This window comes from Neolamprologus multifasciatus, chromosome 17, assembly GCF_963576455.1.
Source record: "Neolamprologus multifasciatus chromosome 17, fNeoMul1.2, whole genome shotgun sequence".
NCBI lineage: Eukaryota > Metazoa > Chordata > Actinopteri > Cichliformes > Cichlidae > Neolamprologus > Neolamprologus multifasciatus.
The window spans coordinates 10,033,848-10,105,936 of NC_140455.1; the positions used below are offsets into that span (position 1 = coordinate 10,033,848).

Below are 72,089 nucleotides of genomic sequence, written 5' to 3' on the forward strand. Positions count from 1 at the left end.
AATCAGGGAGGGGCGGAGTCTCTCCAGGACAAGTCAACAATAAATACAATAAAAGCATGAAAAGCCTAGTTAACTTGTTCATTTCCACCCCGTGACACTAACACAATTGACAGCATGCTAATGCTAAGCTAGCCAAGAACCCAGAGTGAAAGCTGATTGAATGTCTCCCTGACCCAGCAGCCAGACCCTGAACGTCAACCATGATCGTGCCTCCTGTGTACAAGAAGCTTTTCTTCTCTGGAAAGGTCCTACTGCTATCATGTTTCAAAAGCTGCCACAAACAAATGAGCAGAACGGCTGCAGCCTCCATTTCTACCTGTTCACGTTTCTGCAGTAGAATCGCTGTGAGAATCACTTTGAAGTGTGCTGCTGGCTTTGTGTTTATACCTAAATACTAAGAGAAAGATCACATGTGTGCCCTCATTAGGATAGGGACTTGTTCTGGTATGTGGGGATGTAGCCTCAGGTTTATATTATTTTTGAATAACAACCCCAACACTGATCACAAATAAGAGGGGAAATATCTCCAACATGCACAAATATTTGACCGACAGCATGAACTTAATTTGCACAAATATAATTGTAATGTCTGCTTGGCATTAAAGCCATGCAGTTAGTAGGGTTAGGTTAATTGGAAACTCCAAATTGCCCATAGGTGTGAATGCGTGAGTGAATGTGAGTGCGAATGGTTCAGTGTCAGTAAAAGCATGAGACAATTAACACTAAACAATAAGAAAACAGGGCAGGAAACAATAGGTGACAACACAACAAGCCATATAACAGCTAACTAGCTAGAATCAAAAGCCAAAGTAAAAAGACAGGTTTTAAGATGTGACTTAAAAGACTGGATAGACTCAAGTCAAGTCTAGTAAAGCTAAAACCACAGAATCACCAGAGTCAGCGGTTAAAAGATGATCATTAAAAAGTCTAAGTAAGGCTGTCTCTGTGCTGTGGCGAGTTTTAAAACCAGACTGAAATTTGTCATTAATACCATTTGCATCTAAAAAGGTCTGAAGTTGTTTTAGAACTACCTTTTCCAATATTTTGGATATAAAAGCGAGTTTGGAGATCGGCCTGTAGTTAAACTAACACTTTTTAAATGTCTATTATTTTTTTGATGTTGTGCATGGTCTTCATTCTCTTGCGCTTGGACACACACTGACATCTGAACAAGCAGTGAGGGGCCTGCGGGCAGAATGGTCTTAGGGTTGTTGCTCATCACTGAATGTGCAAAGTGACACACAGGAACAGGAACATGAGAGACCCACTTCTGCGACTCAATTATATAATGGATGCATTAAGGTTGACTTCATTTTAAAGCTTCCATTATTCCTTGCATTTTGAGCGAGTAGTTCCATGTAGCGTCAACAGAGAATACAGCATGTCAGCTATGGTGTGCTATACCCTGTAGAATCCTAGCTGCATTGATCTGCTGCTGTAACAAACAGTGAAAACCTCCATAAACCCACAGGGAGTCCGACTTCACCAACTACACGTACCCCGCCCGATAGCATGTGTTGTCATTGTGTCAAAATGAATCCAGGCTTTCCTGAAGATGGGTGAGTCATAGAAGCGTAGGAAAGCACTGACAAGCTTTGATGGCCCCCTGAATCTTTAGATCAGAGTTCATTGCTATTTATATGCCGAGAACGAGCTCAGCTCTCCATCCTCAAAGGTCAGTTTCATTATTCTAATAATTCTGTCGTGAGAGCAGAGTGGGCCAAGTTTTTCAGACACGCAGATTTCTGCTTTTATTGCTGGGTATAAGTAAGCAGTGAGAGTGGTTTTACATGTAAACAGTTTAATTAAACCACATTCATCAGCAGTCTAATAATTTGCTGTGCAACTGGTGTTGAGAAAACCATCCAGGTTAAAGCTAACCTGGTAAGTTACTGTGCAACAATCTTATTTGCTGTTTTGAGTGAAAAATCCACATTTGGAGGTTGGAGGTGTCAGTGGTGGAATGAGTCATTTCTCTGCTCACTCTAGAGACCTGAATTCAAGTCATACATATTCACTGATTTTTATGCTTGGTTTGCATTACATTGAACATGTTACTATAATGATCATAAGGGATGTATGCATATATAGGTTGAAATAAACTAATATTTACTAATATTTACTATCCAACAATTCATCTACCTAATTAACATCATTAACATTATAACCGGTATAAAAAAAATGGTTATTTCTATTAAATCTGTTGTTTTTTTCCCCACATTCATATCTTTCCTGACCGACTGCAGGACACTAACAGGAAGCATCTGTCATGGTTTGTGTTTCAGATTCTAATTTAGTATTCTTTGACTATTGTTATTGCTGGTTTTGGTTCTCTTCATTTCTTAAGTTCTTAGTGATCCATGTGATCAAAGTGCTTCACAGAAGCTAAAACATAAAAATCAACCAAAAGCAATTTTTAAAAGATGATTTTTTAGCTGCTTTTAAAAGTGACCACTGAGTCCACAGATCTCAGGCTCAAAGGGAGAGAGTTCCACAGTCTGGGGCCCACAGTTACAGCTGAATCAGCAGGGGTGTGACATGGGAGTACTTGGAGGACTTGGTCAGAAGCTTTGCAGCAGTGTTCTGAACAACTTGCAGATGCTCCAAAGAGGCTTTACATAAACAAGTAAACAAAGAATTACAATAATCCAGATGAGATGAAACAAATGCATGAATGACAATTTCTAATTCGGAGCGCGATACAATGGGACTCAGCTTACCAATGTCTCTCAAGTGATAAAAACAGGAGCGGACCAGAGATTTTACATGAGCATCCAAATTTAGAGCTGAGTCAATAGTAACACCAAAGTTTCTGATAGAAGGTTTCAGCAAATGTAGCAAGTGGACCCACATTTTCCATAACACTAGGTACAATTTTTTTAGGAGCACATACAAGGACTTCAGTCTTCTCCTCGTTTAGTTGAAGAAAGTTTCCAGACATCCAACCTCTAATGGAGTTTATGTACCTATGCAAAATATGTAGCTTGGAAACATCTTGGGGCTTAAAGGAGATATATAACTGACTATCATCTGTATAGCAGTGATACAAAATGACCTTAAAAGTGCTCAATAAGTGTTAAAGAGGAAGTAAATACAAAAAACAAACAAACAATAAAGGCCCCAAAACAGAACCTTGTGGCACACCATAGGCAACAAAAGTAGAAGATGAACTGTACTTAGAGGTAGTCACAGAAAAGGATCGTTCATGCAAATAAGATTCAAACCAGTCCAAAGCAGCCCCTGATATACCCACCCAGTGTCTCAGCTTATCTAGCAGAATATGATGGTCCACGGTATTAAAGGCGGAGGTCAGGTCCAACATCAACAGAACGGAGCATTCTCCTGCATCACATCTTATCAAAATGTCATTGGAGACTCTAAGAAGTGCAGTTTCAGTAGAGTGAGCTCTCCAAAATGCTGTATTCATCTAAAACAGCTATAAGCTGCTTAGCCACAACCCTTTCTGAAATCTTAGCAATGAACGGTAATTTTGAAATTGGTAGTACTGAGAAGAGAAGTGTCAAGCTTAGGTTTTTTTTTTTAACAGTGGGTGAATAACAGCATTCTTAAAATAAACAGGGACCTGACCAGAAATCAGTGAGGTTTTGATAATTGTGAGCACACAATGACTGATAGACTGAAAGACATTTTTAAACAAAGATCCAGGTAAAATATCAAGAGAGCAGGAGGACGCTTTCATTGAATTAACTAACTTGATCAGCTCTGGCAAGGACACAGGTAAAAATCTTTCTAAAATTACAGGCCTAGCTTGAGTTGGAGCTGACAACAGACACACAGAAAGAGAGATATTGTTCCTCTCATTACTGACTTTTTCAACGAAGAAAGAAATTTTTCACAATCTTCATTTGATGAAATTGGGACAGCATGTGGAGCAGGAGCAACAATATCACTAATAGTGTCGAAAAGTTCCTTAGGTTACCTGTGCTCTTAGATAGTAAGTCTGAGAAATAGGCAGCCCCCTCGCATCTCAAACTGAAGTGTTAAAAGAGACTAAAAGGTCCTTTAAATGAAGGAGATGGACATGCAAATGAATTTTCCTCCATAAATGCTCAACCTTGCGTCAGCAACGCTTTAAGAAGCGAATGCTGTGATTTATCCAGGGGGACAACTTTGAAACCGGAGCTAGTCTAGTTTTGACAGGACAAACATTGTCTAAAATAGAAAGACAATGATTATTAAAAAGATTTGTTAAAAGATGAACACCGTTATAAGGAGATAAAACTAAATTAAAGGCATCGGAAAATTTAACAGCAGTAGAGGAATTTAAGATGCGAGAGCTAACCACATGTCGAATAGGAGAGAGGGACAGATGAAAAGACAAGTTAAAAATAATACAACAATGGTCCGAGATAAAAAAGGTCCTCAGTACAAATAAACTCAATGTTTAAACCTAAAGTAAAAACAAGGTCCAATGTGTGTCCTTTGGTGTGTGTGGGACCAGACACATGCTGTGTAAAATGAAAAGAATCCATGACGCTAAGAAAACCTCTGGCAAAGAGGTCAGAGTCATCATCAATGTGTATATTAAAATCCCCGACTATAACCAGTCTAGACAGCTTCAAAGTCAAGGATAGAAATTCACTGAACTCCTTTAAAAACATGGTGTTCATGCCAGGTAGACGATACACTACAACACACTAAAACAGATCTTTATTTCCAATTCTAACCAGCTGTAGTTCAACCGTTGAAAAATGCAACAGTGAAACCGGCTTCCAAACACCGCAGCGACACCTCCTCCTCGACCCGACGTCCGAGGCTGGCTGATGAAGGAGTACTGGGGCAAAGTTCGATGAGGGGTGAATAGTCACCATCACGCTGCCAGGTTTCAGTTAGAAATAAGAAGTCCAGTTTTGGGGAATTTATGTCTCCCCAGTCACTGTGTTGAGCTTGCGTGTCTTGAGTCTGTGTTTTGGTCTGTGTGTTTCCTGTTTTATTTTGATAGTTTTTTGTCCTGTGTTTAGTGTTTTCAGTTTTGCTTCCCCCCCAATCTCGTTATGTCAGATTAGTCCTAGCTGTGTTTCCCTCCTGTGTTTCATTCCCACTTTACTTCCTTGTGTATTTAAGCCCTGTGTTTTCCTCTGTCCGTTGTTGCATCATACTACCCCTGTAGCTGTGTGTTCCTCTGTGAGCATGGCAATGCCTAATCCTAGTTTCTCAGTTTCCTAGTTTTAGTTCTGTGTCTGTAGTGTTAAGTCAGATTTTATTTTCTTGTATTCAGGATTCGACTTTTGAACAGCCAAAATAAAGCTGCCTCCTCTAGTTAACTCTTTTGTTTCGTGAGTCCTGCATTTGGGTCCTTCCTGCCTGCCACGCAGCCAGACCTTGACATTATCTTTTGGTTTGTATGTGCTTTATGTTGTTGAATTTTTATATACAGTATTATGCTTCAATGAGCAAGCAGCATGAACATAAGCTTCACGTCTAATGGACACTTATTTTAATCTGAAGAGATGTTCAATCAACTCCATATTCACAAAATGCAATGATGTCTTATCACTAATTATTTTCACCTTGCATTTACTGTAAGTCTAATAGCAATAATTATAGCTGGACACCTTTTGTTATGAGGTTTTGGAGAAAATCTGCTTGTGTTTATTACTTATGGAGAATAAATGTCCAGATGTTGATTCCCCTTGAGTAGCTGATATTCTTCAGCATGGGAGAAATTATCATAGAGCTGTACGTATGAATTGGAATGAATGAGTGTGATTAAAATTAGATTGGTTAAGTCATTTACTATGATAATGTTTGTCAGGGACTCAAGTCACAAACTGCAGGTTACTAGTTGGCTGCTTTAAGCACACACAGATCTGGCCCTGTTGTTTAATGTTGTAAATCACTGATGTTTGTAGGTGTCCACAGGGCTGTAAATCCAGGTTTCAAGATAATTTCAATTAATGAGTATTATCTCCTTTTTGCAACACATAGAAAAGAAAAAAAATTTAATGTCCTGACTTGATTTCCTCGACATCTTCAGCAGTGCACATCTGAAAACAGCTCAAGCCAGAACCCACCTTCACACGCCAGGTGTGGATCCATGAAAAAGAGAAAGGCATATAGAAATAGTGCTGTTCAAAAATTGCAGTATAATACTGCAATTACAGCATCAAAGAACAGTGCTAAAAAAAAATTATAAATAACATTTTAAACACACATCTCTGGATCATGTAGATGCTGTTAATTTGCTGTAGATTAAAAAAAAGGAGAATGTGTAACTTTTAGTAGGGAACGTTTCAGGATTTGAAAAATTGAATGAGTTTATATTTGACTTCTGGATTCTCAAAGTCTTGGGTTCTACAAAGTTGAGCTTGATTCTAAACATAGTTTTTATTTTACAGTATTGTTTATAACCCCAGGAAATAGTTGGGCAATTGGATGTCCCTTACTACTAAACATCTGACATTACATAAGATTAATACAATTTAGTCACTTCTTTACATTGTTTTTTATATATTGTCTATGTATCATTTTGAATCATGTACACTGCTTTAACATGCATAGAAGTATATAAGTAGAAAAGACCTGCTGTGTCTAATTATAGTTGCTAAACTACTGAAATCACTGCTTGGGGAGAGATTTCATAAAAAGTCAATTTGAAAAAGGAAAATGCTTTGGCAAATTATACCACTCCAATATGCTGTAATAGCTTTTAAAGGCATTCAATCAATTTAAAATTACCACTCTTCCACCTCTAGTCTCATTTTCCAATACTGTTGACTGGTAAATGATCCGATTATCAGATCAGAGGCACAAAGACTGTGAAGAGATCAGTGGATCAGTTATCATTACCTTTCACAGCATGGGCAATAGTTTTTTTAATCAGCAATGTGCTGGGTATAGACAATCAGCCACTCTAAGTGCTTCATATGAAAGAAGTGTTTCATATTGTTTTATTGTATTATTAAGTCACACACATCAATTTATTCATACTTTTACAGTCACAACATGTTTATTTGATGAAAATCACATATTCATGACATTTTAATATTATACCAGTGTGGTGGTGTTTTTTCCGGGGAACACTGTTGCCAGATGGTCTGTCAAATTTTTCATCTCATTATCAGAAACTCCACTTTTCCCAGATGGAATGTGATAATTCAAACATCTCGCAGTGCTTCGTGTACAATAACAGGAGTGCACTGCATTATATAAATCGCATTTTCAGCATCATGTGTATTCAGCTTATGATCACATTCATCATCTTGCAACAGGGCAAGTCTGTCTCTCAGGGAGCCTCTTGAAGTTCAGGTAGCCAGTTGTGCTTGATTGTTACAATCAGACTGAGGATCAGTGTTGACTTGAGGACCACTTCACCATTATGTGACACTTCTTTAGAGTGATTCCTGAATATGAGGCATTAAACTGGAGACATTTTTTCCTTCTAATTCTAGAGGATAATCATACTTTGAAGTCAGGGTAGAGGGGAACACAATGCGGTCATGCAGAAATGATAGCCAAATCACAGATGTGATCAATTCTCATATAAACCTAGCTTGGAAGGATTTAATAACATCATGTAATATCGTACACCATTTTTCCAACCCTGACCATGTACTAGAACAATTGTAAGTAATAAAAAAATAACATTTAACACGCTTAATGAATTGGCCGTCAATCAGATGTTACCTGCACCTGACCATTATGCACATAAGATAAGATGCACTAAGCAGGGAAATCAGCATAGGGCCACCACTACAAAAATGTGCCCAAAAATGTGGCGAGTACTATTAGCACTGGGTAAAATAAATAAATGTGCTTCATGAGAAATTGGTACAATAAATTAGAAAAAAAAAATGTAGCAGTTAACCAATTTCAGTGACAGCCAGCATTTCACAATGAAGAGTCAAAAATGTGAGGTTGTAAGGGAGTAATGTTCAAACAAAAATGTTGGTGTAAGTGTGTTTTGGTATGTGTCAACTCTTCTGTTAGAAATTGGTACGAGCTTTGTGGTCTTGAGGACTGAGGCTCAGGTGGAGTGAAGGATTTAATCAGATTATCACAAACCAGAATATGATTCTGAATATGCAAGAACCAGCTGGCCTGAACACAAAAAAATTGCTTACCATCAGATCATGAACTATGTGTTAATGAAAATAGTGTTACTGTGTTATGTGCTTGCTCTTGTTTTTTTGTTTTTTTTTAGCAGACAATTCATTGCTGCAGACACTTAATAATGTCAACTGCATGTTGTAGGATTCAGATGTTCTAACACAGTCACATCTAAACCATTAAGAAAGACGGAGACATTTTCATTGTCTACCAATCTCTGTGCACAAAAGTGACTACTTTTTAATTTTTTAATGTAATGTAATTTTTGTCAAGGAGCCACATCTACATGGACACCAGCTTTATAAGCTATTAAATCATAAGTTTCTTTACCGTTACATTAGACAGGCTGAAGCTCCAGCAAGACATATTATAAAGGATGAAATGCTTGACCCACACCCTTCACCAGATGAAGACTGCAGACTACTCTGGTCATGAAATAAAGCTGTTCTCCAAGCTTCATCCTCTTTAGCTGTTCACTCTTCTACTTTGCACCTTGGAAGTTAGATGTTGTGTCAGAAACCTCTAATCTATTTAGAGTCAGATCAGCAAAAATGAAATAGAGAGGATTTCAACCAAGAATTAGTGTGTCATCATAAGGAAAAAATATACTGATTTAAATAATTCAACAGCATCAGATGCAAGGTTACATCATACATAATGCCCATATCGCACTTTGTCACTAATGTGTGATGTTGCATACCCTGTTAATTGGTTCCATCTGTGGTGTGATCCAACCTCATAGATAAAGCAATGTAGTTCCTCAACAATAAAACAAACAAACAAACAATACAACATTTTAATTGCAAAAAAATAACTGTAATACTTACATTTAAGGATTTTTTCCCCCATGTTTATATCATCACAGTTACCTCCTTGTCATAGTTTCCCTTCCTTTTTAAATTTCTTTTATCTACAGCAGACTATCATTTCCAGTCTTCACTGTCCTTAGAGTATCAGCAGAGAGCATAAGGTGCTGAGTAGTTTTTGTCAAATGCTGACTGCTTGTGGATATAAGATGCTTAACAGATGTTCTGAGAGTTCCCGCTGTGATATTCATTATGGTTCTTCTTGAGTGCGGGCGAGGCAATCATCAAGACCCATTCCTTTTTTCCCTTTTGAAAAAGAGGCATGACCCTCTCTCTTCTGTACTATAATTGTGCTTTAATAAATATTACATTTGAGATATTACATTTTACTTAACGTTGATTAATAACTTAATTACATAATTATAGTTGAAAAAACATTAATTTTGTTGTATCTTGTTCTCTGTTCAAATGTCAAAACACCCATTCAAAATGTTGGCTTTCATAAAGAAGTCTTTTCAGCTTTCCCGTGAAGGTTTTGCTCATTCTAGTCATTAAGATGCTATAGGTGTTTTTGTGTGTGTGAGTGGCCTCAGGCAGTTTTTGCTCTAAAAGGAATGGGGGGAAAGGCAGGCATGTAAAAGTGATGAATGCAGGCCAGGAACCTCAGTACCAAATGATCTTATTCACTGTGATCAGGCAGTAGAATGACAAGGTTTACACGAGGAAAACAAAAATCTGTCATATTTTATTATTAGAAACTCTGCAATTTCTCATGAAATTTTAATAGGCCGTACACAAAAAGCACCAACGAAAACATTTCACCGGAGCACAGTATGATTCCATGTAAATAAAGGAAAATGTTCCTGCAGCTAAACTACTTGAGCTGTGGTGCTGTGAAACATCAAAGTGTTTAATATATAAGACGCGTATTCTTTTTCATAATGAAGCCACTATCAGGATAGAACAGACTGCCTCCTCATACAAAAGGCTGAGGCAGCAACATGGAGAAAATATCTTAATGACTAATTACATTTTAAGATGTGCAAATGGTTTATATTCAAAGCCGTGACTGCGCTTTAATCCTGTGAGCAAAGAACAGTATTATTTGAAAATCCCACATCTCCCATATGGGCTACTCTACATGACACAAATTAGTGGGCTTTCTAGTTTTTCAATTGCGCTATACAGTGCATAGCAAACAAACTTTGACAAGAAGAAAAAATAAAAGAAATTATGGTCATTATGGCAAGAATAACATTGGGATTTCTTTTGTATGGTGTGTTTGGGGACAATGGTGGAATTATATGCAGATGTCCTAATTTGTGATTGAATTAAACTTACAGCTTGCTTGACTTCAGAGTCTGTTTTTACAGACATCAGATTGCAACAGGGTGTCATGACATATGAAATGAAATTCCCTGCTGTAGAATATATTAAACTGCTTGCCAGAGCAGAAATAATAACGTAGTCATGGCTTATCAGTGCATTCAAAGGCTTGTCATAAGTGATGAAATATGGTAATTGTATTTTTAATATCAGAATCAAAGCTGTGTTGGTGAATGATGGAGCATTCTTGGTAGATCTGTGGCTTTAATGCTAATTTTTTTAAAGTTCATGTGAAATACTGGCTCCTAGCTGCTGATAACTAGGGGTGGGTTTTTATAATCGATTTATCGATTAAAATCGATTCTGGCTTGGATAACGTAAAATCGATTCATTAAAATCCTGAATCGATTTTTTAATATAAATTTATTTTGCCCGAAATGCCAGAATCTCTGGTGAAATCTCACAAAATTTCAACAACCACCAAACAGCTAAGACAGTAAATGAGAGCAGGAACACAGATTCTGCACAAAGATGTAAACACACAGTGCGGACCTGCCGACGGATCAGAATCAGTGAGATGTCGCCTTTCTCAGCTGACGGTCGGGGCTGAAAGCCGACAGCTCGCTGATTCTGATCCGCGGGTCGGCGCTGTGTGTTTACACCCTTTTTGCGCTGATCATAAAGCTGTTAGTTTTATCTCTCTCAATACTGACCGAACCAGCAGCAAAAGAAGATCCAAACTACGCTTCACATAAACATCGTCATGAATTCCCTCTTACTTTTGCTGTTTTGCTTCCACCACGTTAAAATCACACTTCTTGCACAGCTCTCTCTCTCTGTCTCTCCCTGTCTGTCTGTTTTCTGCATTATTCGCTTGCTTGTTACGCACAAGTCTACCGTTGTTTACAGCGCTGTCAGCCGATGTTTTTTTTTCGTTTTACATACTTCCGAAAAGAAAACCTAATTTCTGCCGTTCAATATTGAACAAATTTCAACTTTTTAAAATTATGCAAAATGCAAAACACTGTGTCTCTAATAAAACCGCTGTAACTTCAGAGGTGATGTTCATGTGTTGATTAATGGTTTTCTTTCGTTTTTGATGTACTGCAGAATATTTTTATTAAATCCCAGGCCAGGAAAATCACCTTCATGTTTTTCTGTGTTTTATCTTCAGCTACTTTGACACAAAGGCATCTGCTTGATGCTCACACCTTTGATAAAGTCTGGAAAGTGTCAGTTTCCTTTTTATTGATACAAAAATATGTAAATGTACTGATCTGAATTATAATATTTCTGGCTGTCAAAATTTCCCAGATTCAAATCGAATTGAATCGAATCGAATCGAATCGAATTAAATCGAATCGTGGATCGAATCGATTCGGGACCTTGTGAATCGGAATTGAATCGATTCTAGAAATCAGTGACGATACCCAGCCCTACTGATAACTGTCTGCACTGCTTAGGTGGGAGCTGTGTACATGTGCTTCAACTTCCTTCAAGACTGTTCAGTGAATGTGTGCTTGCATTCGCTTTGTAAAGAACATTTTCAGAGTAAGACATATTTGGACATATTTTGGTTAAAGGAGCAATACTCCAAACTAGTTAGGTTTTATCATTACCTTTTAAATGTATATGTTTGTCTGTTCATTTTAGCTTTACTTTATACTGCACAAGCCCTGCCAATTCAAGACCCTTTATAATATTACACTCAAAAAAATCTGTTTTTGGATGAGCACAATTTAATCATGGCACCTTTTTCCACGTGATTTAACCAAGTACAATAACCAATTTTTGACCATGTCAAACCAACACATTTGGCATTTGGTGGTTTAATGTAATCAGATTACGTTGGATCAACGTAGTATTCTTACATTGACTTGAAGTGATTTATTGAAGTATGTAAAGTGAAATTTGTTTTAATTCATTCTACACAAGTTAAAAACTTTAGGAAAAAACAATGAAATCGTGTTGTTTGAACAACTACTTTGTTAATCAGGGCAATTACTTTTAGTCTGGGTTGATGATTTCATAGAGACAAACTACCATTTGCACTTACATTCATGGGCAATTTAGAATCACCAATTAACCTAACTCTACCAAGCTGTCAATACAGGCTTAACAAAACTAGGAAAGCTATGATTACAAGGCTTGATGCAGAATTTTCTATACGTTTTTGTCCTTGATAGGTTAAAATGGTAAATGGCCTGTATTTATATAGCGCTTTACTAGTCCCTAAGGACCCCAAAGCGCTTTACATATCCAGTCATCCACCTGGCAACCTTCCGATTACAAGGCGAAGTCCCAACTCTTGAGCCACGATCGCCCCAAAACACAATAAATGGTGTGGGTGTAGTTCTCTGCCTCTTAAAACAGTTTGAAATCTCATGTGATCTTGTGAATTTCGTGAGTCCAGCAACTAACCACTCTTACTAGATTGTATCATGTTATCTCAACAAGAACGAATTAAGTTGCTGAATTTCATGCAGATGCTACATGATTTAATTACGTTCACCACAGAAACATGAAATTATTTAGTTCAAATTACAATTTTGAATCTTGTACATGTAACAACCACCCAATTTCATTTTTTTTTTTTGAGTGTAGAAAGAGAATCCCAGTGATCAGACTCTCTTTGAACAGAAAAAATTCTTTGACAGAACCAGGCTCAAAAATGGACAACCATCAGCTGAAACTGGCTGGGATAGAACAAATCCTACTATAAAAAAGAGAGTGGACACAAGCTAATAATATCCAATAGTGGCATATAAACACACGAGGAGTGGAGGAAGAATGATTGTGGATCATGGGTCCCTCGGCCTGACTAAAGGATCTACAAACCTTGTTTTGCGCTGATACTGCAGCATTAAATTTGTGGGTTATTCTTAGCCAGCAGGAATTTCTGATTGCTATTACTACCAATGTTACAATAAGTGCTGCCTATAACACTGATGACCTTGCATGGCCTACAGCTAACAGGAATTGATAGCTGGTGAAAGGAATGCTGGCATTTCACCATTTGGTTTACTTTACAGACATGGAAACTATCTCTATTATACACTACCAACTATGGCAAGCATAGAGCATTATTCTGGGATATACTTAAGGTCACCAGGCACTACCTTTTTATTAAAAGAAAAATCAATGGTAACAACAACAACAAAGCAAACTCAAGTGCCAGTCAGTCAACGGCTCTCTGAAGTCACTCAATTTTGTAATTTTGCATACCGCATTTAAATAATTAAAACTTTATTTCATCAGGCAGTCTCATTAAGATTAAAATCTCTTTTACAAGAGAGACCTGGGAACAAGAAACATTAACAAGAACATAATCAGCAGATGTGAACAACACAAGGAACATCTTTAAAAACAAGAACAATTTCCAAGGGGAATCAAAGACACTCACTTGACAGCTGTAAGTTTACTTAATTTGAAAAGTGCATAGTACCTGAAATCGGATCCATCAAGGTTATCAAGATTAAGTATTTAGTGGATCATGATTTATACCTACACTATTTAAATGAAGGTAATGTTAGAGGGTTTAAAAGCTTAAGCATTTTCACAAAAAGAATAACTGAAGCCCATCCAACCTTTTCAGACAGAGAGCAATGATGAAATATGAAATGTGTCATCTGTGATAAAGCATACTCCTCTATGATATATACGGATTAACTGCTGTAGGGGCTGGAAAAATACGAAATATTCCCATAGTTATATTTGAATGATGCAAAGAATGTGAAATATATGCACTGTGTTTTGCCAGAACGCCACACAATTGAACAAAAAAAGTTCTATTTAGTTCTGTTCAATGCCCAACACTTTTCTTGCAGACATTTTGACTTATAGCAGGAAAAGCACAGGTGAAACTAATTACATTAATGATGGATCAGTTTCATCAACTGTATCAGTAAGCTGTGACAGTGAGCCAGCATGCACAACTCCAGGACCCTCGCCCAGCTAAATGAAACAGAGCCGTAATTAATGTTATTAATTACACCTGTGTTTACCCTGCAATGACACGCAAGGAAGTAGCTTACCTAAATGGAAAAAGTCTTTTAATGTTATCGATTACACCTGCGCTTTTCCTATGATAACATATTTTTTCTGCCAAGAAAAGGCCTCCATTTCATTTAAAAATAAAAATTGTATAGTGTTGCAGGGCACTATATCTGTTAGTACTAGAGAAAAAAGGTCAACAAGGATGGCTAACTATGACGTTAATTAATTGATTAAGGAAATATTTTATTAGTGAACATGTGTTCAAGCTTCAGCCTTGAGAAAACAAATATTTAAAAATGAAAGAACTGGTCAACTAGTCAGAACTGGTCAAATACCCACACTTTACCATACAGTGGAATTAAGATAATGTCCATCTTATAACACATGTCAATGTACTGTTCAGCTGTTCGTGAAAACAACAAAACCGATGACGTAGCATGTGTTTGTGTTCAAAACGTTGGGACCCATCAACTCAACTTCAACGTCTGACGCAAATTTCATGTGGAGGATCATTTGTGGTGCTGGTCTCTGCATTCAAAACAACAGCTGTCAGCTGGAGAGCCCAGATTATCCAAACCTGAAGGCGGTAAATCAGGTGAGATACATTATTGCATGAGCATCCTCACCATGAGGTTGTGCATAATGAATCTGTCTCCCAGGGTGACACCATCAGTGCCACTGTGGTGGGGCGTGGTCTGCGGTGGCGTGCAGGGAGGGCGGATGCACCTGCACGGCATCCGCAATCACGCCCGCCACGTTAAAAACACGGGGACTCAGGTGTGGGTGGTGTGTGTGGTGTTTCGAATAAAAATGTATGACAACACTGATCCCTGGACCCGCCGTGCCTTATTCCTGCCACAGTGGTGCCGAAACCCAGGAGGCGGCACGGCGGGTTCTTATCGGAGCCAGGGAGTGGAGGAGCTGGCCCAGAGGGTGGCCGAAATGGCGGCCGCCCAGCGGGAGCAGGCGGCGGAGGTGCGTCGCCAGCAGCTAGAGCTACAGGACCAGTCCGAGCGCCACCTGCAACGGATCGGGGAGCTGGCAGCGCTGCTCTGGGCCTGGGCGCCACCCCCACAGGTGTGTACCAAGGACAGTGAAGCGGTGGAGGAGCCGCGTGGGGCACCTGAGCAGCCGGAGGGGGCAGACGAGGCGCGCGGGGATCTGCGCCTGCCGGAGGAGGGGGAACAGCCGGGTGAAGGGCTGCTCCTGCCAGGAGCGGTGGACGAGCCGCTCCGACCGGAGGCGGCAGACGAGGCGCGCGAGGGTCTGCACCGGCTGGAGGAAGAGGAGTCGCGGGAGGGGCTGCCGGAGCCGCTCCCGCCAGCGCCCCAGCCAGCGGCGGACGAGCCGCTCCCGCCAGCTCCCCAGCCAGCGGCGGACGAGCCGCTCCAGCCGGAAGAGGTGGAGAAACCGGGAGGGGAGATGGCGGTCCCCGTGCCAGGGGAGCCTGCTCGACCTGTGCCCGAGGTCGAGGATCGAGCTGCCCCGGAGCGTCAGATGCGCCGGGTAGTGAGCCCCTCCCGGGGCCGGCGGGGTCGTGCCGGCTTGCCGGGTAGCCGGCCTCTGGACCGGTTTCGCCGCTGCTGCTGGAGGCGTGGCCGACCCCCGGACAAGGCTCGCCGCCATTGGAGGTGTGGGCGGCCTCCGCAACGGACGTTGCTCCCCCCAACCGGTGGGGTGGGGGGGAGTAGGTTCGGCCGGATGACTCCCTGGCCTCAATCGGGCGATGGGGGTGTGTGGTGGGGCGTGGTCTGCGGTGGCGTGCAGGGAGGGCGGACGCACCTGCACGGCATCCGCAATCACGCCCGCCACGTTAAAAACACGGGGACTCAGGTGTGGGTGGTGTGTGTGGTGTGTGGTGTTTCGAATAAAAATGTATGACAACACTGATCCCTGGACCCGCCGTGCCTTATTCCTGCCACAGCCACCTACTGTAACTTTCTGAGGGGTCTGATGGAGAATGCATGACAGAGACAACCTCAACTGTGGCGTGTGGTACTGTTATCTTGTGACAGCTCACAGTGCAATGAAAATGCTGGAGTTTTTTTGCCCATACACCTTTTGCTCACCTCCTGCTGTAGTTACCAGATTTGATTTCCTGCACCACCTTAAATTGAAAAAGGAATTGGAGGATTACTTATTGGACACAAAGAGGCACCAGACTACAGGTCCTTTAGGTGGAAGTTCTGTAGACATGCTAAAAGCTGCCATGACCTTGAATGCAAGATCACCCATATTTAAATCAGGTAAGTGTAGTGGAGCAAAACTGTATGGTTCAAACAGTTAAAGGAATTTTCCTTGTAGAATTACAGGCACCTCAAAATTGCAGCAAGTACAACTTGTGAGAACAGTCACTTCCCACTGGCTTTAACTGTAATAACGGACAGTCAAGCAGCAGAATGTGCTGACTCAGAAAAAATTCAATCCAAAGCACCGAAGCTTTAGCGGCTGAAAGGTGTGAGTCTTTTCTGCTTAGAGACTATTTCTCCACTTATCTTTTATTTCCGATCTTGAGCGTGGAAGTCATTTTCTCCCCTTTCTTCGCACCCCAAGCAAACCTCAAGGCTAAAAAGATCAGAGTGATATTATTAGCCGTTAGTCTTGTCTGACTTCGGTGCGGCTCCTGGAGTCAGCTGTCAAATCTGACACAACACTTCACCCGTATATTCTTCTGCATCCTTCCTGAAGCTGATACTGTGTTTGAGGATCAGGTTTAAGAAGGTTTGCTTGCAAATATTAACCCATGGGGCTCATTTAATTAAGAGGAGAAGTGATCTCTGCCAGTACTTAAGTGAAAGAGAAAGGGCAGATGCCACATGATATTATCTAGGAAAGGAGGTGGTAATTAATCACTTTGACAGCCCTTGATATGTAAACATGGCTAATTTCAAGCAGTTCTTTTTTTCTTGTGGACTCACATAGGTACGAGGTGCGTCTCATTGGCAGCCATGACAGGTTTAAATTGCCCTTCAGCAAAAGTGGGCAAACTGCCAAACACTGTTACTATTTGATGTAGATAGAGTTTGACATCCTGATTAAATGAATATGAGCTGGAGATCAACTCAAATCAAATGAAGCGCTTTTCTAAGAGCTATTAAGTCTTTGAAAGATGACTTTAAGACCAGAATAGCAAACATCAGCATGTTTACTAGCAACATTTCCACACAAGTTGGGGAAGCATAAATTCAGCTCACTCTTTAAGGTGGATGTTTGCATTTAGGATGTAATGTGTTCGATTATTTAGCCACCCGAATGTCACTCATTGGTCTCTAGACTACAAATTTATTTAACTTAATTCAATTCAATTCTATTTTATTTATAAAGTGACAAATCACAATAGCAGTCGCCTCAGGGTGTTTATATTGGAAGGCAAAGACCCTACAATAATACAGAGAAACCCCCCTATGACAGCGGTCCACAACCCCAGGCCACAGACCAGTCATTTGGTACCGGTCCACGAGAGTTGAGGCTCGGGTTTAAAATTTATGGTTTTCAGCGATTGTATTGTTTTTATCGTTTTTTTAAATCGTTTTTATTGTTAACTCAATTTCCCTGGGTCTTTTTCCGTGTGTTATGAATAAATCTTTTTTTTTTTTTTTGGTACCAATACTAGTTTTATTTTGTTGTATTTATCTGCGACACCTTAAAGGCTGGTCCGTGACAATATTGTCGGACATAAACCGGTTCGTGGCACAAAAAAGGTTGGGGACCACGGCCCTATGAGCCCTATTTGACAACCAACAGACCTTTCTTGGAGCCTTAGAGTCCTAAGCTAACAGTTAACTAAGCTAACTGGCTAGCTTGGTTAGCTCGCAAGGTGAAACACTAACAAAGGAGTGAGGGTATACAGGTCGCTGAAAGTAGTTTCTACAAAGATCCCTTTGGAGTATTTAACTTTCTGTTTAACTTACCATAGGTAATAACCTTAAGATTCTGGAGAAGGCCAAAACTGGCTTTTTTTGTGTCAGTGTGCCAATTATTTTCTTTGCGCCATGGTTGCCAAGACTTAAAACAACACAAAAAAATACACACAAAAAACTTATTCTGATTGCACGGGTAAATGTTAGGGTTTGGTTCATCACAGATAAAAACTCTTCTGTTTCCTACCTCACATCAACAAACAGTTTAGGCCTGATCATTTTACTGTTTAATGGTGTGAACAAACCTTTTCACTTTTTCAGCTTAACCGAGTACATTACATCTGTGTGGTCACAGTGTCTGGCATTTGAAAAAAAAAAGTATGCATTGTTTGTCTGTAGCAAAAAATGCCAAAAATGATTGGTGTGACCTTTTCTAAATTCTAATAGTGGCTTTTAGTAGGAAAAAGAAATAAACCATAGACTTGCTTGGTTGCCTCTAAATGACCCTGTCCGCAGAGTCCCGCAACTTCTCCTGCAAACACACCTACTGTGTCACACATGTGAATGAACTCAGTCCCATTTGAAAAAAAAAAAGTCTTGTATAAAGTGTGTGTAGAAATTTACTTCAGCGATGGCCTTTTTGTGCTCTGAGTCACACACTGTAAGGGAGTAGATTCCCAGGACTTTTCCTCTGGGGGGACTGGAGAGGAGAATAAATGAAGACTAATGACTTCTGGCAGATATGCAGAAAACAAACATGGAACCTGCTTGAATTATGCAACCATAATGCCTGTGTGTTCTAAACACTGTTAAAATTGTACAAGTAAAATATTTAGTTGCTTAGGAAAGCATTTTTACAGACTTTGAACGTTCACCTTATCCTTTTGGTTTTTCTAGGAATATCTGTTTTTAACAAGATCAAACCTTGGAGAAAATGTGGAAACATTCACACACAAAAAAAGGAAGACATAAAGTTTAGTGTTTATCTGAAATGCAGTCCAGGGTTTTGGAAATAAAGGGTATGTTTTCCTTCCTTGTCCAAAGACCGTGACTCTGAACTTAGCTACATTAGAGCAACTGCCTGTGCTCCATAACTCGACTGAGCTGTCAAATGAACCAACGCTGCATGAAAAGCTCTCAAAATTTCTGCAAGAATCGATCTGAACTCTGCTGTCAGTCTTTCAGGCTGGAGTGTACTCTCCCCTGATTTGATGCAGAGCTGTAGCAAATAGCAGTATCAAGTATGTGAAATCAAACATAAATCATATTTATTTCATATAATCTATAATAAAAGTTGTATTTCTTGAGGAATGTAGGTATTACCCCAAACTGAAACTACTCACACACTGTAAACATTACACATATGAGGCATTATCAGAAAGTTCTGAGAATAGTGACATGAAAACCAAAAGGTTTACCTTGTTGAAAGTGGCCTGATCTCACATACAAGCTGAACCTTGTCGTGTTGTGTAGGCAGGCAAAAATCTATCAAGCAGTCCAGGTGGCAAGTAAAATCACAGTATACAGCACAATGAGTGTTGTAAAATATGACTGGCACGCTTCTAGTTTTCTCCTGGTCATAGAGTATATGGTCTGTGGGAAATCCCAGAGTGCACAGTTAAAAATCACAGCAGTCTTCCGAGTTCTATACAAATGAACGGTAAATTGGACAAAAAATTAGCCAAAGATGTCTTACAGCCATTACCTAGTTAGCTTAACTTTAACACATGAAACGTTAACGTTAACGTTAACACGTTCTACATCTCTGCCCACTAATTACAAAATGTGTTCAAGTAAACATTTATTTGAGCCCCTGTTTCCAGTCCTTCTTTTAAAAGGACAGACACTTTTGAAAGAGACAGATATTATCTTGGTATTCTTAAATATTTGGCAAGAAATGGCAAGAAAAAGTAGCTTTAAAGCAAAAAAAAAAAAAAAGAATGGTGTCTAAATTAATGACAAGGGATGGCATCACAATGTGACTCTTCTTTCTTTTTTATGAAACTCTCTTCAGATTATGGTACAAATATTGAAAATATTTGAAAGGTCCTTTACATTTCAACGCTCTCACTGATAAAGTAATAACCTGATAAATGATCTGATCTACTGAACCCAAATACTAAATGACAAAACGCTTGGGTTTGATTGTTTCCCTTCTCTATTTTTATCCCAAATATTCATAGGATTTTTTTTTTTTCAAATTGTGTCTTTTTATGTTTGGATTTATTTATTTTTTACAGTTTTACTGCCTATTATAAAATGATCAGCTTTGTTAGAAAAATCAGTGACATTACTTTACAAAAAAGTCCTTTTACTTTTCTTTGAGCTTGGTGATGCATTGGGATGAGCAGGATGGAACTCCCCAGAGAATGAGTTGTGGGGGTCAGTATAGACCTTGTCTGTTTTTGGTGTTTCTGTCAAGGAACAGTTCAAACAAGTCACACCGCTGAGAACTGCTACTTGGTGTTTTGTAACTTTTAAAACTACTACTTTCTACCTCTTTCTCTGCTTGACTTTTAAGAGGGTAAAGTCGCATGGTAAAGTCTGACATTTGCAGTGATTAGGCCTACCTGGTTAATTTAACAGTTCCCATCCAAAGAGGCCTAGGCCATTTTTGTTACAATGGGAAGTGCTTGCGGGTCTTCCTGTATGACCACAACTGCATTGCTTCAGTGAACCCTGAAGTGTTTCTCACGTCACATATTTAACTTTTTTTTCCTGCTGTGACAATGGAAGAAAGAAATCTGTCAGCAAGACTCTTTGGTCTAAAATTGTAAGAAATACATGTGTAAAAAAAAGTTCCTCATATTCCACTGTCCATTTTTTTGTTGCTGTTGGATTTTTTTTTAAAAAACTGTAGTTGTAAAAAAGAGATTTCTATAGTTTAAAGTGAAAAACGTAAACTTTTATAATAGATGGGGCTAAGCATTGAAATTTCTTCAGTATTCAATATGAAAAATTAGGCTTTCTTGTCAGATGTCTTTTTTTTTTGGGGGGGGGGGCGACAGCAGTACACAATGGTAAACTGGTGCATAATAAACAAGTGAATAAGGCAAAAAATAAACGTTTTGGATGGGAAATTGGTCTCAGACCACACTGAGATAGAGCTGTGCAGAAATTTAGATTTTATCGTGGTGGATGTAAGACAGCCAAAGTAAGTGGGAATACATTACAATGTTTTTCAAAGGTGAATTTCGGTCAGTGACAAAACCTGCAGTTTTGGTATCTGTGAGATGTTGACTTTCAGCACCCGATGGCATGTCCATGTGTGTGCCAAAAGGATCCATGTTTGGCATTCACTTGTTTGTGCAGAATCCGTTAATCTGCTCGTTAATTGTTTGCTGTTTTGTTTGGTGGTTGTTGAAATGGTTTTGTGAGCTTTTAGCTTAGATTCTGACATGTCTGTGGATACCACATGTGTCTGTATTTAAATAAGACATCTGGTGGTACATCCCTTTAAACCAGATCTTCTCCCTCTCGATACTGGGGGTATTGGGGTTCAACAGGTTAACAGTTTGCTTAATTACTTTGTGTACTATCAATGGCCATGAGGGAGGTTTTTAAAAATATGAAAGACTGTACAACTTATGAAAATACAGTTAAAAGTCAAAAATGTCTGCTTGTGCCTGTTTGTGATGAGAAGCAGATCAAACAAGTTAAGAATTATAAATGCCTTCAAGCGCACATTCAGGCCTGTCAGACTCATCTACATGCACACATTTCTGCATCTCTGGCATTCAAAGATGCTTTGTATGTGGTTTATTATATTGAAAAGATTCAATACTGAAGTGCAACTTTACTTTTTTCAAGTTGGCAATTATTATTTCATGTTTTCATAAAAGCCTTATTTTTATGCATTTGCTACTACTATGGAGAACACACATAAGGTTTAAGGCCTGGACAAGTTTGAAACCTTTTGTCCACCACTGGGGGAAAATAAAAACAATCTTTCACATAATGGTACAATCCCTGTCTGTCTTTGCATGTGATCAGTGTGCCACCCCTGTCTGCATGTCTATATATGGAATTATTTCGTGGGCCAGATAAAATTGTATAGCGTGCCGGATGTGGCCCGCAGACTTAGATATTAAAAGTTGTAACTTGTGATTGTAATATTTTATTGGGTAAGTGTGCTAGTGATGTTGCAAAATGTGAACTGTAAAGCCCAAGAATGTGGTTTGTCTTTGTCATTATCTATTTGGATTATGCATGCTGCAAGGTAATTTGCAGGTTGCACTTTGTAGTTTTTCTTGTATACGGCTCTATAGCTGTAATGGTGGTTTAGGACACGGATGGACTAATGCAGTCTCAATATTCTGGTGGTTGATTGGCTGAAACTTCATTCTTCGTGTAGTATAATCAGTTAAACATAAAAATCATTAATAAAGCGCTTCTTGCTTAGAAGGTTTAACACAATAGTTTCCTGATTCTCATATTGTAATTCATGGGGATAAGTCACTCAGAATTGGGAAGATTAAACTGAGCACCTGTACAAAACAGAAAACACACACACACACACACAGACTAGATTCTGTATCTTATCAGACGCTGCAGCAACTGAGATGATCAAGAGGTCTGTGTTTACAGGACAATGTTTCCTCATGCAGGTTAGGGCTCTGTCACAACGTGATCTTAATCACATCGTTCTGATATCTGAGTTCTGACTCGGCAACATATCACCAGTGTTTCCTGCAGATCGGTTCTGATCATGTAGAGATTTAGGTCCCAGAGAACAGAAAAACACAACACTCACAATTTGCTTCTGCAACATACTAAAAGCTGCAGCCAGTGTTTTAATGCAAATGAGCTGCAGTCATTTAAATCTATCCCAGAATGTCAACATTGTTTGATAAGCAAGCAGTTCAGGAGTGTGGTGTCGCTCCCATCAATTTATGCAAGGAATGTGAAAAAAGCTGCGACTCTGACATTTTATTTTCACCTCCCATTGGTAAAAAATAAGAGAGTCTGATATTTTGCGTGCATATATGCATGTGGTTCTTAGCTGGTCTGTCCTGGATGCAGTTTTTAACAATGTGGCAAAAAAACTAACCGCATTAATGTAATTAGGCATCGTGATAATTATGGCTAAAATGATCACAATTATTTTAGTTCCATCTTCAAATCATGATCATTTCACTGATTTTAGTGACATTTTTTTTTAAATTGCACAGAACACTTCTTTAACATCTTTACAAATCTTTGCACCTGGCAGAAACAGTGAATTATTCATTCACTGTTTCTGCGTCATGTGTATGAATAAGATTCCAAGCAACGCAGTGAGAATTGTACAATGCAGGTATTGCTATTTTGAAAAAATAATTAGGGATAACGTCTTTTGCCCGGTATATTTAAAATTTTCCTTAAGATGTTTTTCCACATCGTGATCAGTGGACAGACATTTTTGGCTAAATGGAAGGTGATGGATTAAATTTCAGCGTGTTTGTAAGCGTGATGGATACGCTGGCATCCTACACAGGCTCACTTTTACGAACGTCTGAGTTGATGTTGGATGAGTCACACTAGTAACCATTGTATTGTTTTTCCTTAGCCTTTGTGCATTAATTATACTGACGTTTGTGGTGCTTTTTCAGGTGGTTCAGTTAGTAGTGTTACCTGTCTGCATTGCAGAGGTACAACTCTACAGCACTCTTTGCATATGATTTCTTCCTGGTTAACATCACCTGTACTACATCCAAAGTTTTTCCACACAATGAAGGATGATCTGTTCCAAGGGACAAGTGCTTAACTTTCTGCTGTGCCAGACTTTTGAATTCTTGTTTTGCTGTCTTTTAACATAGTGTTACTTTTCCAGATTAGTCCAGGAAACTTCCAACTGAGCAATGCAGCTGTGATTGGCTCATGGAGGCACGTGGTCAGCTGCTGATTTAGGGAGAGCTTGACTTGCTTTTCCTTTGCTTCATAAACTGTAGAGCATGGATTGAGAGGCCAAAATTGTCGTCAAGAATAAAATTCAAATAATTCTGCAGCCCTGAGTGTAATGATAATAACCACTGGCACTATGCAGGCTGCTGCACAAAGCTTAACTCCGCTGGAAGCCTCCACGCTTGTAACAGTGCTCTCTGTGGATTCCATGCATCTAATGGTTTATGTTCTTTCCACTGTTTGCTCATGCTTCAATCCCTCCCGTGGGTCATATTGGGGTCTAATATGTGTGACAGCCGCACAATAGGATTTGAAGAAGGTCCATTTTTTTCCTAAGAATCAATATTACAAGTTATGCAGAATACCAACAAGATGTTTTGTGCCTCAAGGTAGAAGGTAGGCAGGAGTTCATTTGAATTAAAACAAGAAACTGAACATTTTTATTGGGGTTATGAAAACATACACAAAACAAGTTAAGAAGTAATGTTTGAATCTTGTGGTAAAAACTGGTAAGTTGTATCGATCCATTTTCTCTTTATTGACTGCTCACTGGGGTTAAGTGGTGTGATTAGTGGCGGATTTAGAAGTGTATATATAATTGAAGTGATTTTTTTTTCTTCATCATCTGGGAGAACAGTTCATAATTAATTCTGAATACTTCTCAATTAGCCCTGCAATTAGCTATGCAATTACCAGATACAGTACCACACAAGTGAATTATCTGGACAGTGTCAGCTGTACTGTAGTTTGACATGTCATGCCACTGCAGCTGGCAACAGTGCTGCTGACACATACAGATGGTTAATAATTCAGTAATGTGTTAACATTAACCCTTTAAGACCTACCATAGAACCAAGTCCGCCAGAGCTTATATTATATTTTTACATGCTGTAGAGCCATTTTTGGGAGCATTTCAAGTTGCTATACATCAATACAACTGTTATAGCCTAGATTTTAATAATATGTCTGCATTAAGTGCATAGTGATTACATAAATTGCAAAAAAGTGCAATAAACTACAAAAAAATTGAAAATCGTTTTTGTTTTTTTAACATATATTTCTAGTTAGAGAAATTTAAGAGGCTTATCCCTCAAAACTGTAAAAACAAAAAAGTTGCACAAAATAGTTTCCCACCACAGGAAATTTATTTTGAGTGTCTTCATAGTTTTATTTTTGAAATACACCAATTTTTATACACTGCAGGAAAAACGAAAATAAATATTATAATGCAAATTTGCAAAAAAGCAGCATATGCATCAAAATAAACTATTTCCAGCAGCGCAATATGAGTCCTAAGCATCCCAGAAACGACACAGAAAGTCATAAAGTCAAACATGACTTTTAAAAACACCAGTATAGGCTCATAAGGTCCTGATGGTAAAAAAAAAACTACATTTCCGGGGAAATGACGTCACTTCCGGTTTCGGGCAGGTAATGGCGGACATGCAATAGTTCGCGCTGACATCTATTCCGACATAGGAAGTGTTACAAACAGCTGATCGGATCGGCAAAGCGTGTTGCTGGAATATTATGTTTTTATTGCTGCAAGTGCTTTTTATGCAGTTTTTGCAAAGCTATATGTGGAAGGAAACTGTGACCGAGGACAAACTGATGGTATAAGATGTAAGTACAACTCCTCCGGTTTCATATGCAAAAAGATTATTGCGTTAGCTCACGTGGTTGCAGAGCTACCGGGATTTAAAAATAGTTATGCAAAACAGAGCGTGCCTGCTCCGACCTGTTTTAAAGGGTTAAAAAAAAGAAAACGTATGTTGTCCACCTGGGATGTCAGAAGGGAAAATGAAACCCAGTTTGTGTAAATGTCTGATTTGTGTACCAGGTGCTCTGGATGTTCTTCAGCAGTTGGCAGTAGCACTCCCAGCACAAGCATCATTCGAAAAAACAGAAAGAAAAAAAAATGGAAAAATAAAGCACAGGAACATTTCCCGTTGCTGTTCGCCTTGACTATTCCAGCCACTGTGGTGCAGGAAGCACTTTAACAGCCCACTATCATCCATCTGTGCCTGTGGTGGCAGCCACGGCTGCAGACGCCCTCTATTCATCACTGCCGACAGGTCGCAGATCCGCTGATTCGTAGAGCAGGGGAGGGGGTGGGTGGGTGTTTACGTTGTGTGAGGGAGAGTTTCTGATGGAGCTGGCCAGACGGTGGGGGCAGCCGCAGTCCATTTCCCACCACAGCAGTTGACAGTTTCACCCTGACCCTTGTGAGTTGCCTGATTTCCACCTGCCATAGTTCACATGCTTGGAAACGAGCTCAATGATAATTGAAGCTCGGGGACAAGCCCACCAACAGCTGCCAGAGTGGGATTAAAACAGGATATGTTGTTGAACATTTAATTTGATGGTTTGGACATATTTTAAATAATAATATAAAATCTCTGAATAAAAGTTATTCCCTGAAACGTTTTTAATACAGTTTTATTTAGCACATACGGGTGAAGCCAAGACGGTTCTCATGACTAGTCAAAACTAACTGTGGTCAACCTTCTGGCCAGTCCACATCTGACTGGTGATGTGGACTGGCCAGAACAAGCAAAGCTGACTCGTCTTAAGGGTGTTAGAATGGGCGTCTAACTTTTCCTTCCTTTCACAATAACAGTCCTTGACATATACTGGATGTCTGCTGTAATTATGTACATGGAATTTGCGACAGTCTCTAGGATTAAAATCACATTTAATCTGTATTATTCACTAAACTGTGAAAAACAATAATGTTTGCTTATTAACAATTTGGTGCTGGTGTAAAAGTCATGCTAAATATGGTTTTATCAGTATGAATGAAGATATGTACCACAAAATAAAGCATTATATGGCATCCATCACAAGGAAAAAATGCAAATACATCATAGACAGTATAAAGAACAAACACGCACACAGAGAAATGAGACTGTAGTGTAATAGAAGAAGTCAAGATTTGTAGAAATGAGCACAAATATCCATTTGACTATAACATATGGATATCAAGCAATAATAGTGCCATCATTTTAACCCAACATTAGCAAGAAAACAATTTGTTATAAACCATAATGGTGACAGGAAGTATGTTTTTACAAGTGTAGAACAAATCATGTTTTCTTTTGCAGATCAAGCAGTGACAAAGCTCATTAGGGGGCAACACATATATTCATAGAACAGAAGTTATGTCCAGTAACAGTTAGTTTTAGAAATATCTACATGTACAGCACATAAGCAAATAATTAGAGAGAGTGACCAAAAGAAAATCAGTTTTGAGCTACTCTTTTATCTTCAGAAAATGATTAAAGTATGTCATATTTCATTTAACTTAGCTGCACACCCTGCAATCGTTGCAACCTTTGGCTGCATCAGAAGTCTGACCCATCACCAGTAGAGTTATTTGATGCCCACAAGTTAAAGCAAGGTCTTCTTGTTACAGCTTACCTCATGCATTTATGCAGGATGAAGTCCACATATATAATCAATTCTGACAGGTCTTTGTAAGCCTGGCTTATATTTCATATGACAAGGAACTGGGACTCATAAGAGACTGACAGCTTTGCTGAAATTAAGCACTGCAGTTGGTAACAGTTGGTCAAGCTTGGTAAACCCTGGTCACCTAAAAACCTTGTGACTAGTCATCCTCTCCTTTGTCTGTTAGCACTGATTTTGATTAGTTTTTTGGTGAGAATAGAGCAGCAGTTGAAAATACACCTTTTCTTGTTGTTATTGGAAAAACAAACCCAAGGTGGTCTCACCCTGGTCAATATACAAATGTTTGAGTATGTGGCTGTTGCCATCTGATGCTGCTACAAACGCATTTCAATTTTTAATCTAGGTTCTAATCCTTGTCTTCTACATTATGATACAGATTTGCTATGTGAGCCTCCTTTGTACAGGGCGATAAACAAAATGATACAGTCCAGTACTAGACTCCATTTGTTAAAACTAGCTTCATATTTTTATACTGCAGTGGTGCTGCTTCTTAAATCTAAACACTTTGTCTATGGCACATCACCACACTAGGTTGTGTGTGTCGATGTAATACCGTTATCTAACGTTATGTTCATTGCATCATCTCCTTTTGGAGATTAGTCTCTCCTTGGCTCACAGCAATCACTAGTGTAAGCTTTGTCAGAAGCTTTTTTCATGTTGACAAAATTCACAAATTCGAGTGTACTGATGCGTTTGATTTACATCAATATTTGTAACATGAAGCTTGTGGGGAACTAAAAGGGAAGGGACATTTATTCCCTAAGGTGTGTCCCTACAGCAGTGTTAGTCCCCAGACGTGGTGCATTTTTGCGAGGGTGCTTAAGGTGTGTTGCCTGGGAGGAGGTGCTGCCTTAAAGCCAGTAAACAAAACATGGCAGAAAGCAATGTAATCTTCAGCCTTACACAGAAAGATGTGCCCGGATAGCTGTAGCTATTTTCAGGCCTATAATAATTCTCCTTACTCAGCGGTGGATGAATGGTATATAACATCCTCCTGAGTTGCCTTATTATTAGGTATGGAATAATTTATATGACAAATTAGAACAATCTGTAATCAATTTTGACCTTGAATCAATCTAGACAAGTACAGAAAATTACTCAGAGGCTCGATGAGGCGTGTGTGCCTCGTTAGAGGGTCATCACATATTGCTCCTCCTGTGTTGAATTTCCTGCCTTTCACAACTCACCAAACCATGCTGACAGCCCGCCATGTCGAGGGAGGCCCGAGACGCCAGTGCGCCTCTGAGTCTGATCAAAGGGCTTGTTACAAATGTATCCACGCCCCATGGTCACTTTGTTACCAAGCCAATTATATCACAGCTAAATGTTTAGTCAATCAGAGGGGAGGGAAATGGTGCCCTCAACTCATATGAGTGCCTGGCTTCATTTCACTTCACATCAGCCAGTACCATATCACAGTGGAGGAGCGGTGCAATTGCTAAATCATCTGGTCATAATCTCTACCCAACTTGAATTAAGTGGTGTGAGCATATGGTGCTATTTACGATGACAAATGTAATACCAGTGACAATGAAACTAATTGAAATGTGCGCTGGTGGTGCAAAGTCTCCACAGGTCATTTGCATATTTACTAAAGCAATGCTGATCAGTAGTTGGAGGTCTGATTTTATCAGATAAATCTGTGCCAGTAGGGGTGACTGAATTCCAGGTGTTCACTAAAAAAAAAACAACAACAAAAACAAAAAAGCTCATATTCATTAACTCAATTAAAGATGGTGGTCACTGCAAAGTAGTTCATCAGACAGACCCTGACAGACTTTTGAAATCACTTTTTAAAGCACACCCCTTGCTACATAGCAGGATTTGTGTGGTTACTATAGAAACTACAATTCAGTTTGGTTAACTCGGAGTGTGTAATTGTGGTTATATCTGGCAGTTGTTCAGATGAAAATGTCATACAGGTGCACAAACACCCTCAGAAGTAGAAAGAATTAGCATAATATTTGCAGGGAAATACATTATTATTCTAAAATTCAGTGTAGAAATGGCTCAAATCTGCGACCTTGTTTCCCCTTTTTTAAACAGTTGCACAGTAGCTGGTTTATTTTTTTCTAGTCAAATTTCTTTTTATGAAACTTTCTTCACTTACATGGGTAAATCATATTGATGTGGACTAATCCACCCTGGGTGCCATTGCAGAAAGGTGCTTTTCCGAAAGAAAAAGGACATGTGCAACTTGTGCAACATGTGCAACAGTTTGCAGTCTTGCTAATATTCAGTGAACTTATCTCAGAAATGAGTGTTTCCGTTGAATCTTGGGCCACATATAAATAACCTTGCTTTTACTAATCTAAAATAACAGCTCATGCTTTAAATAATGTACTTACGGCAGAGTAAACGTTTGGCTCTCGGCGAAGGCAGTCGCACTTTTCTCCTCTCCTCCTTCCCCTTATCTTCCCTGCTTAGCCTCTTGTGTCCTTGTCTTGTCTTGTGTGTATTGCTTTCCCTGGAACGCTCTCTCACAGTCTGTTCTCTAAAACCTAAAAGAGAATTATAGATTTGATAAACTGGTCTCTGAATGCTATTGACACCCTTTTCTCAACGAGAAGTCTGGGCTCGGGAGAGCCCGAGTGCCCTGGAGGGACTTTCCCTGCCGGATACACGATGGACGGGTGGCAGAAATGGAGGGTTGTGTGCCTGTCGATCGAGGACGCTGAAGATATCTACCTATTCAGAACCATGATAACAGGGTTCTTGCTAATCGGAGCTGGCTTGGCCCTGGCTTATCAGAGAATTAAGAAAGCGGAACCGGCTGTTCAAACCCCCCAAAGGCTGCCCGCTGGGATTGAAATGATGGGACGAGGCGCGACTTCTCAGAAAGGGCTCACTGAGTGCAGCACGGTTAAGAGCTTGGAGAAGCTTACGGCTGCCGTGAATACTCAGAATAACACCTTTGAGTGTATATTGGATTACATCAAGGAGAAGTTCACTCAGAATAACATCTCTGAGCGAAAGTTGGATTACATCGTGGAGCAGCTCACTGCAGTTGTGAGTTCTCAGAATCGGCTCTCTGAGCACAAGAATGACAAGACCACGGCGCGCAAGTTTGATAACATCATGGAGAAGCTTGCAGCTCTCCAACGGGAGATTGAGAGACCAGTGTCGGAGTGTTAAAGAACAGCTTTGAAATTCTCATGAGTTGTTCGCATAAAAGAAAAATCAACATCATAATGTGGCTATCCCTTCGGCGCCAGCTGTGGGCTGAAGGCTGGAGCCGAACAAAAACTCCCTGATAATGACTGTGTTTTGACTGTTCTTCCCACTCTATGCAAGGCCACCTGGGTTGGCTGGTAGACTGTTTACTTAGCCTGGTAGGGCGAAGGACACTGTCTCAGCTGAACTATGGACACGCACACACATACACTTACACTGATAAGCACTCACTTATCCCCCTTCCCCTTCCAACGCCTTCGATGCTTGTTGCCTCCTGGGAACACGAGGCGGGTCTGGGCCCGCGCTGGAGAGACGGCGCAGTGGCAGGATGGCTGCTATGTTGCCCGGGATTACTTCTCATCCCCTACCCAACCCTGTTGCTGGTCACGTGCTTTATAATGTTGTACTGTGGACATTTATGCGCTTTCTGTGCAGAGGAGTTTTTTTGTTTCCTGTTCTCATGCTGTCCTCCTATAGCCCAGCATGAGTAGAGGTCTCTTTTTTTCCTCTTGTACTTTCCCATTGTAGTGTATATTTCTGTGGTTTTTCTGTAATGCAACCGTTCTCTGACTTGTATCCCCATGTGATGTCTGTGTTGTGTGTGTGTAAGGTCGGGGGGCGGGTTCATTCCACTGCAAGGCAGTTCATTTGGGTAACATGCCCGACTCCAAATGGAAATCCTACTGAGGCACTTTTGAATTAAAATGTATTTAACAATAATGCTCCTAGTGTGTTTAGGTCTTTATCATGTGAATTTATTTTAATTTGGACTTTTTATGCACCTGTACTTTGTTTTTAACATGTATAATGTTTTGCTTTAGCATGTATGGGTTATATAGCTGCTAAAGATGTTGGTAGATTGGTGCCGACATTTGGTATTTAAGTCAGACTTGCTGTGTGTTTGTGAGACCATGAAGACTTAGAGTCAGAGGAATCCCTCAGCAGTTCTGATTACACATATCACACTAATTATGATAGCAATATAATAACACTAATTAGCAAGGCAGTCTCACTGTGTTGGTCACAGACTTACAGTATCCTTTAGTGTCTATCTATCTATAGATAGGACACTGAGCCTCATTTATTAATATGTGCTTGGCAACATTCTTAACTTGCATGCAAACCTATGTTTTTCACCATTGTGCATATGTTAGTGAAAAAGGTTTTCAGAAGCAACAGGCTTGTCAAATCTCCATACAATTTGCATACCATCATCTTACTACCCCGCCCCCATTTCTGTAAATAAGGAAACACGTTTGGCGCGGTGAGATTACTGTAAGAGAGAAGACTGCATCTCTAAGGACCATGTGATCTGCTAGCCTTAGATAATGAACTGAGAATGATGAAAAAAAAGAATCTCCAGCACCCAAGTCATGTAAGTGATGACATCATCAATGATAAAAGTAATTAAAAAAGAAAGATAATGACACAATGAAAGTGAAGTGATACTTACTACTTCCCCTTCATTTGCTGTAGTATTTTTTGTGTGTGTCACACAAAAATTATTGTAATTCTGAGCATTTTGTGGTTTATGGAAACAGAAATAATATTGACCAAAAGTCAAAAATAATAAAACAGTAGTTGTTACTGTTAATAGTAGCAGCAGCAGTAATAATACTAGTATTCATTCATGGCCTTGTTTCTCTAAAATCACACCAAACTTTAGTACAAAGACACTGGCTAATTAAAGAAGATGCCAGGCTGGGTTATCACTGGACACAGAAAAGGTCAGTCGAACTTATGTCACAAAATTCAGAATGAGACCAAACGCACAGGCTGATGATGTATGACAGCATATCAGAAAATGATGAAACTCTGCTTCTCTCCCCCACACTCTGAATACAAGTGACATCTGTGGTTTATAGCTTGAAATAATTAGTGTAACTGACATTGCAAATAACAGAGAAGCTTTCTCTGTGCTGTGGGGAAAGTATTTCTGTGGTCAGGAGTGGGTCATGCATGAAATGATAATACAAATAATGCAATAATAATGAAAATTAAGAGGATATGGACTGCAATGTCTGCCAAAAAAAGGATGCAATTAAATAAACTTATGTATGAAAGGCCCTGTGATAAATTATATCAGAGCATAATCACAATAAATATATTAGCATTTTTAATATGTTAGTATTTTAATATTAATATTTAATATTCTGTTTAAATTTTCTTTAATTGAATTATTAAATGGAAACCAATGAGAAGTCAGCTTTCTGTATTACATTTATTAATGACCTAAAATATCTAAGTAACTTCTAAATAAGTTACTTATGTAACTAAAATGAAAATCCTGGCACGACAAGCTAGTTATAAGATTATAAAACACTTGACTTACAATAAATTTTTCCAACCTTTTTTTCAAACTTGTAATAAATTAGAATGATTGTTTTCCTTTGCTGAGGTCAGAGAGAACAAAACACATTTTTAAAAATTATATAATTTGATTACCTAGGAGAGAGGGTTAACTCTAACCTATTAATACATATACTGTATAAATTATATAAATATAAATTTCTCCTCTGCCAGTTACATCTGTTATCTGCCCATCTGTCACCCCAATATAACCCACATTTGCTGCTCTTTTTTTTGTTTTTTACGTTGTTAGGAGGAGCTAAAACAACTCTTTTGATGTTGAAGGTTCTAGCGTTAGATTTAGGACTGGGGTCATCGCTAATGGGTTAAACCTAAATGACAGACACACCTGCAAATGCAAATAAATAATTTTGGTTCTGTTGTACTGTTTAACAACAACTAATATCATAATGTTTCATATACAGAAGTAAAATCTAGCATTGCGCGAGAGTCACAGAGTTGAAAATAAAACTGTTTTCCATCCTGAAGTGAAGTTAAGGGGAATTTAGAAATCTAAAATCAGGCAGGCAGTGTGGTGCAGCATGCTTACACCTAATCAATGCCACATATCCAGTGTTATCCAAGGCCACCATGTGTTGAGCTCTGAGCATCTGGCACATAGTGCGCAACACACAGCTGTCTGGCTGGCACCAGAGGAAAAGTCCTGAGCATTGAGTGTACTTTGGAGAGAGCCCAATTCCAGCATCAGATTTCAGAAGTGTGCCATTTGACTGATTACATCAGTGAAGAGGATTAAACTGTGATTTTATAGAATGCTTTTCTCATGGCTTAGCAATTCTGAGTAAGACACATTCATTTCTCTGAGAGCAGAGTTAATAACGTGCAATTTATTTCGAGCCTCAGAACTGTGCTGGTGAATAATGGTTTGAAAGGTTGACGTTGGAAGATTACAAACAGCTCCCACAACTCATCATAGCCGGTGTCCCCGCAAGAACCCCGTATCCCAAATTTTTGGCAGTTTATTTTCTTTTTATTGCCTTTGACAGACGACATTATCTTCCACGTGCAGGGAAGGTTTCATAATGTAGAAGCAGAGTTAAACGATTGATAGGCTGAATCAAACTTTTTTTTTCATGAAAAAGTTAACTTTCTCAAGAAAATGAAGGTTTCTGCACAACACCAATGACACATAGTCACTGAGTGGAAAGCAATATAGCTGTGATATTATCCAGCACCAGATGGAAGGATTACATAGGCTGATTGCACCTGCCAAACAGGTCACCGTTGGAGAAAACTAGAAAACAACATTCTAGTGAACAGGAAATTAAAAATGACAATAAGCTGACAAAAACTAATGGGTTCAGTCGATAAAGGTATAAAAAATTACCTCCATCGACTGAATAAAATAATAGAGTCAACTAATTTCAATTAAAGTCTTATAAGTTTGTTTATTACATCCCACTGCCAATTGCATTGTTGTTGATTTAAATAACACACAATAAGGCGTTGATTTAATAGGTTTTTAAATAAAATGTTAAGAGTTGGTGTATGAATTTGTTCTGGAGAACAAAGAAACAATTATCTGTGATATACAGTTGTGGTCAAAAGTTTACTTACACTTGTAAAGAACATAATATCACGGCTCTCTTGAGTTTCCTGTTATTTCTACAACTCTGATTTTTCTCTGATAGAGTAATTGGATCAGATACTTTGTCACAAAATACATTCATGAAGTTTGGTTCTTTTATGACTTTATTATGGGTTAACAGAAAAAAGAAACTAAAAAAAATATACATACAGCAGTGCTAACATTTGGTATCCCATTTTCACTGCAATTAGATGGTTTTGGTAGGGATCCACAAGCTTCTGGCAAGCTTCTGGTTGAATCTTTGACCATTCCTCTTGACAAAATTGGTGCAGTTCTGTTAAATTTGATGGCTTTCTGAAGTGGACTTGTTTCTTCAGCATTGTCCACATGTTTTCAATGGGGTTTAAGTCAGGACTTTGGGAAGGCCATCCTAAAACCCTTATTCTAGCCTGATTTAACCATTCCTTTACCACTTTTGATGTGTGTTTGGGGTCATTGTCCTGTTGAGACACTCAACCGCACCCAAGACCCAACCTTTGGGCTGATAATTTTAGGTTATGTTGAAGAATTTAAAGGTAATCCTCCTTCTTCACTATCCCATTTACTCTCTGTAAAGCACCAGTTCCATTGGAAACAAAACAGCCCCACAGCATAATACTACCACCACCATGCTTGATGGTAGGCATGGTGTTCTTGGGGTTAAAGGCCTCACCTTTTCTCCTCCAAACATATTGCTGGGCATTGTGGCCAAAAAGCTCGATTTTTGTTTCGTCTGACCACAGAACTTTCCTCCAGAAGGTCTTATCTTTGTCTATGTGATCAGCAGCAAACTTCAGTCAAGCCTTAAGGTGCCACTTTTGGAGCAAGGGCTTCCTTCTTGCACGGCAGCCTCTCAGTCCATGGAGATGCAAAACACGTTTGACTGTGGACAATGACACCTGTGTTCCAGCAGCTTCTAATTCTTGGCAGATCTGCTTTTTGGTGATTCTCGGTTGACTCTTCACCCTCCTGACCAATTTTCTTTCAGCAGCAAGTGATAGCTTGTGTTTTCTTCGTGATCGTGGCAGTGACAAAACACTGCCATGCACTTTATACTTACAAACAATTGTTTGCACTGTTGCTTTTGGGACCTGCAGCTGCTTTGAAATGGTCCCAAGTGACCATCCTGACTTGTTCAAGTCAATAATTCACTTTTTCAGCTCTATGCTGAGCGCCTTTGACTTTCCCATTGTAGCATTTGTGGGTTTTTGTATCCAATGAGCACTATTTAACTGGCCTCAGAGAAGTCACCAGCTGTAGTCACTCATAATCACTCACAAGAAGTAGAGAGGCCATGCTATGAAGCTCATTTCACTGACAACATTCTAAGTCACCAAAAGTGCTAATTCATGTTGCTGTATGTATATTTTTGACCCATAATAAAGTCATAAGAGAATCAAACTTCATGAATGTTTTTTGTGACAAAGAAGTATCTGTTCCAATCACTCTATAGGAGATAAATCAGAGTTGTAGAATTAACAGGAAACTTAAGAGAGCCATGATATTATGTTCTTTACAATGTGTATGTAACCTTTTAACCACAACTGTACAACCGGTCAATACAAATACTATACTGATGATATAAAAAATATTTAAAGCATACTATCATAAGGGCAAAATGTATAAGTGTAGTAGAGTAGTGTACAATATGCAAATGTGAATATGACCACAAAATAAAATTCACACAAGACACAGTAATGAGCTCACTATCATGGGTTATTAAAGTCAAAGTGACAGCAAGTTTGAAAGGCCACCTCTCCCAGTCACTTAGCTCATGCACCCGTCTTCAGCCTGCCAACATTCAATTACACCGCCAGGGACCAGACATGACAAGTGTTCACACCTGTCGCCACCCAGATCCAAGTCTCTCTCTTTTTTTTAATGACCACACAGCCAGGCTCATGAAATCTTTTTTTTTTTTTTTTTTTTTTTTTGAGCAGGGGAAGGTCCCAATATTATGAATGATGTTCATTCACTAGCCTTTCTATGAGATAAAAAGAGCAGACTGCTTCTGTTACGTGTCTGTTCTATTGGGTTACGAGGCACAGACACAGATATAATCATCTGTGATTCAGAGTGCGTTTGGGCTGTTATGCAAGCTGTTTTCTATCCTTGAAGTTCTGTGCTTTAGCATATTCAGTAAAATGCATAGGAAACAAGGCTAAAGTCACAGCTTTAATTTGACAAGGTTTACATCAACATAGAAGAAACTGATATGCAAACAACAGGAGCTGGCAGGTGGGTGGAAAAAACAAGGAATTTTAATTGCTTGGTGTAACATAACAGAAAGGGCAGGAGAGCCCAAAACTCTGACAACATCCCAAAGCAAAGAAATACCAAATACAGAAAGACAACAAGGTAGATTCAGGGACATTAGAAAGCAAAGATGAAACTGAGTAAATACAGACCCCAGGAGAAAGGTAGCAAGGCACTGGTCAACTCAATAAGGAAAATAACTATCTGAGAAACTGGATGTAGGACAGGAGTAAAATAACAGAGCCTCAGGAGCAACAAATCTTCACAACAAAGTATGAAGTAAACTGAAAGATGGATAAAGAGTAAACTGACACATAAACAGAAAGAAAGAAAGAAGGGGGAACAAAGAGAAAAAGCCACACACTCTCAAATTGACATCTTTCGCTAATGTATAATCCCCAGTAATCCTAACACAAATGGGGACATGTTGAGGAGACCGACGCAGGCGCAGGGAGGACATGTAAGCTTGAAAGGCCCTGGCAGGTCATTGCACCACTACACTACACATGAAATAAATAAATAAATAAATAAACATAGTAGATGAGCCATAGGGGTGGTTGGTTATTGCACTACTAGCAGGTTCTGACTAAAGACGTGTCCACTAACCTACAAACAAAGTTGACAGTAGCAACATTCTGTCACTGGTCATTTTAAATTGTATATTATGTAAGACCGGGGTCATGTCCCAGCAATAATACAAAACTAACTGTGAGTTCATTGCAATCTAAAACTTTTATATTTAAAGAAGCAATCTTTAATATGTCATATTTACCAATATATTTATAGAGGCATTAAATGTGTTTTAAGGGTTTGCGAGTGTAGAAAGAAAAAAGATTCTTTCACACATAAAGTAACACAAATAAAAATGTAGACAGTTTGTGCTGTATAACCTAATATATGCATCACTGACTGTACCTAACACTGGAATACTTCATTAATTTTGCAAAAACTTCTGCTCAGCTTCAATATTGAATTTCTGTGACAAAGTCTAATCATTCCAGCCTTGAATATGGAAATTGACTGCTCTTTCTTTTAGTAATTTAAAGGTTTGGGTGGTAGGTTTGGAGAAAAGAGATGTTTTGATAATTTCACTTTGTCATGGAGAGACATTCTGTGGAACTGTCTGAACTGGAGTCCAGTGATCCGCTGACTAACTGCTCCTTCATTTGTACCCATGGTTGAACATTCACTATAAATAAGTACATTAAACTTGATCCCTCGAGTTTCATCTTGTAACCACCAGATTTACTTTAGCCATGGCACACTTTTAGCTTGGAGAATTGTTTTCCAAACTTTCTTAGTCGGGTACAGAAATATGCTCTCAACCAGGGGGGTGAAATTCCAATTCAGGGTCTGTGAAACCTTTTTTAAAATTAACTGTCAATGGCAATAAAAATTTCAAAGTTGCCTGACAGCAGAAAAGAGTCTCTCCATATGGTGAAGTGTTCATTAAGCCTTCATGAACATTTGAGGTTGAAATAAAAAGAAAATGGCTAAACAAAAACACAAGCACTGTGATGTTTTCATAGATGCTTTGTAATTCAAAAAGTTTTTGTTTTCATTTATATGTTGAAATTGATGAAATCTGTACAAATATGAGAGGATTTCACAGATACCACAAAGATATGGATATAGAGGCACTGGTGGATCATCGTATTAAACTATTTGCAGGAGAGCGATACAGGAAGGAAGTAAAGAGGCATTGTCACACTACTGCACCACGTGCAATAGTGTGACAATGTATAGGGATAGGATAGGGAGACAGGATTGATGGATCCATAATAATAGTAATTCCATTTGTTAGCAATAACATAATAATTATCACTTACTGAACTAGACTTACTGGATGTGAGCACAAAAGATGACTGTGAAATAATAACAAAATCAGATTAAATAATCTGCTAAATTTGTGTATAATTACTGCAGTCAGCTGTGTTTTTTGTCAATAAGATGTAAATTACAGAAGCTGTCACTTTAATTATCCTGGTGTGATCTCTTCTTTATTCGTGTTTCCAGGATTGTATTAAGCCACAACCAAACCCCCTTTTTTAATATCCATCCATCCATCTTTCTTTACTTGGTACAAGTTACAGTAAAGCAGTCTAAGTAGAGATGCATTCACCTTCCTTTCCACATGACCTCCTTCAGGTCTTCTGGCAGGACACCAAGAGATTCAAGAGGCATAGTGGTGCACTGTTACCTCACAGCAAGAAGGTCCCTAGTTCAACTGCACTACCTGGCCGGGGCCTTTCTTTGTGGAGTTTGCATGTTCTCCTAATGTTTGTGTGGGTTCTCTCAGGTACTCTGGCTTCCTCCCACAGTCCAAAGACATGCAGTTAATGGGTATAGGTTAATTGATGATTCTAAATTGCCCATAGGTTTGAATGTGAGTGTGAATAGTTCTGTCTCTCTGTATTAGGCCTGTGTACCCTGCCTCTCTCCCTATAACTGCTGGGATAGGTTCCAGCTCCATTACGACTCTTATAAAGATAAGCAGAAGAGAATGGATGGCTATTCTGTATTTATCTGAGGGATCATGTATAAAATGCTGCAGAAGAAAACATACATCAGATGCAGTAGCCCACTGTTAAATCTGAATCGTCACAACATCAATGGCACATGTCGTTAAGCCCAAAAACACTAAACGTACAAAGAAAAATACAAAGAGAATGATATTAATCAAATAAGCATGCAGCATAATAATTACTGTAATTGTGGACTTGTGAAAAGAGCTATACAAGGAACAATGTTGAAGAAGAATAAAACAATCAGGTTCTTGTAATGGTGCAACTGCAACATTAGGAAAAGATGGAGCAGTAGACATCCCACCCTGGGTATTTTCTTCAGGCGCAGCAACTGTAAGGTTTGCCCCTCCACCTTTTTTGATAATTAAAACCACAGTGAGCTCCACAATTCTTGTTTGTTAAAACTCACAATTTATGGTCAATAAATATATAAATTACATTCTACTTTGACTCACCTTACTAGTTGTTTCATCTTATCTCTCCTCTCTTTTCCTTTTTCCTATAGTAGTTATTAAAAGGATAAAGTCCAGATATGCGTAAATAAATAAATAAATCCAAACATCTATTTCTTTATATAAACATTTTTATATGTTAAATTGTGTGCCTTGGATTAATGTTATTCATTATGATTGATACTGGTAATCAGATCTAAAGATTTGTCTTGAAAACAATGCAAAAACCTGCATAGGCTGATACAGAAAATTGATCTATTCTGAAAGAAAGAGCCCCTCGACTTCTGTAAATGTCTTCCAGCAGCCAATGGGTAGTTTTTTCCATAACAACCCCAAGGGCCGGACAATGAAGCCAACACAAAAGTCCCATAAACTCAGTGGACACTTTAGGCTTAATGGGGATATTATGGTGGCCAAATATATGTTCTATTCTGTCTACGTTTTATATAGATAGCAGAGTTAAACACGGATGTCCCAACAAAAGCTAGGATCATGTAATGGTGCAACATGAGCAGTGTACATTCAGACAGAGGTCTTTATAAAACCCAAAACCCTGCACTCTGTGATGGAGATGAATGAAAATGAAAGGTGATATGCGCCGACATTTCAGCAGCACTCACAATCATAGTTTATGGCGCTCTCCATTTCAGCCACGTTCTGGAAGTTTTGTCCTGTTTCTAAAGGGCAGCAATGACATCAAACCCACGGGGAGGCAGCCATTTAGCCATCATGCGACAGATAGGGGGATTAAAATTTGACAGAAGAACTGATTCGAATAACAGATAAGGGGAGGAACAATAGCGTAATGTGTGCTGTCAAGCAGAGGAAATTTGAAAGGGAATCAGACCCTGGCCGTCAAGAAAGGTTTTCCTTTCTCTTTGAAAGCCGTTTTTTTTCTCCAGACATCTGAATGGTTGGATCCTTTTTTAAATCTTAGGTATACTGTCTGTGTGCTTTTTTTCAGTTCAAGATACAATAGCTTGTCTTTTGTCTTTTTTGTGGCAGTAAAAAGTATCAGTACACAAACAGACTTTACAAAACAAGAAAACAAAATAAAGAAGTTTTTTGTTATTTTTCTGTTAATTAATTAATTCATCAAAACCTGAATAAGCTGACCTCCAAACAGGCAGTTGTAGGCGAGAGACTTAAAAACACAATTTGTATATAATATTTGTACTTAAAGACAAATTAAAGAATGGTAGGAATATATTAAATATTAAACTATAGTCATAATTATGAAATCTGTCCCAGCAGACAAGGATCACATGTGACAAGATATTACCCCGGATGACAAAATGAATAGGTACAGTCCGGGCATACTTCCCTTGCCATCCACACCTATACAGTGTTACTACACTAGACACAGGTACCGTGTATTGTGTGCAGTTAACTTACCTGCTTATTCTTTTTATGTACTAAGATAAATCACCAGACTTTACCATCAAGGCAAAGGTACACTTCAGTTCATCCCTCTGGACCAGTTGGAGTTGACATCACAGTTACATCACTGCAGCTGCATGCTCATTCTGGTGGAAGACAAACGAAAAAGAAAGTTAAAACAAACCTGGAACAAAATGTCAGAAGAGAAATGAGACCAGCTGTCAGAGGGCTGGGTCTGAAACCCAGCATTTCTTATGTTGTATTGAAATATGTAAAGTTCTAGTATTATTAGTTTGTCTTAGTTGAGTTTTAGTCTACTTTATTTCTTCTATGTTTCCTGATTTACGAGTCTTTTCCTGTCCTCTATGTTGTCTGTCTTATCCTCTGTGTTTTACTCTCAGTTATGCCAGTGCTTTAGGCTTCGTCTACATGAATCTGGATAAATTTGAAAATGCTCCACTATCATTTTCAACCGTTTTCATCCACACTGAAAACGCTGGACCCGGACGCAGGGTTCATATGTCATCACTTAAAGACCGGATCACAGAATAGTCACGCCCTGCTACCAGTTTTACTTTTAGCCTTTTATTTATATAGCGCCAAATAACATCAAAGCCTCATGATGCTTTATATTGTAAGGTGAAGGCCCAATAAAACAAGTCATCAGACTTTACAAACATTTCAGTGGTCTAATTGTTCTCTAGATTGATTCCAGTTTTAACAAGAATTGCTAAAAAACTGTAAACTTGAAAACTGGTTTGGACACTTTTTGTTTAATTTTGTTTTTTTTATAATTATGTAATAACCATTTATAAATATATTAATATTTCAAAACAATTAACCCTCTTAACAAATACAACATGAATATGTTTAAGGGAATTTGTGATTTGGTCTTAGTTTAACATCTAGTTCTTTTATATAATTATTGCATATCTAGCACACTAACACTGAAAAGAGACAAAAGAAATCGAAGGAACAAAAACCATGTGTCTTTTTAAGTACATTTGTAATTGCAGTTGCATTTATGTTTCGCATGTGGCTGATAGTACCTGTGATCATTTCTTGGTATATTTTCCTCCACTGTGCTTCTCTCTGTCTTTTTCTTTACCCCAAACTAAAAGCAAGTCCTCCAGTCCTCCCTCTGTTTTGCTCCTTGTTACATATGCATTCCATTACAATGTTAAAGACTGTGTTGAAGAAAAGAACTATTGAAAAACACAATGAAGTTTGTGATACTGTTTACACTGTGGCTGTTTTGGGGCCATCCTTTACAATTGCACAAGGTGTAGCTTAAGAGTTAAAACAGGTTGGAAGGTTGGTGGCTCGATCCCTGGCTGCTCCAGTCTGCCTGCTAAATATCTGTGGCCAAGATATTGTCAGCTTGTGAGCAATAAATTCACTCTTACACAAAAAATGAACACTGAAATGTGAAGATATTTGTTTACCTTTATACAATTGCAACAGTTTCTAATCTACTTGTGTTTTTTGTCCAAAAATAGAGAGAAACAAGACATAATTAGACTGTAGAGAAACACATGCTGCTGCTGTTTATTTATTTTTTTAACCCACAGCTTTATCTTTAGCCTTTCCAACCCAGCCACACCTGGTCCATTTTAACTATCTATAAAACACATAGCTTTTGTTTTTGCCTTTTTGTGTAGCTCAGCAAATCACCCCTCCTGAATGGCCAGCACTGATGATAGCAGTCATGGTGATTAGCTTGAATATCGGGTTGTGCCGGGGAACAGATGGACAGAAATCACCAGCTCAATGTTGTGCAGCCGAACAAATGTGGGCTTTTGGCAGGAGCATCATTGTTGCTCAGTTTTCACGGTCCAGACATTCACACAGGTTCACCAAGAGAGAAAGCTTTTTTTTTAATCTTTTTTTTTCCAGCACAGCAGACATCATTTCTCCTTGGCTAATGAGAGGCAAAAGCTTCACACCGCCTCATCGTCAACCCAAACTCTTTGTTGAGAAATAATCAGAATGATTAATGCTCGAAATGGAACTGCTGAGTTTCGGCTCAGCTGATAACCTTCCCCGGATTCAGCTCAGACCCAATTGTCTCATAATAATACTGTGCAGCATTTTCAATGAAATTGCTTACAATGAGCTGGCTCCTCCATATTATGTGAAAAAAGGGTCATTTACTTGCGTCTCGGAACTAGTGGAGAGCCAGGTGCTCTTAAATCCTCTAGAGATGATAGCCACATTTTCTGTCTTCAGCAACAATCAGGCATCCTCATTCAAACAGTAAGATCACTTACCATAAGGCTCTTCTCTTCTTTTAGGCTAAATTAAAGTTATGTGTCATTGTGGCACTGAAAACTGCATATCAAAAGGAATACAGTATGTATAGATGCCATATGCCATTATAAGTCTCAGGTTTAATCATTTGTATAATTCTGTGCAGGTGAAGTCGTAGATGGCTTTGAATTGGTGGAATTAAATAATGTATATTGACTAAAAATGGGAAACGTTTTAGATTTTTGTGCTTCATTTAGGTTTAGAGATGCACAACAGTTCTATAACTAAGAAGGTCATCATTCATTATGTGGTTGACCTTGAGTTCCAGTGAGTCCTTCAAAGGTTTAAAAAAGTATTAAATTTAATTTAAAAAAAAAAAAAATTCTCAAAAAGTCTTTCCTTTAAATTTGCTGGACATATTAACGCTGTGACACACAATACAACTTATAACCTAATGAGTCTGTCTATAATATATTGATGTAACAGTAGATCTGACTAAAAAAAGTAGTGTTTGCATAATTATTATTATTAATTTTTATTATTAGTGGTGGTAGTATGTTCCAAAAGTTGAATCTGACTTTGAGTATTTAGTATACAGAAGATATTTACTGAGATATCTTAGAAATCAGGTTTAAATACAGAGCGAGTTTTAACACCTGTGACGAGGAATCCTCACGCAATGGTATTACCTTCATCAGAAGGCGCTTTTCTGAGTTGTACATTATAGCTATTATATAGGCTATTAGGCCTGATGTTAATGTTGACACTGATGACAAGTCACCTCCAAGGTGAAATAAAGAAGACCATGTTTTGTTGAGGAAAGAGCCATTTAGTGTGCCAAGTGCAGATGGGTTTCTCAGCTAATTGTTACGCTACACATGCAGCAACTGAGCAAACAGCACAATTCATTTCCCAGCTCGGTGCGGTGTTCATTGCTCTGTGTATAATGAGCTTTTGATTTATTCTTCTGATCAGTGAATTTTTGTAACTTAAATTGGACACATTTAACACTTGAATGTCTATGGCGTTAATGATGTAAATATGCAGTTCTGTAGTTAGGTAATTGATATCTTAAGGAGCGGTTTTACTTTTCTCATTTACTTCTTTGTAAAGCTATGACATTATAGCAGAGCTATTTCTTTGTCTCACAGCAGAAAAACTCACACAGTGACAAAACAAATTGAGACGGAGAAAAACACTTGAGATCTGAAAGAGAATGGGAGAGGCTGAGCATCACTTCTGCTGCTGATTAACTGCTCTTGATTGCAGCGGTTTAATTATTTCCAACCTAATTTTGAATTGTATTTCATTTTGGCTTTAAATGGATTTACCTTCCTTGCAATCAACTGTGTTTACTGTCCTTGAACTAATGAATGAACATTAATAGTACTGTGTGGATATATGTAAACTTGTAACTAATGGGGCGGTTTTCAAAGCCACAGCAGCAATTAGGATACCTAAAGTTTTCCTCACAGGTCAAAATTAACACATTCTTTGGGCTTTTAGAGATGCACATGATTAATTCTAAGTGGTGTGGTGACAACAGTCCAAGGTTAATTGTAAGATTGAGGTGACACAAACTTGATCAGTGGCTATTTGTAGTATCAGATCAGTAAAGCCCAAACAGCAGTGAAATTTCGGCTTAAGTTAAAACTTAGCAGGGACAGCAGGGGGACATCCTCAAACTGCCCCCACAGTTATACTGAAGCTTAAAGAGTTCCTTTCATTGGAACAAAGGGGCCAAGCCCAAATCCTGAAAAACAACCCTACACCATAATCCCACTTTCACCAAACTGTACACCTGAAAAAATGCAGGCAGACAAGCACTGTTCTAATGGCATCCTCCAATCCAAGACTCATCCCTCAGATTGCTAGACAGAGAAGTGTGATTCCTCAACGCAGAGAACACGTCGCTTTTTTTGTTACGTTTGAAGGCCTACATCACTGTGTCATTTGCTGTTTTTGATTATCCCAGGTGTAACTGCATAACTACTTATTATGTGTAGTTATGCACACTTGACTCTTGATGGCAACTTGTGGTATATAAGTGTCACCTCAAAGGTAAAAGAAAAATAGTCCGTGCGGTCTATATGCTCTACTATATACATACAGCTGTGTGGCAGAGGTGTGGTCCCTGGCTCAGCTGCAGGGGAGGAGTGGTGCAGTGAGCTCAAGGGGGCGGTACCAAGAGGCAGGTGAGCCACAGGTGGTGGCGTTTGACTGATGACTGTGTCTCTTTTTTACGTTTCTCTATATAGTGAAGGCAGAGTCGAGCGGGGAAGAGAGAGAGCTGGACTGGAACAGACTGTTTTCCTTGAGTGCACAACTGTCAATAAAAAGCAATAATAGTGAGCAAAATCACCGTGTGTGTCGTGTATTTTTACAAGCTGTAATTATTGACTCTGTGTTTGTAGCTGTAGCTGTTATCAGCTGTACAGCTCACATAGCTTAATTCTCCAATATAAAGTCCTTGGGGTGGGAGTTGTGTCGTCTTTTTGGATAATTCTATGGTGAGGAGGGTAGTTCTTCCAAATGTGCAGCTGAAAATCAATTGTAAGGTTAAAGTGTAGTGTATGCACACTATTTTTTTTTTGTGCACTTTTGTCAAGGTTGCAAGTGCGGGACTCAATTGCAGGACTCACGCTGGGTAAAAGTCAAAAGGTGGTTTATTTACAAACGTGACCAAACGTGGAATATATATATATATATATATATATATATATATATATATATATATATATATATATATATACACAGTGCAGGGTGGGAAACAGGGGAAGGTCCAAACTCCTCTTCACACAGCCAGTGATTCACAACAATCCACTCAGACTCATGCTCATCCACTCGGGGTCCATGAAGAAGGCAAACAGGGAAGGGTCCAGGGAAGTCTGTGCACACGAAGAGAAGTTGACGTTAGCAAAGAGCACTGGAAAAACACAAGGAAATAACAAGGCAAGCTGGATTACACTGACGGAGGTTAGTACAATGATCCTGCAAAGAATCACTAAGTAGCGCCGGAATAATCATCAGCGATGGATGGCAGATGAGTAGATCTGCACAGATGAGTACGGAGGTGGGGACCAGAGCCAGACTCGGCCCTGACGGTGAGGAGTGAAGGAAAACAACAACAAAACAACCCAGAAAAAAAAACTGGGACCATGACAACTTAAATTTATGAATGCATAAATTAGTAACATCTTTTTCGCTGGGTCTTCAACTAACAGGTCTTTACATGAGATTCTTTGATTGAAGCCAGTGAAGATTGATGCACTATATTTCATTTGTAAATGTATAAGATTTAAGAGGGGATATTAAAAGCTCATAATCTTGTTGTTAATAAAAGAGAAAGTCTACATGTTTTTGTTTTGCATTTTGTGCGTTGCATTTGAAATTCAAACAAACAGAAAATGTCAAGACATTCCATTTAGCATGAGCCACAGCAGGGAGCGTGCCCCCAGGGCTGCAGTACTTGTTTATACTCTGAAAGACATTAAAGGATCGTGTCGATATATTATTGAGCTGTTTTCCTCATCTCTTTATTCCAGCAATCATGACACCACTCACAACTTTCATCTGCTGCCTAAATTTAAAATACTCCCCAGGTTTTACTCTGTGTGTCTTTATTCCAGCCTGATGTCACTCACACAGGAGATTTGAGTGCATGTTTTAGATATTACAATGAAAGAAATATTAGCCGACCTCAGGAAAGTTGCATATTAGGGGTCCCATACTGTGAAAACACACTTTGGCAGTGTTTTGTGCTTTTTTTAAACTCTGTCGTGTAAAATTAAAAATGGGAAGAGTTTCTTTCAGCTTCCATTCCTCTACCCCTCACACAGTGTGATGGCTTCTTAGCTTTACAAGCCAATAACACCTTTATCTAGTTTGTGTGTTGAAAGTGGAGAACATGAAGGAATAAAGCAGGGCAATTATATTGTATATAGTTTACCTTCTTATAAAATGTGTTGTTGCCTCAAAAACTTAGATGGTACCCACTGATCCTGTGACCCACTGAGACCCAAGTTCTTTATATGTCCACACTGTAAGGACTGAAAAAAAATATTCAGGACCTAAAGTTTTTTGATCAATGGGATATGTCAGTGCTATTATATAAAACACCTGAGCATCAATATGTCTCCTTTTCACAATTCCCACACAAAAGGAAAACCTTTCCTGTGCTATAACTGGTCACATGGTGTTATGAGACTTATATCCTCTGAAATTAAATCTTTAAAATATTCTGATTCTGATAAATCGTCCCAAAATGCTTTTTGTGAAGTTTCCTTAAGTGAATTATGAGAAAACAAATCAAATATCTAATGAGATGAGATGATGAGATAGCCTTTATTTGTCAGTTGCAGGTCTTTTGCCCACAACCGAGATGACAGACCTTGCCGACCGTACATACAATACACAAACATCACATTGGGGAGACAGGTCAGGCTAGGTAGCGAGGAAAAAAACATTGAAATGTGTAACACAAAAGGATAATACTGGAATGAACAGATATCAACACACCATAGCACAATAAACACAGACAAGCAACATGGGAAAGTGTTCCAGTGTGTACATCTGATCTGGGACCGCTGCAATCTTTCGACTGTGCCTCCAACTGACCCGATGTCCACATCAGAGGGGAGGTAAGCGTTGGAGGTGGCGTTTGATCCGGAGTAGGGACGGTGATGCGTCGGTGAGTGCTTATCAGTATCAGTATATGTATGTGTGTGCGTGTCCATAGTTCAGCTGAGACAGTGTCCTTCGCCCTGCCAGGCTAAGTAAACAGTCTTCCAGCCAACCCAGGTGGCCTTGCATGGAATGGGAAGGAACAGACTAAACACAGTCGTTATCAGGGTGTTTTGTTCAGCTCCGGCCTTGCAGCTGGCGCCGAGAGGGTATCCGCATGAAGTGATGTTATTTTTTTTTACTTTAGTGCGAACAGCTCATATGAATTTCAAAGCAGTTCTACAGTCCAACACTGGTCTCTCAATCTCCCGTTGGAGAGCCGCGAGCTTCGCCATACTTGCGTTCTGTGATGTTGTCATTTCTTGTGCTCAAGGAGCCGATTTCTGAGAACTCACGGCAGTGTGCCTCCCCGAGATGTCATCCAATTTTGCGCCCAGAGATGTTATTCCGGGCTAGCCTTTCCCAGATGTATCCACTCTGCAGTCAGAGATCTTATTCTGAGTATTCACAGCAGCTGTAGCCTCTCCAAGATCTTATCCGTGCTGCACTCAATGAACCCATTTTGAGAAACTCACGCCTCTCCCATCGTTCCAGCCTTGTGGGGGTTTGAACAGCCGGTTCCGCTTTCTTAATTCTTCGATAAGTCAGGGCCAAGCCAGCTCCGATCCGCCAGAACCCTGTTACCATGGTTCCGAATAGGTAGATATCTTCAGCACTCAGGCTCACCCAAGCCCAAACTTCTCGTTGAGAAAGGGGTGTCAATTGCATTTAAGGACCAGTTGATCCAATCCATAATTCCTCTTTTAGGTTTTAGAGAACAGACTGTGAGAGAATGTTCCAGGGAAAAGTAATAAAAACCACGAGACTAGACAAGGACATAAGCAGGGAAGATAAGGGAGAGGAGAAAAAGTGCGTCCGCCTCCTCCGAGAGCCAAAGAAGAAGATGTCATAGACATCAGACATGTGAAGTGTTGTCCTTGAATATACTAAAAGTATATACACAAATTAAAGGGTGTGAAGCAGTCAAATCGTAAGGCACTGGTTGATGTTTTATTGAATAACGCCACAATTTTAATCCATGATGTAAAACACACAGATGACATAAAGATATCCTGGCTACACAATGCACACATGCAAAAAAAAAAAAAAAAACTTTAGAAAAAGCAAAAATAGATACATATACAATACATACAAATCACTCAAAGAAACATATTCACTGAAAATAATTTTAATTAGGCTTTTCAATTTAAATCCACATATCCTGAGCTAAAAAACAAAACAAAAAAATAATAGTTTTGAGTGCCATCTTTCCTGATTTAAACACAATGTGGTTCCAAAACTTAAACTTATTCCATGTTTACATTTAGAACTACATCAAACACACTGACATCATTAAAGGACATGCCGACTGTATCTGTTACTGTGAGGTGTTTTAATATGACACTGGATTAGATGGTGTCACCGTGAGCTCTTTAGGATCTTATATAACTCAGGCTTTTACTGTCGCTAAATAGGGCAAGTGTGATGACGAGGCATGTGACAGCACACCGTTACCAACACAGTGACACTCATGAAGACCCTTCCCAAACAGGAGGCGGATGCTGACGCATGCAACTGCATGAAGGATATACCGGACATCCGTGATGGAACCCCTTTGCAGCGTTCGTGCTTGCCTGCTACAGTACGCACGAGATTGACCTGTATCTTCCCTTCATTACTTTTTAAATAACTTTACTGTGAGGTGGAGGAAGACGCTGCTACTGTAGATGCCATGCGTAAACAGATCAGACACCAATAAAGCAAACACACCGTGCAGACTGCTGTGACGGCTTTTTGAGAAAAACCCGACTTGAAAGCAAACCACTGCAGATCAGTGAGTCAGGGTGGTGTCCAGGCTGTAATGATGATGGTGAGAGAAATAATGAGAACATTCGCTGCACAGCACCACCAGCCACAGAAGCCTTTTATGGTCATTAAGTGTGTATTTATGAATAATTTATGCTTTCATGTTGCAATGCTTTGAATTTGATTTTTACTTCAAACATAAATTAATCTCTGTGAGATATTGAGAATTTCCTGCTCAAAATGATTTTCAAAGCTTTCTTACTGCATTTCTGCATTCTTACCTCAGCTTTGATAGTTTATGGCACATCTAAAATCTATATTTAAATTTATTTATGCATATTAGTACCAGTAGCACCAGCACAGCAAGAATATCATTTATCTAAAAATAACATTTTGGGCAGTAGCAGAAGAAGAATCCTGCTTTAGAGCAAGATTATAGCCTACAGCAGCAATAAAATAACAATGAACAACTTTTATCTGTGTGAAGCTACTGTAGGATGCAGAGAAGCACTTAGAAAATTTGCTGAAAGACAAAAACATTGTATAGCGTTGGAACCCATCTCCTGTTTATCCATGCAAACGAAGATTCAGGGAATGAAGTCTCCCGTGTCTTGTGCTGGCCTAGATAGGATTACAATCAAAGGGAGAGCAGAGCAGGGAGCCCATCCCCTTTGCTGCAAACAGAATGAGTAAATGTTCCTCCTTTTACTCCGCTCTCTGAGTTCTTGTCAAGTGTTTGCTGCACCCGCTCTGAAGATCCCAAGCCTGGATGGCGGTGCCTAATGAAAAGAGAACATGAAGACTGGGACAAAGACGAGCACAAGAAGAAGAAAGAGTAGGAAATGAAGCGAAGTGGGAAGTGTGTGCGTTGCTCCTCAGTTTATTTAATCAGAGCAGAGTGTTCTCGACCGCTGGACAGACTGTAGAGATACTGTAGTGTAATAATAACTCCCTGCTCTGCTCATCTGAAGACAGAAAGAGAGGGAATGCAACGCAGAGTTGACTCATTCATTCATCATCTGTATCAGCCTTTGGCTGCACGGTCATCTGTAACTGTCGGCCAGACAAGAGCCACAGAGGTTTGAGCGCAGATGTGATGGGCTGAAACAGGTGCTTGATCTATTGCCACATATGCTGAGCAGTTTGGAGACCTGGGAGCAGGAGGCTTTCCAGAGGGCCTGTTTCAGCTTCAGTCACTGTGCAGGAGAGCATTTGCAGTCTGTCCAAATTAAAAGACTGATAAGGAAGTAAGTCTGATAATGGAGGTGGTTGCGCAGTTGACAAAAAATATATGTACTTTCCTGACTTCCTCAGGCTATACTGCAGTTTCATTGGGTTTCTCAGGGTGTCTGATAGTGATAATTATAATGTGATACTTTGCTGATCCCCTTTGGGAAATTCTGTTTTCACTATATACAGAATGTGGGGGGTGCAGGATTATCAAGCGCTCGTGGAAACTGTCCTCCTGGAGAAAAATACCAAGCTTGTGTTGTTTTCCGCCTATGGTTGCAGTTTTTACGACATATACTTTGGTTTTAATGTAAGGCCTCTTGCCGTAGATTTTGTGTCCAGCTCTTAGCTAGAAAACGTGTGAGAATAATGCTGAATGGATGGCTGCACAGTGTTAAAACAGGCTTTGGGGTCTTTGAAAGTAGAAATTCTCCTATATATTGTGTAGAAGGGGATTTGAGAAACAAACAATCTGCACCGTGATCATTTACTTGGAGGCCTTGTTAGGCTGGTGAGGGTGTTGCTGACCGATCTTTGCACCAGTACCACCATAAGCTTGACATTAATGGTTAATTTTCTGGGTGAGTCAAAAGGTTTTTTGCCATCAATGAAATAACTTGAAACCTCGTATTTTGAAAAGCTCCTGCATGTAAAATCCTGGTCTGTAATCTACTGTTGTCTATACTTTCGCTTCTATTCTCTATCAATATTCTGAACTGTCTCTTTAGCTCTGTGTACTGAGAACGCTGAGCTACTTTCACCTTACAGCTACTGTGGTGTGCAAATGAAGTGTCTGGTTTGCTTCAGACAAGTTTGTTTGGAGTGTTTATTTTAGAAAGGGTGAATTTTTTTTTTTTTAAAAAGGACATTTTCAGTGTTCAATCTTTTCACTCTTAAAGCTGACTTCAAAAGTGGGTCAATCCCCCCAAAATCTCCCTGTACTAATGTCCAGCTTCAAAAAAATTAACAGGTTCCTATTGGTTTAACCTTCTAAGATGAAAAAGTGGTAATCTTAACCATATGCTATGCTATTTTATAGCATGACAAAATGACTTTAAAAAATGTGACTTTTTTCAATCTTCTCATTTAGAATTATTATTTTCACTGATTCACTGATTGCCATAACACTGTTCGGTCTTAAGGTTTCACAAGACATCAACTACATACGCACAACCTAACCTGGACATCTTTGGCTCATCAATTCTTATTCACATTAGCAACTGGACTTTTTAATGTTTCTTGAAGACGTTTCACCTCTCATCCGAGAAGCTCATCAGTTCTAAGACCAAATGGTGGAGGATCGGAGATTTTAAGCCCCAGTGGGAGTTGTCCCTTAAGGTCGTTGTTGACCGACTACTGATCATGTGGCTTGTCACATGAGCCAAGGTGTCAAAAAACATGGGGGTCATTATCAGCACAGGTTTTGGATGAAAGCATGGGTAGACATTGCGTCACTCCATCATGTGACCTATTGCAAGATGTGATTGTGGGTTGAGGTGCCTGGGAAGGGATCTCTGTACTACACAGTAAAAAATGGAGTGTCAATATTTCAGAGTAAACCTATTTTAACCTAGATAGAGTATTTACAACTCTATGAGGAGTAAACCAGCTCTAACATCAGAGTTAAAAGTCAGTGTAAAGTTTGTTAGTCACGCAGTGAAGACTTAACTCCACACAGTGTTTATTATTACCAGTCCGCAGGCGTGTGCGGCCTCTAGGGTTGCCAACTCCCTGAGAAATAAATAAGGGACACCTCGTGGCCAGGGCCGGGCGACCCAGTTGTCTTCACCCTTCCCAGTGTGGTGAATTTTTTAGCTCTTTTTTTGTGTGTGAAATTATTTTTTTAACCATTTGACTTGAATTTGATTTAAGTAGATGCGTATTCTTTGTGATATCAACACATGGGAAACAAAAATCATTTAGCCATTTATTTTTAGCTCAAAATGACAACATTAACACAATAAAACAGGTCTCTTTCTTAAACAGAAGCCTGTCATGCTTAACTTTTGATAATAAAAGTAAATCTTTCTTTAAAAGAACTCTGTCCTGCTTAACTTAAAATTATATAAATTAATAGAAAACAATAGAAAGAAAAATATTCTTGTAACAGTGCACATTTAGTGCATTTAGTGCAATTGGCTTCAGCAGAGGCATTATTTCAGCTTTTGCTCCCGTTTGTAAACCCACTTGTTCCCATGATTACGCATCATAACTCATCATCATTATTCATCTATGTATTACTTTTATGTATTACTCATCTATTTGTTGTAATCATCTATCCTTGCAGTTGTTTATTACACAAAATAAATTATATTATCACACTTCTGGCCACATAGCGCTGCACATGCCCATTTTAACCTTAACCAGAGGGTTTAAAAACAAACAAACCAGTGTTTACCATATCTGGTTCTGCCGTGGCCTGGTAGACAAAAATTGGTTAAGGGTTCCCCGAGCTTTCACGCCCCTCATGTTCTTCTTTTTTTTTTTTTTTTTTTTTTTTTCTTTTTTTTTCGCCTGTCCCATTTGGTTCTTTAGCCGTCAGAATTGTTGTCTGAAGACCAACAAGGATACCCAATGGATTTATTTTGCCAAATGGATCATCATGGCATTGCCGTATTGGTCCATTTGATCGACCTTTGTTTTTATTATTTATTTTATTTTCAGTTGTTACAGACGGGACAGACATGAGTGAGGGATAGGAAAGGGAGAAAGAAAGAGGAAGGAAAAGAAAAACAGAAGGGGAGAGGGACAGTGAGAAAGGGGGGAAGAAAAAATATCTCCGGGATCACCTGTTGAGAGAAAAAGAATAGAAAACAAGCAAAAAAAAAAACAAAACAATGCAACATACTATACACAACACCATCGCATTAATCTAGCTAAGTGTAAACAGCAGTAAATACTAAATATTAAATGTTGTTGTGCAGCACGCAGGACAGACAGCGCACAATGTGCTTTGAAGTAGCAGCCAAGAAAGGTGTGATTTAAGTCTACGAATAGTGAACACCCATGTGCACACCTGTGTGGATCGGCGCGCTTGTATTCAAATGGTTTCCCCATGTAATGGTCTGCTAGAGGATGTAGAGAGCCATAGCCCCGTCCCCCAGGGCATGAAGCAGGCATGGAGGAGATCCAGGCCCCAGACATCCAGAGGCCCCAGAGTGCAAGAGCCCAAGGAGGACCACCGGAGGGGCATCCGTGCCACCTTCATGGGAAGGGCTGAGGATCCCCAGATGAGGGGTCACCCAGTAGCCACCGGGCAGAAGCTAGAGGGGGCTGCACCGGCGTGCCCGCCGGCTCTGCCGGCAGCCAGCTGTGCCAGAGTGAACCGAGCCGCAGGCACAGAGGCCGGAGGCCCGAGGGCCCCCCGCGCCCCGGAAGAGGCCTGACCGAGCAGCAGGCGCCAGGCCCCGCCAAGTAGTCACCGGGAGTGAGCTGGTACATACCTGAGCGCCCAGCCCCGGACACCAAGAACCACCAACGCACCGACCCCTGAGGGCATCAGTCACCGGCAGGGAGTGTGGTGAGGGGAGATAGGCCTCCACACTTTGGAGGGCCTTGGAGTTCCCAGAGAGGTGAAGTCTAAGACCCGACCTGACATATAGACACAGACAAACAGGCACACACAGACACAGACATGCATTCCCACCCTCATGCACACATATACAAACACTCAGCACTCACCCAACGCAGGAATAAACGTAAATGGACATGTACACACAATCACACTCCCCAAACATACTCTATATCCCGGGTCCAGGTATCCTCACCCCCAGAGATGGAAACGGCACCCAGACCCAAGAGATGTTACCCTTCCCTCCGGGGTGGAGGCAAGCAGACCGCCCCAGGCTCCGCAGCAGCAGGGAGGCCAATCGGACAGCCAGCATCTCTTCCCAGCCCCCCCGCCCCGATGGCTAGCAGAGAACAGGGGTGTGTTAAGACCCCATACCTCCCTCCTCCCGCTCAAGTGTAGTGTTGCTGCGTGTTGCTCTAAAGTGTATTTAAAACAAGGGAGAGCATGGTGCTGCTGCCAGAGAGCAGCAGGTGTTAGCACGGCCCCTCCCGAGAACCCTCAATGTCTACATGGATTTAAAATTGAGAGGTGGGCACCGGCGCCAGAGGCAGGTTTGAATACACAGACCGTCTACTGGACGCCGTTAACGTGCCCACCCTCAAGGCCCTATATATATATATATGTGTGTGTTATGAGAGTGTAAGTAATGTGGATGTCTAAGTTGTGAGATAAAATTGAGGCACAGGTGGCCAGAAGAGGACAGAGGGGGGGGGGGAATGTCTCCCCTGCACCCTGGTGACACACCCGCACCCCAAAGCCCTACCTGTGTGGGTGGGTGTGGTGGAGCGTGAAGAGGGAGGCAGCCGGGGATGGGGAGGAAAAGAAGGGAGGGGAGGGTGTCCCTCCCTAGGGCCAGCTCCCCCGCTGACCCCAATATGCACCCCCGTCCTCTGGTATCCACCAAGGCAAGGGAGCCCAGGCCCATCCAGACCGGGGCCTACGGCAGCAACACCGCCAAGCCCCACAGGACCCGGGGCAGCCCACTCCACCCCACCGCAGAGGAAACTGTACCCACCCCAACATTCAATCATCTCCCAGACTACACAAGACACAGACACCCAGGTTAAGTTTATTCTCCACCTCTCCTATGTCTCTCCCCCACCTGCAGAGTGGACTCCTGCAAAGATGGAACAACCTCCCTGCCAGTTCAAGAGCCCCCCGGTTAGGCCGATGCACAAGAGGCCCCCTGCGCCAGGGCTGAGCCCCCGTGCACCCACCCGCCCACAACCTCGGCGACACATCGACGAGGACCGAAGCCCCCAAGGCCCAGCCAGAGCCCCAGCACGGAGGCGAAGCACCCCCGAACCCCAAACCCCCACGCCCGCCCCGGATCCACTCAGGGGCAGCCAGGCCACCAGGCCAGTAACCTACGTCCGCCAGCACAGACCATCCTCCAGCCCCGCTGCACGCGGCCACGAGGAGAACAACCTCTGAGAGCGACCAGAGCCACTAACCAGGTTATGAACACAACCCCCAGGTTAAGCCCTCCAGGGATAACGTCTCTAGGGGTCCTCCAGGTGCCCTAAGCCCATCCCAACCTCCACATCAACCACAATAGCCAAGGCGGGACCAAACCACGACCCCCCACCCCCGCTAGGTGATGGAGCCGATCAAAGGAGCCCAGAGGGATTGATCTAATGTGGTGGCAGAGGCTATATCGAGACTAATGTGATCTATTAGATAGTTTCTGTATTGGCTAGAATTAAGATTATTTTTATTTTTCCAGTTCATGAGGACCGTTTTCTTGGCGATGCATAGGGCAATAAAAACCATGTGGACTGTATTAATTTCTGTAGTGACATCATCCAAATTTCCCAACAAGCATACTAAAGGGGAGGTTGGAATTTTACATTTCAGACACTTTGATAAGTCCTCACATATCTCGTGCCAAAACTTCTGCACTGGTGGACAGAACCAAAGAGCGTGGATGTAACTGTCTGGTGTATTGCCTTGACAGTGTGAGCAGTTGTTGGCGGATGTAAAGCCCATCTTAAACATTCGATGACCTGTATAGTGCACTCTATGCAGTATTTTGTATTGTATTAATTGCAGATTGGGATTTTTAATAAATTTAAAGGTTTTTAAGCAAATCTGAGACCAGACGTTTTGGTCTAAGCTGACTGATAAATCTGCTTCCCACTTTGCAATAGGAAGGGATATTGATTCATCTATTTTAGAAAGTGTTCTGTATATTTTAGATAATAGTTTGGGGGATTTAAGAGTAAGAAATTGAACCACACTTGGTGGTGTTTGTAATTCAACTTGACTGAGGTTAAATTTCTTTTTTACTATGGATTGTTCTTCATGTGCCCACCATTAGAAGCATGCCTATGGAAAAAGTGCGCCGGCACACAGTGCAGTGCGATTTATAGGTGTTATCGTGAACTTTTCCAGCCAGGTGTTTTCCTTTTCCCATTCTTCCCTGCACTTTTGCAGCCTTTTTTTCTTTCTCTGAGAGGCACAAACATTGCTGGTCTAATGCCTGGCTCACACTGTGCGATTTTTGGCCCATTTTGAGCCGATTTTTGAGTCGTGATCGGCCCGATTTTGGCCTTCATCGTGCATAGTGTAGTATACGTGGGGTAACGAGAAGCGATTAACACCTCACGACCAGCTCCCGATCATCAATCGCTCGTGAGGGTGTCACCGCAGCCGCTCACACTGCTCACGCGCAAACACGTAAACGTCGGTGAAAAAGACGGAGCAGCACGGCTGTGCAGCGTGTGATCTGGACACAAGCGATGGAGGCACAACTTGTAGAACTTTGGAAAGCTCATCCGAGCCTTTTCGATGTGGCATCACCAAATTATCACGACCACAACAACCGTGAAAATAGTTGGATTTACATTGCTGCTCAATCACAGCTGCCTGATCATGTTTGTCATTAGTAATTTAGCAATGTTGATGGCGGTGTGTGTCTGTGTGAGTGAAAGACAGAGAGGGAGAGCGAGCGACAGATTTTCTGTTATAACCTTCATTTTATGGAGGCACAGTGTGACTCAGGTCGCATCAGAGCATCGGGCGGTATAGTGTGAGACCCTGCATCGTGACCTACGAACTTATAACCCATGCGAGCCAATCGTGCAGTTTGAAAATCGCACAGTGTTTGCCCAGCTTCAGGTGTACTGTCGTCTGAGACTTGCACCGCAGTGTCGGCGTTTATTTCCCTGTTGGCCATGCTTTTTGTTGTGGTCATCTGTTGTCTTCCGGTATTTTCTCCGCAAGCGACCTTTCCTCAACCAATGAGATGAGCGGTAATCTGAATTGTCATACTCGAATTGTCATAAGTGTGCTGTCAGCTCATTGGTCACAAAGCAGGGGCGGGGCTGGGAATTATGGTTTCAAACAAAGCGTTAATTACATTACAACTTATAGACTACTTTTGATTCTCACTGTATTACGGGACAAAGTGCGTCCCTTATTAGCTCAATACGGGACGTGTACTTTTGTTTCTAAATACGGGACGATTCCGTTTTTTAAGGGACGGTTGGCAACCCTAGCGGCCTCAGACCTCTAATGCGCATGGAATTTTCTCCGAAGAGCTGCCACAGTCAGGTAAGTGAAATTAACATTTCCATACTGGTAACATTGTTTAAAAGGTATTTTTAAACTAAATAGCTCTTTATAGTTTCACTGATGTCGAGTGAGGACATGTTAGCAGCATTTACCCATAGGTTTAATGACATTCCAGTAGCTACATGCTAGCAGTTGCTAAAAGTTCAGATGTTTGTTATCTTCTCACTGCGTTAATATGAACCTAAAACATTTTAACTATGTATTTCTTCTAAATGCTATCTAAATAATATCATTGTCACATGTCAAATCGCACAGTTTGAACAACTAAATTACCGTTTATCAGTAAGCTAATAATCGCTAATTAGCTTACATAAACGAACGTACTTTCAGAAAAAGTGGGTAACATTAGCATAAAGTTAACTTTACTGGTTTATATTATTTTAAGCAAATGCCAAAGGCATACACTACTTTAGAGTTTTGCTCATTATTTAGTAAGAAATATATATTTTGTGTAAATTAACTGATAGCAAATCAAAAATGTAAGATATAAAGAAACATTTTTAACATCGTATTATTTTTAATTGTGATGTTTAATGCCAATTATTGAATTTATACATTAGGGCATCTCCCCCTAAAAGCGTAAGAGTGATGTATGCGCAGGGCATTGTTGCTCTGTCTCCATATCTGGAAGACCCATATTCACAACATGGATATGTAAGTAAAGGGAACTTTTCAACATTAAATACATAATTGCCTTCAGAAATGTTGATAACATAGTCCTTCTTCGTTTATTTAATTACATAGAAACATTACTACGATCCAGAGAGCGGTTCAGGATACATTGCATGGCGGTTGAAGACCATTCAAAGAAAAGCTGTGGAGGAAAGTAGCGTCTCAGTTTGCAAATCTCCCAAAAGTAAGTTCACTTATCATTTAAATGATACTGATGTAATTTGTAGGCAGGATTCAATCAAACACCTCTCTATGTTCTGTATTTTTGCATTACAGATAGAACAAGATTTCCAACTACTGTTTTGTGAGGTCACTGCGAATTCTTGGAGAGGTGGCCCATCAATCTCAAAGCAAAGGTTGTAAAGGAAAGTCCTGGACTTGTCCCCACCTCAGAGCTCTTGGAGTTAATGTGCAATGCTGAGTCAGGTACTGAAGTTGAGAATGTTATGATTGTGACATTTTTTATTTGCCATTGTTGGTTATATAGGTAATGCTGTCAATTCAATGTATTTTTGGAATAAATCTTTGTTTATTCGTCTGTAGGCTGGGACAGTGACTTGTCTACTATCTTGCTGCTGCTACATCTGCTACCACCATCTGCACAAGGGCGAAAGAGACCAGGAAAGATGTCTGCATCTCAGGCTGTCAATAACCTCATCAAATTCCCAAAGGTATGTTGTTTAAAAGATACTTTCCATCACCTCTATTTTCATGGACAGTGAGTTGAGCTAATCTACTGTCAGACGATAGTCACTTAATACTGTTGTTTAATGTGTTGTTGTAGGCTGGAAGCAGTGTACAGCAGCATCTAGACAACATCACCCGAAGCAGTCAGCCCTACCTTCTTACTCAGGGATCCGCAAGAAGCAGCATTCACACCTTCATTGTGATTGAGAAGTATGCACTTCCATGTAAAGTGAGAGGTTCAGTAGGAGCCCTTGATGAACTCTTTAGGGCCCATTATGTCTTTGGTACATCATACAGTTCATCCATGACCAACTTTTTTACTTTTCTGCAAACAACTACGACATTGGGGAAATGTGATATTGCTTTCTCTAGTGAGCATCATAGAACTATGAATTGTAAGGGTTTGTTATGTTAATTAAATGACACTGAAATGAGAAACATAATAAATGCTGTTACTTTAACCTGTATATTTGTTGTTATTTCCATAATGTAGGATAAATCACAGTTATTTAGTAATATAGCATCATAAGATGAATATGAAAAAAATCACACTACAGAGAAATAAAAATGATATATTATTACACATCAGAGTGTTATTATTAAACTAAATTTGGAGTAAAAATAGCTCTATAACGTGTAATCAAATTACTCTGAACAGTGTGAATAACCCTCAGTGTTAAATATTTTTACACATTTGTTGTTAATTTTGACACTAAATTGAGTACAATTAACACTGAAAAGTTAACACTGGCCATAGAGTAAATTTAACTCTAATTTTGAGTGGGACCAAATGTTATCTGAAGCAGAGTTAAAATCAACTCTGTTAGTGTAAAATTGACACTTGGTTTTTTACTGTGTAGTAAAGTATATGTTTATTATGATAACAAGTAATGAATAGGTTAACTCCTGGCTCTAAATTAACTGTAGGTGTAAATCTGAGTGTGAATGTCACAGTCGACCTCTGTCTATTCGTGGTTCAGTATTCGCTCCAGGGTAGAAACTCTGTGATGGATAAGTGGAAGAAAACGGAGGGGTGGATGGACGGAGAAATAATGTATTGTGCCAAAGTGCAACACCAGTTCTGCGGAACAACACAACGGGTTTGAATGTTTTGGCTATCAGTGTATATAGTGTATACTCTGAGTGCACTCAGAGTATACACTGTGTACTCGGCAATTTCATCACTAGCACTGAGGGCAAATGTCAAATTCTCTTTAAAACTGACTTGAATTTTGTATGAAGGCTCTTCACTGGTGTGAGAGGATCTCTCAGTATGACCGAACACATTCCAGCAGTTTGCACGTAAAAACTTCACAGTTTCCAAGGCAGTGCATCAAGTAAAGGAGGGGGATGCAGAGTAAAATGTTCTCAACATGACGAGGCAACATTACAAGACAATCTTGCCACCTGGACCACCCACCAGATTTGGCTCCCTACTACTTCCAGTTCCCGGAAATAAAAATCAAGTCGAAGGATCTGGAGATCCAGCAGTCATAACAGGGGTCCAAGTACAATGAGAAATAATGGGAGTTCCACTGAGAAATCTAAAAATAGCAGCCACTCATAAGATTGCTCAAACGTGAGATTGGCCAAATTTAAATCTATATACAAAGGATGAATGTTCAGATAAGGGTAAGGACAGCCAGCAATTTTCTCATTAAAAGCCAGCTTGGCATCAAAAGAATTCTGAAGCTGTTATTATAATGTACATTATGCTGCTTTAAAGTGGTTACAATTTATGTAAAAGAAAATATCAACACAGCTGGTCAAAGCAGGTGGATAACCACACTCATCTGCCATGAAGTATTTGCTATTGTTATTTGTTCTTGAGTACAAAAGACCGCAACCTTAAAATTCCTACGAGGCAATGGGCACAGTTAATTTATGCTGGCCAGCCGATAAACAATGAGTATAAAAACAGCAGCTGTTTTGAGACATTTCATACTGGTTCCTCCCTCGGGGCACGGTTTTATTTGTTCTGTCTGAAGTGTGTGTGCCTTAAAATAGTGTGATCTATGGACCCTACGGTGCAATTCCTGCCGGAGTCGATAGCGTGTTTGTGTTTTGTTTGCTTTTCATGTGATATACAGTGTCTTGCAGTCTTGCAGGTAAAGATCTCTCAGGGCATTAGCAGATCATTCATCATCAGATGAATGGGGAGGGGGGGGGGGACTCAGATAACAACTGACTCAGATAGGGAGGAAACGGTCCAGTAAGGTAGATAACCTGTTGTCTGAAGATATGCTAACATGCCAGGCAGTTTAAGCTGCCAAAGAAAAAGCATGGAATGATTGCTGCCTCTGCTGCAAAGAAAGTAATTGTATTTCTCCTCACCCAGAGGAAATGGGAGTAAAATGAGTTCAGTCTAAACCTACAAAAATTGCTATTATCTGTCACCATTTAAACACAACTGTGACAGTGGAAACTTGGTTTGTCTCTTCTCTCACATCTCCCTGAGGCTTTTTGTTATGAGGAATTGTTTCACTGTGATGGTTCAATTTTGCCACATTGAACCTGATCTCGCTAATCGAACATTGTTTGGAACTTTAGTTCTCATCAAACATCTTCTGGTGAAAAGCGAAGCCACCGCCGCTGGCAGGAAGTGCTACAGATTGATTAGCCCCGACCCTTTTGAAGTGCCTCAGGTATGGATGCAGCAGGCAGACACCTTGTTATAATTGTGATGAAGCAGCTGTCCTTGGCAGAGCTGATTTGGGTTACCTCTCTGCTTTGTAACCCTGACAGGCCAAATGAAGAAGCATTCAACTTCTATCCTTGGGCGGCAACCTGGGTTGGGATCTTAAGCAGGTAAACACTAATTAATTACACCAGATATCGGACAGCTACCCCCTTTAACTGTTTGGGAAGGAGATGGAAGCTTATTTACCTCCACGTCATTAAGTCCAGCAGTCACTTGTGCTTCTCAGTCTTGTCTCTCTTGCTCAGTGTCACGCTGTTCAACACAGATGCAGATCCCTCGCTTACCATCCTCGCATTTCTGCGTCCTGTCTTTTCCACTCTGTGTTATTTTTTTTATTTTTTTGAAACATGCATTAGCGACTCTCCCTTTCACCCTGACTCATCCGCGTTCCCTCGCAAGACTGAGCACTATAAAGTGTGGCAGCGGATCAAGAATTAATGCATTTGCCTTCAGTGAAAGTTGTTCAGAAAAGTATGCTCATTAGGCCTTCCTTTTTACCCTGCACAGAGGCCAGGGGAAGCAGACAGGGCGTTGGGAGGAGATTGGCGGGGTCATTATCTACCCTGTTGCTGCACTCTGGACTTCAAAGTGAAGCTTGGTACAGCTGTCACTGGTGCTCTGCACAGCTCGGACATGGTCTTGACAGCAAGGGCAGGCGCTCCTGGCTACAGCGCGGAGGCCAGAGCTGATGCTGGAGGGTTCATTAAAGCAGGAAGCTTCAATCTCTCAGCACCTCTCTGTTTGTATTCCGGTACAACTGTTTCTTTGTCTTTCACATCCTGTGTTTTTTCTTTCTTTCTTTTTTTTCTCTTTTGTTTCCATGACCTACAGTAACATCACACATTGCTAGAGCTAAAATGTAACCTGGAACATCTTGTTCTCTTTGTCTGTCTTCACCTCCTGTATTCCAGTCAAATCCACTGTAGCTTTCATCTGTCAAAGGTTCCTTCTCTTTTTCTTCACCGGGCCCCGTTTTCCCTGCCTCCCTGTGCAATATCGCCCTTTACTGGATATATCTTCGCCTCACTGCTCATTTTTTTTGTCCTCATCCCGCATGCTCCTCAGCTCTTCAATGTCTTTCCCTTAATGACGATAAAACAAGGTAAAGTGCAGGTCCCGACACTGTGTGGAACGAGGATTAATCTACAATAAATGACGGGCCGCTTTGTTAACTACATGTGACAGCACAGAGAGGCATGATTGAGCATACGTTTAGTGAAATTGTGGGTATATGTGTGTGCGCGCCCAGGCTGTTGTCTCCAATGCCTGCTCACACTGCTGTTTAAAGACCTTGTAAACTGGTACATTTACTTCCATAATGTAATATTTTCTGGGGAAACATGTTGTTGATGTATTGCTGTGGAGAGCCTTCTGAACTACGATGCCTGAGGATATCAATTAAACTTCTGATAACCTGCATATCTTTTTTCTGTTTTTAAACTCTAGTAAAAGCAGCTATACAATTTTCCCAGTGGGTCTTTCTAGTGCACAGATTGAGTGATATTTCCATGTTGTTCTGTTTGTTTGTTTTCTCTGAGGTTTAATTAATTTTTCATGATAACCCTGTTCATCTCTTTTTAAAGAAATAAACTAAAATAAAAAGTACAGATTATTTTCTTCTTTAACTGATTAATCAAGACTTGGGAGAACAATTTCATGAAAATAAAACTTACATTTTCTTGTTGCCTTGGGTTTGGGTTTGATCATCATCAACGACGAAGGTTAATGCGATCATACAAGGTACACTAACAAGATGAAAAGGGAAGGCATGGGAAATCCAGATATTTGACATGAACACAGTGTAAACAGTGCTGCTGTAAATACTGAGTATGATGTTCAGCCTTATGTGCAGCCCTGTGCTCCAACACGGGTTGTATAACATTGAAAACTGCCAAGATTATTTTGTACTGAATAATTGTTTTGTAAAGTAGCAAAGCACATATTTAGAGTCTTAAGTAAAAGTCTTCATCCTACATAAGTCATAGGACAAAAGTCATAGCATCAAGGTACCTAAAGTAAAAGGGGCTACTCTGATGAATCATACACATTTTGTTATGTTGATATTTGTTTTGATTCATTGCTGTGTGTAGTTCTTTATCTATTATAACACAGTGTTATCCATTAAAGGTTATTATTCTGGAAATCCACAACTAATGGTTTAAAATAAACAGTACAGTAGGGAAAAGTAGACATGTAGATCAGCATGACATCACAGTCCTTGAAGGTACTTCAATACTCGAGTAAACACAAAGCTACATTCTACTACTACTCCTATTTATATGGATTTAAACAGAGCACGATTTGCGCTGTTATGTAGATTTAATGGGTTTTTTTACCCGGTTTGCAAGAACTTTCAAAGATGCTAATTTAGCAAGCTGTGCATAACGACTATGGTAATGGGTACAAAAAGCATGAAATCTGGTAGTAGTGATGGTGTACAGTAGGGTGCTTTTCCACTTGCTTTTCTCAAAGGCCTGATGTGGTGAAAGTTAAGGGCAAAAATGAAGGAGGAGATGCATAATAAGGAGAAGAACAAAGTGTGTCAGAACATTACGATGCCTCAGGTGTGTGTATCACGCATCATGATTGCACTGCCCACAGCAGTATCACTAAGACAGCATTTGGAAGGAGAACAGTGGGATGAAACAGGGCAAAGAAAACGAAAACATGATTGTTTTTGCAACCAATAAATGCAAATTAGGTTCAGATTTTATACAAAAAGAACTATGATAAGACTCTTGCTTGACAAATCTATGACATCACCATCCAATATAAGGTTTTTGCCACAGCTGAGCTAATTTATCAGCATTGGTAATTACCAAAAGCATTTTCTGTGTTTCTGCATTAGTTTATCCATTAGTATGCACAAACCCTTTGATCAAATTTATATCTTTAATGCTTTAAATGCGTTAATACATTACAGTTATTTACTTGCATACTACCAGTCAAAAGATTGGGCACGCCTTCTCATTTAATGGCTTTTCTTTATTTTTACTGCTTCCTACATTGTAGATTCTCACTCAAGATATCACATATATGAAGCAAGATATGTGGAATTATGTAAAAAAATATTAAAAACTCTAAATATGTCTTATATTTTAGATTCCTCAAAGTAGCGGCCCTTTGCTTTGTTGACAGCGCTTCAAACCCTTGGCCTTCTCTCAAGGAGCTTCATGATGTAGTCACCTGAAATGGTTTCCACGTCACAGGTGTGCCTTGTCAGGGTTCATTTGTCGAATTTCTTACATTCTTAATGGGTTGGGACTATCGGTTATGTTGTAGTCATGTTGGTACACAGCTGACAGCCCTATTTGCTAACTGTTAGAATTCACATAAAGAGAAATGACAGTCCATCATTACTTTAAGAACTGAAGGTCACTCAGTCTGGAAAATTACTAAAACTTTAAACTTGTCCCAAAGTGCAGACGCAAAAACGATACAGCTACAATACAGCTACAACAAGCGCTACAATGAAACTGGTTGACATGAGGACCATGCTGGGAAAGGAAGACCATCAGTCATATACTTGCTAAGAAACCACTACCAAGGAAAACCAACAAGGAGAAGATATTTTATTGGGCCAAGAAATACAAGGAATGGACATTAGACCAGTAGAAATCTGTGCTTTGGTCTGATGAGTCCAAATTTGAGATCTTTGGTTCCGCCCGCCATGTCGTTGTGCGATGCAGAAGAGGTGAACAGATGGTCTCTACATGCCTGGTTCCCACTGTGAAACATGGAGGAGGAGGTGTGATGTTGTGGGGGTGCTTTGCTGGTAACACTAATGGGGATTTATTCAAATTTGAAGGCACAATGAACTATCACGGCTACCACAGCATCCTGCTGAGACATGCCATCTTATCCGGTTTACGTTTAGTTGGACCATCATTTATTTTTCAACTTGACAATGACCCCAAACACACCTCCAGGCTGTGTAAGGGCTATTTGACCAATAAGAAGAGTGATGGAGTGCTGGACCAGATGGCCTGGCCTCCACAGTCACCCAACCTAAACCCATGGAATTAGATAGTTTAGGATGAGATGGACGATTATGAATAATTGTTTTGAAAAAATACTTTTAAAAATATTTGTATTCGGGAACAAGGAAAAACTTTATATCAAAAAGCTGAGTTTCCTTATGAGACCGCAGTGCATGACTGGATGAGTGAGTGACGTGTGAACGAGGTGACTGACACGGGCTGCTCCACACAGCAACAGAGACGTCTCGGCTGAGCGAAAAAACACTGAACTGCATTACTATTTTTGTTGAATAGATATTTTTGTACCTTAACTGGTTTCCAGAGGCAGTTTATACCTTTCACGAAGATCGGGAGATTATTCCATTGCGCTGCATTAATAACGTCTGCAGTCAGAAGCTCTCATGTTCGCTCTGTTTACGTAGCTCTGTTAGCTCGGTAATTTAGACAGTAGGCTCTTGACAGAGTAACATTAACGTTCGGTTAAAAAGGTTAAAACAATGCTTGTGTAGTTCTCACTTATTAACTTAGCTGAAACTCCCCACATGGATTTGGGGAATAGAAGGGTGTTGCTGCTGCTGAGCCATCTAACATACATAACAACAGCCAATGGCTGTTTTCTTTTCAATGACATTCCTTGTTACATGTTTATTGCTGGATTTATGGAAAAACATCAACAAATATTGCATATCCATAATTATTATAATGGATATAATTAAAGAATACTTACACTATAACGTATAACGCAAAAAAACCTGGATTTTTACGCCTATTTTGAATTTTACTCAAATACAAATACAAAGTCAAATACTTTTCCCTCCTCAACAAATACAAATACAGATACAAATACCGGCTGCTTTGCACATCTCTCTCTCTATATATATGGATAGGTGTGTGTGTGTGTGTGTGTGTGTGTGTGTGTAAAATGTTTTTCTCTGTGAACCTTAGACTATTTTCCTTCTCCTGTGACCTACTTTACAAGTTATCATAGCTCTTCACTGAGAATCTGTGATTTTTTTCTGATGATCAAAGAAAGTAAAATATAGTTTACACATACATACATCTTGAGGAACATTGAAAGCAGAAAACTGCTTGCATCCCTTTTTTGAGCAAAAGAGGTTGGCTGTGGAGGCTCAAGTCGAAGCGCACAGAGCACTCTGAAATTATCTGAAGGGATAAACCACTGATCTAAACAAAATATGTAAACAATCAAATCAGTATATACCCAGACATGTACCTATACCCAGGGAACCTCCTTTGATTAGGTTATTTTTTTCGTAGAGTAAAAGACATGTGGAGAGAGGGCTGTGTTAATATAGTGAAATTCCCTAAAGTTTTAGAAGCTGTGATTAGCTGAAAGTATGTGCCCGACAGTATGTATGCAGTAGTAGATAGCAGTATATGTGCGCGCTTGAGTGCCGTTGGGATGCTGTTGTGTTGCACTTGTAAACAGAGTGACTACAGCCTAATTAGGATCCCCTCAGGTTTATGCTACTAACCCTGGGCACGACAAGCTGAAGTCTGTGTTCGGGTATCTATCATGGATAGGGTGGGCCTGTGGCCTTAACAATGGTACTATCCGTTATGTTACTGCTATGCTGGGACACAGGTGGCAAGCAGGAACTGGATTTTACATTTCCACAGCTCCAAGACAGCCAGAGCTAGGCATTTACAAAATGACACACACAGAGGAAAGAGCGCTAATGGATGCTTACGCGAGGGCAGATTATGCAAATTACTGGCACTTCTAGTCATAAAAATGGGGGAAAAATGTAATGTGAGATGACTTGAGCATCTCTTGTCATGTGGGAAGTGTAACAGAGTGTGACATTCTCTTGAGGATTAGACAAAGCCGAAAGACAGAACCATGATCATTAATTAAGCTGTGATGCTGTTATAGCTGTGCATCGCATTAGAAGGCTTGCTGGTGCCATCTTGGTCTAAGCCCAGATGCTGTGGATTCAAATCCACTGTCTGCAAACTCACTGATACTGGCTCTCTTCATTTCTTGAAGTGAATAAGCACTCTTTTATCTTTGCCAGTTGGGTTTTTGGTTTAGGATTTCAATTTTGGAGGTTAAAGCTAAACTAACTATGCTTCTATGTTCATTGTGTTGTGATTCAGGGATGCCGTTTTTTTTTAGTTAGCATTGCCTTCCTATCAGCTCAGAGCAGTACGGACATTCTCCTCTGACCTCTGGCATAAACAAAAAGTTTATGCTGACTGGATATTTTCTCTTTTCTGGACCGTCCTCTGTATACTGTAAAAACAGTTATATAGGAAAATCCCAGTAAGTCACCAGCATTTTTCCAAGTTTTCCATTTTGATGCTTGGTTTGAAGGTTGTTTATATATATATATATATATATATATGTGTATATATATATATATGTGTGTGTGTGTGTGTGTGTGTATGTGTGTGTGTGTGTGCCTGAAATCATTACCTAAATGCAGTGAGTTAGCTGATTAGATGCTATCTGGCATTAGCCGATCAGATCTATTGTTTTGTCCAAATATGTAAATATGGTCACCTCTGGATCCAAAAACAAAAAACAAAAACAAGGCTGATGGTGGACATAACTGTGCCTGATTCACAACTAGCAATATGCTACTTGTCATTACTACTTATCATTATCTGTAATCTAAGAATGTCTCTTCACCAGGTTGGGGTCATTACTCAAAAGTAATGCAGTGGAAATGAGATGACAGTTCTTAATAAAAATATTTTAACTGTAATGTTCTACAGCTTTGCCAAAATGCACATAATCAGGGCCTGTTTTCCTTTCTTTTGTTTTTGTTATTGCTTTTTTGTGAAACTATTTATTGGACTTGAGCAAGTGTCGAGGCTTTCTACCTTCACACATAAATAAATTATTGCTAGAATTAAAAAATAAATACTTTGATCTGTGTCACAAAAAACTCTTGATGTTGGCTGTTTTTCCTTCTTTTGATGGACTGTTGTTGATTTTAATTAAAATCAAAAATCAAAACTGAAGATTGTGAGTTTCATGGCCTTTCTCCAACAAAACAGCTAAACCACACTTCTAATCAGGATGCATTCTCCATGCAACCTCTTGCAAAAAGGTGATACTCAGCAACTAGTCAGGGCCTCATTACTTCAGCCAGAGTGTTTGTGGGCTCGCAGTTGAATAATGAGGCTATTATGGAGATATCCTCCAAGAAATGCTAGAGAGGTCTCTGCTCTCAGAGCTGAAGTAGACTGCCAAGCCGCTATCGCCTACCATACAATGATGCATTTATATATCAAGATTGCACTGCAACTAGGGACTTTTTTTAATGGATTTGGCTGGATTTGTTAAGTGTTACATGCAAAATGTGACCATCTTTATTTCAAAGAAGATGTAATGAAAAATTGATGCTCTGTGGTTTGGGTGGCTATCGGGGCAGTTTGGTTTTAAACAGGCTCAATCAGACCGACTCAGAGCCGTTTGTATCCCTCGCTTAGGCAATACCAGTTAATATTTGCCTAATCAAGTTGTTTTCCTAAATTCTGCACAGCTACAGATGCAACCAAAGATAGGAGTCTCTCCTCTTGATGCTCAGGTTGAATGTGTTTCTCTCCTCGGTCTCTCCATTCTGATTGCTTTCATTTTCAGGATGGAGCAATGGAATATTAAAGCTGTGGGCCCAGCTTGACTCCCCTGGGAGTTGTGCCTCATTATCTAAGAAGCTGCTTACACTCCACTGCTTAGCTCATTACAGATGGTAGAGAAGAAAGAGAGGGGGAAACAGAAGCAGAGAGCAAAGAGAAAGGGAGAGGGAAGGCAGGCTGCATGTAGCATTTCAAATACTTTACGCCCTCGGACCTCAAAGTTTTCTACAGGCTCTTTTCCAACAATTTTCACTGACAGTGTTAAAAACAAAGCAAACAAAGAACATGACAACAAAAGATTTGGCGGAACTTACAAACTCCTGTGGTTAAGACTAGGTATAAAAAGAACATCCCAGAGAGGACGGATTCACAATTCTGGTTGAGATGGGCAATAAGTTGCTTCCGCAATGTAAAAATCACAAATGTTAGGGCATTTTTTTCATATTAAATGACACTAAATTCAGAAATTTTTCTCCATCCTTTTAATTACAAGTGAATACTCTACTATTAAAAGATAAAAATATGCACACTTACAGCAGAAATGTATAAATGTTCTTCCCATTTTTCAAAATAAAAAAAGCTCTAGGTTGAAGTGGAAAAGTGTCCTGTTACTTTTTTTGGAAATTATGGACCCCGTGTCATCTGGGCTAAAAAAGAAAGGGACAATCCAGCTTGCCATCTTCCATGATATGGGGTTGCATTAGTGCCCATACCATGGATAACTTGCACAACTTCAAAGTGTTAATGGTGTATCTTATGTACAGATATGGAGCAAAATGTTAATGTTTGATTTTCTTATTTGAATTTCTTGTTTGCATTTGAAAGGAATTCTTTTTATTTGAGCAATATAATGCCAAAGCATGTTCCATGCATATTTCTACAGCTAAAAATCGATATAATCTATGAAATAAAATCAAATATAGTGTTAATGAATTGCATATTGTTGCTTCTGTCTTTTGTTGACATATTTATCATCATATTAAATGATGATAAAGGTGGTCCTCAACTAACTTGTATTATGTAGAAACCTATGTAGAAAGAGTTCCTAATAATGGTGCTGGTTCAGGTAGTTATGGCCACAATTGAGTCTTTTTCATCTTCTAATGATAACGTTTATCGTATTAATGCCATGCACAAAGCAAAGTTTGTCACAAACAGTTAAAAGCAAACGAAAAAGCTCTTCCAGGAATATAGTCAGACATTCAAATCAGCAGTTTTTGCAGAAATTAGTTTTACCTACATTTCTTTCTGTTAATTGCAGCTTACCAATAAGAGGGCTCAACAACCACTGGTAGCTTGCTGGCTTAATAATCTTCTTGTAAAACAGTATTTCTATAACAAGTAAGAATGCCTGTTGGTTATTATGAAGCACACTGACTAATTTTAGTGTTCAACCTATTTAGCTTTGAGACTGAAAAACTAATCTATACTGAGCTCCCCTTTATCTGTCCAGATGGTCTTTATGACACAGCACTTGCACATTCAATGAGCCATTAACTTTGTTGGCATATTTTTGAAGTTTAAATAGAAATGTCCTAACTGTTTCCTGTATTCACAGACTGAAAAGCTAAGCTAATAAAAGTTTTGATTCCAGCTGAAACACAGGAGTGAAACTCGTTGAACTTCCTATTTTGTTTACAAGAATAAAAGTAAATAAATTATTTCCTTAGTATATTGACCTAGTTTATCCAGGCCCACATGGGCAAACCTGCTCTTCTGGGGGACACTCAGGATTTCCAATCCAGCGAAGCGTAATCTCTCCAGTGTGTTCTGGTCTGCTCAAGGGTCTTCTCCTGTTAGGCTATTCCCAAAACACCTTGAATAGGACGTGTCTTAGTCAGACGCCTGAACCAACTGAATTGCCTCCATTTGATGTGCAGGTGTAGCAACTATACTCCAATACCCAAATGACTGAGCTCTTCATCCTGTCTCCACCCTAGTGATGGGATGTCACTCATCCATCCATTCTTTCTACTGCTTTTTGGGTCATGGGGGCTGCACCATATGCAGAGTGGCCCACACGTCCTTCTCCCCAGCCAGCTCATCTGGGGAAATACACAGCTGTTCCTGTACCAGCCAAGAGATATCATCTCTCCAGCATGTTATGGATCTATCTCAGTGTCTCCTCCTGGTAGAACATGCCCAGAAA

At 39.8% G+C, this 72,089-nt stretch overlaps 1 protein-coding gene and 2 long non-coding RNA genes across 4 annotated transcripts in view; 2 read left to right on the top strand and 1 right to left on the bottom strand.

Annotated features, from left to right (window-relative positions):
- Positions 1-284, bottom strand: part of LOC146498955 (uncharacterized) — a 4,569-nt gene extending 4,285 nt beyond the window's left edge. The window contains exon 1 of the long non-coding RNA XR_014870279.1: positions 1-284. This exon is cut by the window's left edge and continues 1,937 nt beyond it. This is a non-coding gene — a long non-coding RNA (uncharacterized LOC146498955).
- A 14,856-nt stretch (positions 285-15,140) lies between these two features.
- LOC146498956 (uncharacterized) lies at positions 15,141-34,022 on the top strand. The gene is made up of 3 exons (XM_085138283.1): positions 15,141-15,462; positions 15,640-15,875; positions 29,921-34,022. The coding sequence occupies exons 1-3, from the start codon at positions 15,141-15,143 to the stop codon at positions 30,545-30,547; spliced, it is 1,185 nt and encodes a 394-aa protein (XP_084994409.1). The 3' UTR covers positions 30,548-34,022.
- A 24,793-nt stretch (positions 34,023-58,815) lies between these two features.
- On the top strand, positions 58,816-59,977 carry LOC146498957 (uncharacterized). 2 transcript variants are annotated; one of them, XR_014870448.1, is made up of 5 exons: positions 58,816-58,945; positions 59,036-59,147; positions 59,240-59,389; positions 59,507-59,634; positions 59,748-59,977. It is a non-coding gene; the product is annotated as an uncharacterized LOC146498957 (long non-coding RNA). The 2 variants fall into 2 exon arrangements; XR_014870447.1 differs by having other exon boundaries at positions 59,036-59,389.
- Positions 59,978-72,089: the final 12,112 nt, after the last annotated feature.

Bases quoted from the DNA above. Each gene is read 5' to 3' on its own strand.
- LOC146498956 (XM_085138283.1), top strand. From the start codon at position 15,141: ATGGCGGCCGCCCAGCGGGAGCAGGCGGCGGAGGTGCGTCGCCAGCAG. The intron at 15,463-15,639 runs GTCTGCACCGGC...TCCCCGTGCCAG, and splicing joins GGCAGACGAGGCGCGCGAGG to GGGAGCCTGCTCGACCTGTG. The intron at 15,876-29,920 runs GTGGGGGGGAGT...AAAACCTAAAAG, and splicing joins TGCTCCCCCCAACCGGTGGG to AGAATTATAGATTTGATAAA.